Source organism: Rhamphochromis sp. 'chilingali' (assembly GCF_963969265.1).
Source record: "Rhamphochromis sp. 'chilingali' genome assembly, chromosome: 3".
Classification (NCBI taxonomy): domain Eukaryota; kingdom Metazoa; phylum Chordata; class Actinopteri; order Cichliformes; family Cichlidae; genus Rhamphochromis; species Rhamphochromis sp. 'chilingali'.
The window spans coordinates 43,466,986-43,539,074 of record NC_137931.1 but is presented as its reverse complement, the minus strand read 5'-3'; the positions used below and the strand labels follow the sequence as shown (position 1 = coordinate 43,539,074).

Below are 72,089 nucleotides of genomic sequence, written 5' to 3'. Positions count from 1 at the left end.
GAAGTGAGGAGAAGAAAATGGACAACCTGTTATGCTGTTAACTGTTTGGATGGGATTTTAAATACCTTCATATAATATACTCAGGTGCCTTTAAACCCCTCTGGTTTTATCTCAGCCTGGTTCTAATTTATTTTTAGATTATGTATAGTGCTTGCAGGGGCAGATCTCATGTCTGCGTTAGGGCACCCTCTAACCTCTGTATGACCTCTGTTCCATGTGTGCACCACGTAAGATTGGTCCTTTAGTGTTTTACTATTTCATATTTTCAAATGGCAGCAGGTACCTTTCTCTGCAGAAACATGGGAAAATGTGGTTGTAATACAAATATTTCTTTTTGACAGTGTCAAGGTTTAGTATAATCTCTGTCACCACTGTCCCATAAACAAATACACACAGATAGGGATGGACTGGTTCACGGTTCCAAGATTCCCTAAACCACAATTTTCCTTGATTTGACCCACACTGGTGAAATTTGAACAGGAGCAGCCTCAATATACACAAATTTGGTGCACTTGTACAGTGGTGTAAAATTTAAAAAATATTTTCATTTTTGTGTTTTTGTGGTCACTTTTGGAAAAGTCAGTGACTTTTATAGTAAATAAATCACATTTAGGGAATTTTTGCTGCTTTCAAACGTCAAAATGGGGAATATTTGACTCGCACAGTATGTGAGGTTTCAGATATACCAAATGCTTTGAGTGCTGCTGCACTGAAATTCTTATTTAGTTTTACCTTGGGAGACATACTGAATAAATGTATTTCTTTTCATCATGAAAAAAAAATCCTGTTGCTGATGAATCAGGAAGGGTTAATCAAGCCTCGCTCTGCTGTCTCAGTGCGTCTCGGCTGGAGAATGGAACAAGCCACAAAAATAAACACATATATTTATAACGAAATAAACACTGGACCCACGGGGTACATTTGTGGGAGTTTTGTTGGCAGCGGTACTGAAAACCACTACCATTCCTCATTTAAAACAATATTACTCACTTGCATGTTGTGAAAGTTACGCAGACACAGGGTGATTTTTTTTACTGCGATGTCAAAACAAGTAGAAATGGAAAACACTAAGGTCTTCTATTTACGTGACTATTTAGCCATTTAGCTGCTTCTTCTTCAGGGTGATTTACAATATGTGAGTTCACCGCTGTGTCATTAATTTCTCCAGAGAAATGCATACTATACCCCTACTGAATATATTACCCTGCAGGTCTGGTGAAAAATATAACCCTTTGTGTCACGAGATGTTGGTAACCAGGGCATTTATGAGTTTACTAAACAATTAACTAAAGGTTAATGAAAGATTAAAGAAATATTTCAGGTAGAGTGCAGACAGAGATTCCACTGGTTTTAGATTTTTTTAAAAAGAAGAAGAAGAGGAAGAAATATTCAGTAATGATGGTAGTGATGCATCAAAATCCTAATTTGATTGTGCCTTAACATCCTGTACTTAACTAAAAGTAGTAGTGGTAGTTCCAACCATAGACTCTGTGTATGGTTATGTATACTTAGACCCATGACTCACGCGCTGTTTGGTGAACTCCTGTTTGGATCATTTTATTTTAGCCCTTTGGCCCCTGCTAGTGTTTAGGAAACAGTGGTGTGTAAAGTTATCAGCTAACTAGGAAGCTTGCTTAACAAGCCGTTTCCATAGATCCTGTGTACAGACAGGAGAGTGTGGTGTGCAAAAGTCTATATTATTACCAAAATAAATCATAGAGCTATTCATCACCTGCTCAAGTGTAGCAGAAGTAAGAACAATGTTTTTTGTCAGCTGAATGGGAATAAATAGAAACACTCTAATCTGTACTTAAGCTACTTTCTGCAGTTCCAGTATTTCACTCCTTTCAAGGGCATGTTCAAAAAGCACAAAAACAAAAAACAACAAATGGATCGGATCTACTCTACGGAAACAAGCTGAAAAATATTCCTTAGAAGCCATCACAAACCATGAATGGTCCCGTCCTCCGAGATGGAATTATGTGAATGACTGAGAGTCTGGTGCAAAGTGGCTCTTGAGATGACTGGTTTTGGAAAAACCTCAGCACTGAAAGCAGTAACGCATGACAGAAAAAGACTTAGTTGCCAGTATTTTGATGCTGCGGTAGACAACGCTGGATGTTATATACTCACTTTGGTCAACGTCCCCGTGGAAGATGGCCATATATTTAAAACAGGAAGGGGTGCTGCTTGAAATCCTATTTTCACACAATGAAAATCATCTTATTTAGAACTCTTTTCTTCTTAATTCGTCCCTTTTTTCTCTTCCTCTTGCTGTATCTTTGTAACTATGAGTGAATTTCTGATGGAAAAATTATAGTTTTTAATATAATGAGGGGAAGTGATAATCAATCACAATAATCTGTATTGTCTATCTATCAGTTTATGGACAGAGAGTAAGGGAGTATGCAAGTAGAAAAGGGAAGGTCGGAATCAGACATGAGCTGTTTTATATAAGCAGAAGTGGCTCCAGTGTTTAATTTAATTGTTCTGTGGCTTCTATTGAGCTGGAACTGATTATATCATATTTTCAGCACTTAAAGGGGGGCAGGCATCTAAATCAATTAGTGTTTAGAGTCTCATAACCACAGATATGCATGGGGCACCACTATTGGAACTACTGGTGCTACTGACTGAGAATATCTTTTTACTCTGTAAACTTTAGCAGGTTTTTTTTCCTTCTTTTTTGCTTTTTGATGCGGAAAACTAGTTTCATCTAGCGCTATTAGTACATTGCTGTATGATGTTAATTTTGAAAATTACCATTTTTTCCCCTCCAGTATTGATTTGGAGGTGTTACAGGGAGCAGCTTTTGTTACTTTCTCATGCTGGAAGCCAGTGGAGACATTTTTAGCTTGGCTCTGTATTCTAGCAATTAAAATGCCTCCAGAAATGAGCAGCTAGTCTCTGTTGTTTTTCTCTTCCTATTATAGACAGCAGCTAGTCCTTTCATCATCGCTAAACGCTATGCTTCTGCAAAGAGACACATTAATTGAGCCCACTCTGTTCCTCATACAAAAGGACATTCTCAAACATACCGACATTATTTATGCAGGATCATCAACCATTAGGTTAAAGTATAATTGGCTCTCAAGTTTTAGTCTGAAGAATAGTTTGGAGTGACCCTTTTGTAGTTTTTATGGTTAGAGTTTTAGTAGTTAATCTTTTTTTTTTTCTTTTTCTTTTTTTAGGTCCTATGTGTTACACTCAATCTCAAGAGTCTTGTTTTTCTGTATAAATATATTTTAACAATTACCTTTGACCCAATACTCCATTATCCAAGGGAAACTTTATATCTCTTTGTCAGGTTCATCACACTTCTGTCTGGTTGTTTGTGCTATTGTCTTCCTGCACAATGACAAAAAGACCAAACATATGTTTAAATAATTTAAACATCTACGGTTCTTAAAACATTTGCCCAGCTATTTTTAAAGAGATATCATTATCTTTCAAAGTAAAATGTATTTCTTTTACATTTAGCTCAGCCAGAATATTTGTTCTTAACATGCTGTGCTTAATATCCTATTTTCCTTTTTATGTGCATTTAAATGGTTTATTTCCAGCCTACAAACCCGTTGCTTGTCTTTGGTACATCCATATATTCACCCAAACTGAATGCATTTTTAAATTTTATTCAGAAGACGGGATGGTTGATTGTTCTTACATGTTTTTCTATTTGAAATACCAGAATAATTCTGTTACTGACTGGCAGTTGTTGGTAAATTATAATTACACTGGTAGACGATGGGAGTGATTAAAATGTTGGTGAGGGCAACAACACTACAAACAGATACCAACTTCTGACCTTGATATGCTTGACTGAATTACTGTGCAGCAAAAGTTGTGATGCGTAACTGTAGCCAGAGCCCGACAACACTACAACCCCAACTACACCTGTAATATAAAGTTTACAAGTAGGCTCTCCCTGTATTTAATTCACTGATGGTCAGTTATGGACATTTTCTACGGAGGGAAGCCACAGCTTCTTGAACATCAACAGTGCCTGGTGCATGTGAACTATATCAAGACTATTTTATGAGAAGCTACCACTATGATAATAACTCTTTTTCTAAAATTGTATTTATTTTATTTGCAGATGTTTTTCTCGAGAAGTAAAGGTCATAATCGGTAGTTACCAGGCGTCTTAAGCTCTATGACACTGTATTAACAGACAACACAGACGTGGCTGCCAACAAAGTGGACGAGATAAGCTGATCTCAAAATCTCCACTTTGACCGCACGGTTTACTGCAGCACATTAGCAAAAGAAGAAACTAGAGCCAAAGCACACATACACATACAGTGGGGCAAAAAAGTATTTAGTCAGCCACCGATTGTGCAAGTTCCCCCACCTAAAATGATGACAGAGGTCAGTAATTTGCACCAGAGGTACACTTCAACTGTGAGAGACAGAATGTGAAAAAAAAATCCATGAATCCACATGGTAGGATTTGTAAAGAATTTATTCGTAAATCAGGGTGGAAAATAAGTATTTGGTCACCTCAAACAAGGAAAATCTCTGGCTCTCACAGACCTGTAACGTCTTCTGTAAGAAGCTTTTCTGTCCCCCACTCGTTACCTGTATGAATGGCACCTGTTTGAACTCATCATCTGTATAAAAGACACCTGTCCACAGCCGCAAACAGTCAGACTCCAAACTCCGCCATGGCCAAGACCAAAGAGCTTTCGAAGGACACCAGGAAAAGTATTGTAGACCTGCACCAGACTGGGAAGAGTGAATCTACAATAGGCAAGCAACTTGGTGTGAAAAAATCAACTGTGGGAGCAATCATCAGAAAATGGAAGACATACAAGACCACTGATAATCTCCCTCGATCTGGGGCTCCACGCAAGATCTCATCCTGTGGGGTCAAAATGATCATGAGAACGGTGAGCAAAGATCCCAGAACCACACGGGGGGACCTGGTGAATGACCTGCAGAGAGCTGGGACCAAAGTAACAAAGGTCACCATCAGTAACACACTACAACGGCAGGGAATCAAATCCCGCAGTGCCAGACGTGTTCCGCTGCTGAAGCCAGTGCATGTCCAGGCCCGTCTGAAGTTTGCCAGAGAGCACATGGATGATACAGCAGAGGATTGGGAGAATGTCATGTGGTCAGATGAAACCAAAGTAGAACTTTTTGGTATAAACTCAACTCGTCGTGTTTGGAGGAAGAAGAATACTGAGTTGCATCCCAAGAACACCATACCTACTGTGAAGCATGGGGGTGGAAACATCATGCTATGGGGCTGTTTTTCTGCCAAGGGGACAGGACGACTGATCCGTGTTAAGGACAGAATGAATGGGGCCATGTATCGTGAGATTTTGAGCCAAAACCTCCTTCCATCAGTGAGAACTTTGAAGATGAAACGAGGCTGGGTCTTCCAACATGACAATGATCCAAAACACACCGCCCGGGCAACAAAGGAGTGGCTCCGTAAGAAGCATTTGAAAGTCCTGGAGTGGCCTAGCCAGTCTCCAGACCTCAACCCCATAGAAAATCTGTGGCGGGAGTTGAAAGTCCGTGTTGCTCGGCGACAGCCCCAAAACATCACTGCTCTCGAGAAGATCTGCATGGAGGAATGGGCCAAAATACCAGCTACTGTGTGTGCAAACCTGGTAAAGACCTATAGTAAACGTTTGACCTCTGTTATTGCCAACAAAGGTTATGTTACAAAGTATTGAGTTGTATTTTTGTTATTGACCAAATACTTATTTTCCACCCTGATTTACGAATAAATTCTTTACAAATCCTACCATGTGGATTCATGGATTTTTTTTTTCACATTCTGTCTCTCACAGTTGAAGTGTACCTCTGGTGCAAATTACTGACCTCTGTCATCATTTTAGGTGGGGGAACTTGCACAATCGGTGGCTGACTAAATACTTTTTTGCCCCACTGTATAGTGGTATCATGTTTCTTATTTGATGCACTGCTCTGTAACGAACAGTTGCCCATTACTTGTCCAAGGATAGGACTCTAAAGCCATTGTTGTACTAATGATTAAATGAACTTTTTGACCTCTTGTCAAATATTTGCATGTGAAGCACATATGGCTGCGATCTGACTTTGACCAGTATCGTATCCTGGCTCCAAGCACTGCTTGGAAAGCCCACTGAGTCTCTCAGTTAAAGACCATAGAATGGATCAAGGAATGAGCATCCATATAGAGTCGTGAAGTTGTTGCTGAACAGCATGCTTTTAGTCATCACCTTTTTTTGCCCCATCAAAGCTCTTGAAACAAAGTGTCCAAGAGAAATAAGTGAGTAAAGGAATTACTGAGGCCTGTCTTACTGCTTAACGGTCAGATGAACATATAGTAAGCAGGAACATTTAATGTATTATTTGTGACTCTTGCAATCTTAGCTGCAGTCTGGACAGCTGAGTGAGACTTTTGGTTTGAGAAAAGCCTTCTAAAGTCTCCAGACTAATTTAAATTTTCTGGAGATCAGCCTCACACTGGCTGAGGAAAGCCTGCATAGCTTCACTGAAACCGCTTCATTCTAACTAGCAGTGGCCTGCTGGGAAGAAAAAAGTAGTAAAGAGAGGGTAGTGAGGCAGGAGGAACTTTTGGCTGTAGCAGAGGTGGTCGTAAACAGTCTGAGGAGGTATCTAAAGCTCTCTCCCATGCAGCTTCCAGTCTCCAGTGTCTTGGCATTTGCATGTTGCTTTGGACACTAGTTCTGTGCTCAGGGGCCCGGCTGCAGGGGCCTCGCTGGATAATGGCACATTTCTTTCAGGCAGCTCAGAGAGAGTCAGAAGGAGAGAGAGCAGAAGCAGCTTATCTGGCTGCTGGCCATCCTCGCCACTACCACCAGTGACCCTGATGAGGGATTTATATATTTAAACACACACACTGCTTTACTTGCTTTGACCATGGGCTTCATGTCCCTCCACCTCAACTCTGCAAGTCATGCAAGACTTTGTAGATTTATGGTTGAGGGGAAAACGTGTCCCACTGTGGAATAGTAGTGACACAGAGAGGTAAACAAACCTTGCCATGTGTGACACGGCCTGCGTTGGGAAACAGCCCAAGGTTCTGTTTCAGACTCAAATGATGTCATTGCAAATGGAAGTGCACGATGTAGTCGAGGCCACATATATTCATCTCTTAGTATTAATGCACAAGAAGGTTAATCTGGAAAGGTGTAGTTCTGTTTCTGTCACATGTTTACACAGGAAAAATATGCGAATATACAGTAACAGACTGTAAAAGACTCTACAGAGACCACCCATCTCATCAGCCAAGAGCCATGAGTCTGTTTTATAGTTTTGTTATGCCGTGCTGGAGTTTCCAGATTTAGATTCCAGAGAGATGTGTACTATCTTTTGGAAACTTAGAGCAGATACAGGCGTCAGTGCACTGTATTTGTGGATTGAACCCCACAGTAAGGCCAAGACATACAGTTCAAACTCTCTAACTCAGCATTTGCACAGTGTCGAGATGGTAATTCACAATTCTCGTATTTCTTAAATAACACTTTAACAGCATTTTTTGGGAATGAAAACTAAACGTTCTGACCAGTTGTTAAATCAGTACACAGACAGTCACCTCAATGGGGTTAGGAGGTGTTGTATATCATGCAGAGCTTGTCATTTAATACTGCGACTCTAACTTGGGTCTGTCATAAAGAGCCAAATATGAAATCAACAGCTTCGCAAGATTTTTTCCCCTCTTTCTATTGGACTGTGTTCAAGATTACATGATCTCTTCAAACAGCAGGACCAGAAGGAGAAAGCAGAATGAGGATGTTCTAAATATACACGAGTATTTGACTTCTGACTCTTGAAAAAGATTTCACTCTCGCTATGAATAACATTAAGTCAGTTTTTCCTCTCTGTAGACTGTCAGAAAAATGATCTTTAATCTTTCCAACTGTCTTTTCTCTTCCTCTGTAGCCGCAGTGCACGTAGCTGTAGAAAAGAAAAAAGGACCACAAGGGGAAACTGGAGGCTCGGGTCTGCTTAACTATACAAGTTGCCTTCCTGTGCCAGAAATCTGCAGATCAAGAACAAACAGTGAATAAAAGAAGGGAAAATGTTAGTGTAGTTAATGCCAGCCAAGACGGAGAAGGAAAGACTGGTTCATATTCTTAAATTCAACAATCTTCTAGAGAAAGGAAAGTGCTGGCAGATATTACTAGGAGGTGTAAAGAAAGAAAGTTCCTTTTGCCTCAGAAGGTAAAACTGATAAAGAAAAACCTACAGTCTGGCCTGAGACATTAAGGATTATGTTCTTTTAAAGATAGGGTAGGTAACGTATGTAATACTGGAAGCTTTTTCTTTAAAGTGAGTTTGAAGTGCTGTTTTTCTTTTGTATGAATTAAAAAAAATCCTCAAACAGCCCTTATGCTAAAGCATTTAATGACTGTTAAATGACTTTTTCTTTTCATGGGTAGGTTTACTGTTGTTTGCATATTTCCATACTATTTACAAAATTTCCAATTTGTGCAGACTTTACACAAAAATTCCAAGAAAAAGACGATGCTTTTTTATTCTTAGTTACTATAATCTGAATTTACTTATTCTGATATGTAAAATGTACAAATAGCTTGTGGGATACAGTATATAGAAGCCAAAATCCTTTAATGGTTACAGCTTTCTTATTATTTTTTCTTTATTACGGCTTTTAATTTCAGACCCATTTAGTTTCCACTACCTCTCTAATGCTTAAAAACTCCATCAGCACCAACCTTGTGAGATTTGACATTTAACACACACTTAATCACAGAAGGTGCCAACAAAGGGTAACTGTTTCAACAACACTAAAATTAAAGTCTTTTTCCTTTTTAGCAGTCTGTATGTTTTGTGGCTCATGTTGACACGGGAACTTTTCCAGGAGGTCACTATTATGCTTTTGAAACATCAAAGTAAAAAAAAAGACTTTAGTTTGTTTCAAAGTCAAAATTAATTGCAGTATGTAGCAGCATAAGCAGTTGCAAAAGCAGCCTACGTGGCTACAAGTGGTAATTACACAATTTTGGTGCAGTAAATTTTGCCGGGGACCAAGTTTAGGCAGTGAAGGTCACTCAAACACATCCTGTCAGTTCCTCTTTCAGCAACCACAAAATCATCATCTTTAGTATATAGTAGTAATTTTAACTTCCACAGCAACAGGCAATTTAATAATATATGAACCTCAAGCAAAAATGTTTCGTTTTATATTACTTTACTTTGTAAAAAGTCCTTGAAAGAAACTGCCTCCTTCGGGCTGTGTGCAGTGACCGAGATCCTTGGTAGGAGACGACGACTGACCTTCTTGGCCCCAGGTTACTCCACACTTGTCACAACTGTGAAAGGGAAGCAGGAGAATTGGTTATTATCATGGATCCCGATAACAGCTGTGGGAAAAACAATGCCAGCAATTCCCTGCAAAGCTGAAAAAGCCCAGGCTGGGGTGGAACCATTACTGGTCAGTGATCTGTCAGTGCTGTGGTTAGACCTGATCCCAACCAACTAAATGTGGGACAAAGAGCTTGTTTGTGTGGAACAGTATGGGAAATGTTGCTAATTCAGTAAGGTGGCCTGAAATTTTGACCAAAAATCTAAACAAACTATGGTTATGGTTCAGCATGTGAAGCACAAATATACAGCATTTTATGTGCAAGTAACTTTTATAAAAAGAAGCTGAAGGTTGTTCAGTAATCTTCTCACACTCATGAATGTCCTTCTTTTTTGGTTTCTTCTTTGTTTGGAATGACTGTTAAAAAAAATTAAAGGTTATTTGTGCTGTTCAGTCTAATTGTCACTTTCGCATTTCACTGTGGATGCATCTCCACACACACTTCTGTTTTTGAGGGTTTCTTATGAGAAGCACATCATTTGATGTTATTCTTCTTTTAGGTGCAAAACTGAAATGTTAATAGTAATTAAGCCAAAGTACACTAAGAACTAATTTCAGCCTTTTCAGTATTTATTGTAGCATTTTCTTTATTTGCGGTAGTTTCCATCATATTCTGTAAAAATCTGCACAGCTTGTAACTTTGTGGTGACTTGCAGTATTTCCTGTTGAGTGTAGAACACGCAGCAAAATAAAGGAAGACATGTTAACCTGCACTTGACCCATAATGACAGTCTTCCCAGCCTCCTCCACACTGTTTTCTAAAGCCAGACTTTAGAAAAGTGTCTCTTCTGCAGTGCTGACTTTTCAGTTCTGCAGCCAATCAAAATGCGAGACATCATCTCAGTAGTAAGACAGAAACACAGAGGATCAACATGTCAGTCCTTTATTATCTGGTTCAACTGTTGCAACCTAATTACAAATTAGTTTGAAATTCAGCTTCAGTTTCAAATATGAACGGGCAGCTGCTCAAGAATCCCAAGCTTGTTCTGTAAGACCAGGAGTGGGGAGAGGTATCCACCAATCAGTGCAGATGGGAGGAGTTTAGTAATCAGGAGATTAAATAATGCTGGGTTTAGAATTAGTTAACCTAACCCCACTAACTACATATCTTTGGACTGTTGGAGGAAGCCGGAGTACCCAGAGAAAACCTATGCAAACTTCACAAAGAAAAGCCCGGCCTGATGATCGAGTTGACCACCATGCCACTGCTGCCCCACCCCAAAGTCAGACCATGCACACACAAAAACAAAAGTTAAGAGCCCTATCTCAGACACTACAGGTCTTAGATAGCATGTTGAATGTTAAACTTCACAACAGTATAATTAGATATGGATTAAACAAGTATTGCATGTTTGGAAGGGTTAACAGGAAAAAGCGTCTTCATTCTGAAAAATGGCTGCACGGTTTAAGTTTGCAAAGCTGCATCTAAACAAACCACAAGACTTCTGGAACTATGTCCTGTTGGACTGTAATGCACAGCACCACATTTGGAAAAAATCAACCAAAACAGCACAAACACACCTCATACCATCCACCAAGCAGATCATGGAGCTGTTTGCATCCATTTGATAGCTAAAGCTATACCAAATTGAAGGGTGGCATGGGGTAGCACATGCCCCCTTCAAATAATTTTTTCAAACAACTTGGCTGCCGATCACATCTTTCTTCATGGTTGGTTATAAAGCTCTAAAGCTGTGAACTGGGATGTTGTGTTTTTCTCTGTGTTGCACAGTATACAGCCAAATACTGCTGTAATGCTTAGAATAGCTTTTATGAGGGCAAATACTGATTTTAAAACATGTGGCTGTTATCTTACTTCATGTGACTGGCTTACTTCTGTTTGGATTTGTAGCTGCATAACTGTTAATAGCTTAAATTTATCTGTATTTTTAAATAAAGCTTGTGGTTTGTAAGGGAACAAAGCATGTAAGAGAATTTTAAAATCTATACAGCACAAGCTGAGAACATTGATTTGTTTGAGAGCAAATACACTTAAATGATTGTTACAAATACTTTAAAACTGATAATCTCGACTGTAAGCTTTTAATAGCTAAAAATGTTGATCATTGGTTGTATTAATGTAAAAAACGTAATCAATATAACATTGGCTTATAAGACAAGTTACAAAAGTGTTCTGATACCTTTTTGTGATTGCCAGTGAAGCCCCCCAATTTAGAAATTCCTAGAATCGCCCCTGAACCATCCGGCTGAAACGCTGTAGTGGGATCTTTGTAGAAAGCCCGCAAACCTCAACAACTGAAAAATGGGCCAAAATTCTTCCACAAAAAGGTCAATCACTTACATTTACAAAAATAAGTGTGAAGCACCTGGCAGGCAAACATATACCTACATCAGTACACCGCAGTGTGAACTTCTGTTTGGCTCATTCCTGAGCGGAACAACAGAGCTACACGCAGCACGGGATTCACTGTGTAATGGTGACACCGTGTGGTGAAAGTTCTTCACTGCAGTTTGGGACAGGATAGTGGCGTCTTGGCACGCGACAGTATTTAGCGTCAGTTTCCACTCACTGATGAAGGTTTTCAACGTCTGAGACGGACAAGCGCAGTGAAACTGGCGATTAGAAACGCCCAGCAGAGCTTCTGATGGGTATGCAGTCTGTCAGCGTGTCTGTGTCCGCCTGGTGAGCTCCTGGATTTAGTGGAAAATGCTGCCCAGCGGGTAACCTTGACCTTACCCCTGGGGGAAAAGCAGGTTGTACGAGGTCAAAGGATTCATAGTCCGCAGTGCTGCTATTACAAACCCTCAGTGAACATATGAAGCTATATGAGGTATGACAGACAGCGTAGACAATGATTTATTCATTTATACCGTCCTGGAATGACACATAAATAAGATACAGTATACAATGTAGCCTACGGTACTGCATATGCCGCTGATTGCATTACTTATAGATTACAGCAGGTGGCAGCATAATGCAATGTGGTAGCTTGTTCGTTGCACGTCTAAGTACAAATTCACAAAATACATATTAGGAGTTTGATATATTTGTGTTGTTGTTTTTAAAAAGAAAAGCTCTATGTTTAATCTTTTATTTAAACGAACCCTGATATCTACAGGACCACAGTTAAGCTGTAACTGTGTGCTTTTTCTTTTAAAATGTTTTTCATGCATAAATGTGAGGTACTCAAATTATTTATTAGTTTTTTGTTGATAAGGAGAGTCGTGTTGTTATAGACACATTTTGGAGGCAAATTCTATCGACCCAACGGGATTTTGTTTTCTAGTTTATGTGAGTTTTCTTCCTGTGGAAAAAAAAAAGTATAAATATACAAATTATGACCCGATCTGCACTCTCCACTTTCACAGCACTCAGTTACAGCGGAAACCTGTGGCAGTGGCTGCATACTTCTCACAGGAGAGCATCCCACCGCTGTGTGAGATGAGTGACAGCGCACGCAGAGTGCTGTCAGTAGCATTTGCAAGTCAATGCTCAGATTTAACCTCTCCACTCTCCCTCCCTTCCTGCATTCAAAATCAAACTCTGAAAAGATGCTCTTTTCTCACTCGCTCCTTAAAAAAATGAAAAGAAAGAAAAAGAAAATGTGGGAATATGAACCATCGCATTGACCTTGTCTCGAAATTTCTCTGGCACGTATGAAGTTATCTTTTTGCAATGGGGGTCTATGAGGAAACCCCTCTAAGACGCTTCCTTGCCTCATCGTTACCTCTGAGTACACAATGCCATTTCAGATTTCATGGCCAAATTGTGCAAGCAGCTACACCGCCAGACATTTGGAAAGTCAAAAGGAGATCTTATTCGGCTTCACCGTCATACAAATCACTCCATTGTTCTGTTTTATAAAGAAAAAAAATGCCAGTGAAAAGGAGAGGAGTGCATTCCATCTTCCTGAGGCTACAACAGGTCATGATGAAAATGCCGTCCTATTTACAAATGGAACAATTTAGCAAATATCAAAGGAAAAGATTGCTCTGTATTGATCTCGTCAGCATTAGGTATGTGGGCAAAAGACTGCGGGAGACTTTTGAGCAGGGACACAATGTTATGCCGAAACACTGGAATTCCTCAGTTCTAAGATACACATGCCTGTGGGCATAAATGTGTCAGCGCCTGTTTTATGTGCGCATATGTGTGTATGTGTGGGTGTCACACAGGGTATTTATTTGTATCCGCCTGCAACGAGGAGAGAAGGTGTGTGTGTGTGTGTGTGTGTGTGTGTGTGTGTGTGTGTGTGTGTGTGTGTGTGTGTGTGTGTGTGTGTGTGTGTGAGTGAAGCTGCTGCTGATGTGGGTCATTACCCCCTTCTTTTCCCCGGGGGGCTATACAGCAGGAGAGGACAGAAGGGGAGGAGTTGGATTGAGGGTTTGGGGGCAGGGGTGGGGGTGGGGATGGGAAACATGGAGGGTGTTGTGGAGGGGATGAGAAGGAGGTAGAGGATGAGATTGTGTGTTGGGGAGGAGGGGTCCCAAAGGAGTAGAGACCAATAAATCACAGGGCCGTCTCTGCGCTGACACCCAGCTTGTCTGATGAGGGACAGAAAGAAGGGTAGGGGGGTGGGGGTCAAAGTAAGGCAGCGGGGAGGGGTGAGGGAGAGTGGGGCGGGGGGGTGGGCATTGTGACAACACTGTGGCCTTGTCTTCCTGTCACTCAAGCCAATGCAAGGCAGGAGCCGTTCTCTATACCAAACTAAAGGAACTGATGAAATTAGGGAGAGGGGGTGAGGCTGGGAAACCTAAAGTTTGACCCACGCAGGGCACCTTAATCTAAGATCATCCATCCCCTTTGCTGCTGTGTTGGAGAAAGTTGAGATGAACAAACTCTTCTTATTTGCCTACATTCTTACAGGACAATGGTGTTTATTCGAGGGCTTAAAAGCTGCTTTCGGCTACTCCCTGATTCATAAGAGGTCAGAGAGCGGGTAGCTCCACATGTTTGATTTGGCAGATTTTATTGATGCCCTTCCTGACACGACCCCAAAGGGATTTGTGTCTCCACCCAGGATCAAACTGGGGATCTTTTTCTGCTTAGGTGAATGTGTAAACCGCTACATTATGGAGACGTGTTTAATGTTTGAATCAAGCAATTTCAGATCTCAGAACATTTAGAAGAAAGTGGAATTTAACTTGTTACACAGCGTCCGTGTTATGGATGGGCCTCCGTAAGTTACACTAATTCATTTTGGTCATGAAAACCATAAACAACCATACTGGCGATAAGTTATTGCATTGCAACCTCAGTTTAATTATTCGGTTCACAGCAGTTTAGTGTTTCTGCCACAACTGTTGTGCCCAGCATGACCAAAGAGGACATTAAGCAGATCAGCCTATGCAGGTCAGACTTTGGGAAGTACCCCTCATGTGTCTTTTCAAACTTAAAAAGAGATCACACCTCAGCTTGTGCATTTGGTTTCAAAGCCTGACCTTACTCGAAAACTGCAAAACACATGGGGGATATTGTGCGTTCACAGTCAACTTGCCCTAGTATGTGTGGTAAGTTCACTGATCCACATCTGCAGATAGATAGATAGATAGATAGATAGATAGATAGATAGATAGATAGATAGATAGATAGATAGATAGATAGATAGATAGATAGATAGATAGATAGATAGATAGATAGATAGATAGATAGATAGATAGATAGATAGATAGATAGATAGAGTAACAGGATAAACAATAAAAATAATAATGTCTAATAAAAAAAACAGTTAAAGTGTCACAAAAGCATCTTGAGAGCTTTATAGTGTATAGCAAACATTTTAACCCCAAATGTGGGGAAAATACAGAAAATACAAAATAAAAATGTATCTCGTATCTTCACACCATAGGCATTTGCCTTCAGATGACCCCAAAGATAAAAGTCTAAGGGGGTCAGATCGGGAGACCTTGGGGGCCATTCAACTGGCCCACGATGACCAATCCACTTTCCAGGAAACTGTTCTTCTAGGAATGCTCGGACCTGGCACCCATAATGTGGTGGTGCACCATCCTGCTGGAAAAACTCAGGGAACGTGCCAGCTTCAGTGCATAAAGAGGGAAACACATCATCACGTAGCAATTTCAAATATCCAGTGGCCTTGACGTTTGCATTGATGAAGGATGGACCCACTATCGTTGTACCCCATATACCACACCAAACCATCACTTTTGTTGTTCCAACAGTCTTGGAGGGATCCATCCAATGTGGGTTAGTGTCAGACCAATAGCAGTGGTTTTGTTTGTTAACTTCACCATTCACATAAAAGTTTGCCTCATCACTGAACGAAATCTTCTGCGTGAACTGAGGGTCCTGTTCCAATTTTTGTTTTGCCCATTCTGCAAATTCTGTGCGCCGATTTGGGTCATCCTCGTTGAGATGCTGCAGAAGCTGGAGTTTGTAAGGGTGCCATTTGTGAGTAGCTAATATCCGCCGAAGGGACGTTCGACTAGTGCCACTCTCCAGTGACATGCGGCGAGTGCTACGCTGTGGGCTCTTGCTGAATGAAGCTAGGACAGCCACTGATGTTTCTTCATTAGTGACAGTTTTCTTGCGTCCACATTTTGGCAAATCCAACACTGAACCAGTTTCACGAAACTTAGCAAGCAGTTTGCTGACTGTAGCATGGGAGATGGGTGGTCTCGTAGGGTGTCTTGCATTGAAATCTGCTGCAATGACCCGGTTACTGCGTTCACCAGATATCAACACAATTTCGATCTGCTCCTCACGTTAACCTCTTCAACATGTCAATGGCTGTGAACAAAGAGAAACTTGTAAATAACTCATAAAAGAATAAAGTTATGTTGAAACCAAGCACACCATTGTTTTTCTTGTGACATTACCAATAAGTTTGATGTGTCACATGGCCCTCTTCCTATTGAAAAAAACAAAAGTTGTATCCAAGATGGCCGACTTCTAAATGGCCACCATGGTCACCACCCGTCTTGAGGAGTTTGCCCCCTCACATAGACTAATGTGCCACAAACAGGACTTTAATATCACCAACCATTCCCATGTTATTACGGTGTATCCATATAAATGGTCCACCCTGTATTTTGAAGGCCTATCTCTGAAACCGTCAATGCTTTACATAGTTGGCTATATTTTCTGTATTAGCTTGAGTGCTCTGAAGTGATGTCAGGTCATCTAGACTTTTTCCTTTCATCACTGCTATCCTTTCTTGACTTTCTGAGAACATGTAGCAGCTTGCATTTTTATTTCTGGATGCAGTATCACTGTATAATAACACAAATTCTCATGTCTAGGGAGAAAACATCCAGACAGGTGAAGGTTATTGATCCAAGCAAAGCAGCAATAACCACTCTCATCACGCTGCCCGCCGGAAACAAAACATACAACGGTCCATCGTCTCAACAGGATGTCTGTTCGGTAGGCTTTGTCCGTTGTTATTGGGGCATCATTTAGTATGAATATCAGTCACAGTTTGACACTGATATTGCTGCTGGCAACCACAAGGAATGAAGCTGTCTCTAAAGAATAGTGAGAAGCGAACTTGTTTTCATCGCCACTCCCTCCTGATGTTTTGCTGCTCGGTGATACTTTATGCATAACCAGCGTCTTGGCCTTCGCTCCTGTTTTCTTTTCTTAGCAAAGCAGCCCTACTCCCTTGGGAACTTTCCACCGTCCCCCCCGAGACAGGTGTGTGCGGTCATTATGTGTTTGCTTAAACTCGGCACACATGAGTCTGATAGACCTCTCTTAACAACCTCACATAATTGAGGTAAAACTGAAAGGTCCCGTGACGTTGCGACCACGGCTTCCTCTCCTTTTTGTAGAGCTTTTTTTTTTTTATGTCCCTTTGCTCCGAGCGGTTGAGTATAAGGGCACTGTGGACGGAGTGTGTTTAATCACTGGAGCTCAGCCAACACACACACACACACACACACACACACCTAGAGCACTCCTTCACCTGACCTGCCAATAGCAATAATATGTGTCCTTCACTTATCATTTTCTATCATCTATATTATTATGCCCCGCCAGCACAACATAGCCTCATACATCCCATGAACCCTCCCACCTGCCTTCTTCCCTATGCCCCCAACACACACGCACACGCACGTGCACACACAACAAGAAACATCTCCCTGTGCAGCAGCAGACTGCAAAGCACTGCATTCCTCATGACTTTTTTTTTCTAATAAATGTGATCCCAGAATCCGGGAGGGAGACCAGTGCTGTGCATTAAAATTCATGGGAAAAAATGGCAATAAAATCTTTCTTTCTCTCTCTCTCTTCCCTTCTTTCTTTCCTTCCCTCTCTACTCTCCCTACTTGCTCCCCTTCGCCCTTCTCTCTTTTTTCATTCCCTTACTTGTCTGCTCAACACATGCACGCACACGCAAAACCCACATGCACAAGCGACACACACACACACACTCATTTTTTTCATCACCCGTGCTCTCTCTCTCTCTCTCTCTTGTTCAATCTCCTAACCCTCCTACTGGCTCGTCTTTCTCAGCATCCCCCCTGCTGTCCTTCATCCTTTATTCTCTTCCTCCTCCCTCCCTCCCTACCCCCCTCTGCCTTTTTCTCTCTGTCTCTTTCTCACACACACATATATATTCTCACACAAACAGACACACGCACACACTCTCACACACCCATCTATATTTTCCAGCTCCACCTCTGGCAGGTTGTGATTTCCACTGTCAGAAATTGCTTTTTCAATATCTATCTCTCTAATTATGAGCCCAGCTAAAGGGGTCATGCCACCAGAATACCAATTTTTCCACCATTTCTCCCTTCTCCTCCAGAATAATTCTCCTTTTCCAGGTAACAACAAAGTGCACGTCAAAAGAATAGCCTTGTGAGTGTTGCACCATCATCACTGTTGCATTTATGTGGTTTTCAGATGCCTTACTTTTAATGTGTTTTGCCAGTTCTCTGTGGTCAAGCTTATTTTTTTCTCATCTACAAATGACTAAAATGATGCAAACATTAGTGCAAAGTCTATTTATTTCCACACTGACGAGGATGAAAGGCGGGGTGAGGGGTGTGTAAGTTTTTTTTCTCGAATGCATTGCCGAGTTTGTGGGGAGAAAAAGGAAAACCACTGAGTCTTGATACAGCAACCACACAACTCCTCGCCTTCTCAGTCACTAGACGAAGCCAGGAAAGGGTTAACCTGACGGAGCGGTTGTAGCCCCGCTTGATTGACGCGTGGAGCATTGTGCTAGCTATCCCCTCCAATCGGCAAACGGTCGCCACACCCCACGTGGGTGTTCTCCATACTCATTGGCTCGTTTTACCAATGTTTACCGTGCCGAGGCCGAGCCCCACGTGGAGATTTCATTCAATCACTGAACAATTCCTCAGAATCCCTTCTTTCTAAATACATTTTGGACTTTTTTATAAAATTAAAAAATTCCCAGTTGTGCGGATACGTCTTTATTTCCGACGCTGGATGCGAGTAAAGCTGGTTACAGTGCATCCCTAACAAGACACATGCTAAGGTTTCTTGGCAAATATCATCAGGCTGTTTGAAGAACAGCATTGTGTAAATGCTCTGATTTGCCCTCTATTTATATCCTGCATAGACTATATGTGCAATATTTCATTCTGTTAAAAGAACAATAGAAAATCTTAAGGCTGATAATTGTGAAGCAAACCGTGTCTTAAGGTTCTCCCCCAGCCCCCCCTTCCTCAAAGAAAGCTACTCATATGTAATGTCCCATTGAGGATCAGAGCAAGGGGGAGTGAGAGAAGTGAGGGACTGGGAGTGTTGTGTGAAAAGAGTGCAGGCCAACGAGCGAGACAAAAGAGGCTGCGGCTGCATTCAGTGTGCTGGTGGTGTGTCCGTCTCCGAAGCCACAAGCGAACCACATTTCCCCCCTTCCTTCTCTGGCGTTTTACGCTACAGACGGCGAATATATATATTTATATATATATTTATCGAAGAGGAGGGAAACAATTTGCCTCAGTGTAATTGCTGGAAGCGTGAAGTTGAGGACTTGGAGGAGAGCTTCCTTGGACCGGGTGTTTCTCCCTCTCCTCCTCTCCCCGTCCTTACTACTCGTCGAGCGCGGTGCGGTGTGGGGTTGGAGATATAACCCAGAACAAAGGAGTCTTGAAGCGAGGAATGAGCGAGTCGAGGCTAGCTTCGCTATTATCTTTGAAATCCGGCCAAATGCCTCTGTGAGACCAACAATAGTACATCGACTGCTCGTATTTTTCGACGAAGCTTTGGGCACCGAAAAGGGGGGAAAAGGACAAAAAAATAAATAAACGCAAAGACTCACAAGTCGGCGGCTACAATGTTTCCCCAGAACCGACCACCGGTAAGTAAGCTAGCTACTATGTAACCACGCGCTTATTGAGATTATTGTATCAGACTGAGTAGCAGTTAAATTCAGTGTGATTGAAACATTTTTTGAACCTCAACGAGAAAGTGCGAGTCAAAATTGCTTGTCTTTTGTCCTCAGTGTGTATTTCCGGGGACTCTCTTGTATGGAAAGTGTGATTCTCCGCAGGCTCTTCTCTAGAACATATATTATTTGCCTTCGTTGCTAACGCTGGGTGTAGGCTTTGTCTTATGAAGGTCAGGAAGATTGTTGTCAGTAAGGCAAAGCCCCACTCACACAACGTCCAACTTTACCCACTGCCTTTGTGTGTAAATCTCGTGTCCTTGGTGGCCACCACCAGAAACGCAGAGCCTCCCATCTCCACACTATTGTGGACTTGACCCAGATGATGAAGTGTGTGTGTTTGTTTCTGCTTTCCTCGTGAACCATGAGGGGGGGAAGTGAGTCAGCTTGGCATGTCACCTTCCCTTAATGGCCTGCCCTTCTCAAGTGCCACTCATTGTTTTTACAAATTCGGCTTTTGCTTTTTTTCCCTCCCATCATATCAAGTGATTCATCGCCCTGATTTACCGATGTGATGCTGGAAACTATAAACCCTTTTCAAGAAGATAACTGCTAGTGCCAAACGATCTCAGTAACAGCACGTGGGCTCAAAGAAAAATAAAATAAAATAAACGAAAAGAGAAAATGACAAGGTGTTTGTGTTTTGAGATAGATTTCTGCAAGGTTAGGACAGGAAATCTGTGCTGCATGGGTTTAATTTGCTTTAGTGGAGTTTATGTGGAGAGCTTTTGAGCAGGCTGAAATACATAAACACTGGTCCTCCAGCTGTGTGAAGTATCAATTAAGACCTGCTCATTTGCCTAACCCTCCTCTACATCCCTCAGTCATGCCACCCTGCACCCCACCCCTGACAGTGTTTTGACATTCACGTCCCTCGTATTGAAAAGTTCATGGGAATGTGTGTGTACGCCATTGTAATTAACGTTTCACAAATCCAGTCAAGCAGGTGGAGACTAGAAAGACATCGTTTGGATTTTTGTGGGTTTGCCATTGTGTCTATTTCAGCATTTCAACCTATACTTCCTTGTAGGAAAGACTGCATTATTGGAGCCCCCATCCCAAACATACAGCACATGCAGAAAGATTACACACTAGCAGCAGCTGTGCTTGTAGTATAGCTGAGTGCAGGAAGGCAGGGCAGGAGGCAGACTGTGGGTCTGTGGTTTGCACTGTAAACCCAATCCCTCTCATCCAGCCTCTCCTCACTGTGTTCCTGTGAGAGCTAAGAAACCACATCTTAATGTATGGGCAGGCGTCCCAGGGTGAGAGTAGCAGACTGTGGCGGGTCTGGGTGGGATGTTTAGGACAGCGGTCCCTTTTGATTTGAACTCTCCACAGAGCTTAACGGTACCATGTGAGGCAGCCGTCATAAGGAAGTCTACGGCCATCAGCGGCTCTTGTTTGCACCTCGGAGTGAAGGGCCACTCAACCCAGCAAACTGTTTAATCTCGGAAATGCTAGGCTGGCAGTAACCTGTCATCACTGGATATTGGTGTGCTCTGAAGGAAGTGACCCATATAATATACAAACACGCAGTCACGTATTCTGACATGTATAGTTGCCAAATGGTAACTGTAAAATGCTGCATGTATTTTCACATTCTAAGAAAGAGACTTTGCGGTTGTATCTGGCAGTCAGCAGGTAAAATAACCTGAATCGTGAGAGCTTCTTACAACAGATCTTCTTTCCCGATTTCCTTCTTTCAAATACAGGAGGTGCTTGGTAATCACGAGCTTCAAATATTCTACTAGAAATGACTCTTACCTTCAAAAAAAATATACGCACATACTGTTGTAAAGTGCAAGAGGCAAATCAGAAATTAACTTTTCAATCACACATCTTGCACATCTTGGAAAATGAACGCTCTGCATGCCAGGGCTGAACTTTTCACCAGCTAATCAAAGTAAAATTATGTGCACAAATTAGATCCCTATGCCAAAATAGCATTAACACCGCATGGAAGAATTCAGTGTCTGTTTTCAGATTATTTTAGGGTCCAAGCGATGCCAAAAACAGAATAGGAAAGAAGTGCATAGATCATGGCAGGCATGTCTGGCTGTCTTAGGCCATTAGTGTTCATTCAGATCAGCCACAGTGGCACAAACACGCACAAACACAAAGAAGAAAAACATCAGAAACATAATATTAAAATATATTTAAATAGGAAACCTCCTACACTGACCCTAACCATTTAATATACATTAATGACATGTAAGATAAATGTGATGATTATTGGATGGCTAGTTAGATGTCAGGTATTCCTTGACCATCTGTTTTACTGATTCTTTTATTGTCAGAGTTTAGGGGCAATAACATAATTACCTACCTGCCATTTTATCCTAAGCAATGTCCTGGTCTAAGGGGAAGGGGTTGGTTTCTATTAGTTTAAGTCATTATGTCTGATTAAAACTGTCTATTATCCATTTAGTAGTGGCTAATGTTAGATGCACTGATAGAAAACTCACCTGAGGTCTCTCCAGAAATTACAGACATCAGTTAGCAAATCTAACACAACATCCTAGATGGAAATATCGTAGACTTCTGTGAAGGTGACATTATTGCTGATTAATATAAAGCATTTCTTTTTCAGCCTAACTCATTACCTCACTGATGCCAATTCACCCCAGCACCTTTAAGAGCAGGGACAACAGGAATTAGAGTTCTGGATCTCCTTTGGTCTCTCTTTTCACAGTTTGTTAAGTAAAGCTTGAGCTGCTAAGGACATTTGTTTTTGTTTTTTTTTTAGGTCTGGTAGTTAGTCTAGAGTAGCATAACAGACAAACATAATGAAAAAGGCTAAGATGTGCCTGATGGAAGCCTAGGGTTCAAATCCAGTGTGAGGCCAGAAATCAGCAGAAATATTTTAGGGCTTATGCCCCAGCTTGTCTGGTAGGAGGGGCTTAGATTATAGATGGGAGAGCTGCAGGAGGTGCGCCATGTGTTTTTAAATTCTGGCTTTTTCATCTCTAGATTTTCAGCGTTGCTGCTGTTGTTGCTTCAATCATAAGGTCTACATCATTTTCGAATTACTGTTTTGCTTTTGAGACCAAAAGGAGGCATGCATTTTCACCTTGTATATCTCCTTATTATCCACTAACACCAAGCAAGGAGTATTTCTTACTGAATTAATTTTATCTAGAGTGAGAGTAAAATGCAAAAAAGAAAAAGAAAAGAAAAGGTCAGAGAGACGAGTCATCGGCTCTCCTCCCTCAGAGCTAGCATAAAGCAAGACCCACTTCCGTAGTCCTAGCATGCTTTTAGCTCTTTATCACCAGTGTTGTCCTATGGTGAGAGCGTGGCTATCGATCTGCAGCTCGCCTGCTTTGCTCAGCCAGTGATTAGAGAGAGAAAGAAAAGGTAGAGGAAAATGAAGGAAAAGAGGCTGAAGGGATTTCAGGTTTATACAAGCTGTTGTGGCGATGTGTCTCGGCGGAAGGAACAAACGAGCTGAGGGGGTTACCTAATAAAAGAAGGCACCTCCAGCAATTAAGCCAGCTGACAGGCAAACTGTGGCGCTTTGCTAATGTGGGCTGACAGCAGGGAAATTTGAATAACGAGGCTTGCGGGAGGAAGGAGACGGGAATGAGGAGGTGGTTGTGGGGGGGTGCTGGTGGTGGTGGGAGAGAAGAAAACTGAGAAAGAAAGATGTGTGGCACTAATGAAACAGGTGCCTGGCAACCCCTCCCCTGTAAGAAGAGAAGTCATTGAGAGATTACCAGCAGGTTTCTCCAGCACCGAGACCTACTCGATGGAAGGTGGCGGGGGGCCAGAGGTGTGGGGGCAACTTCTCTTCCACACTGCACACTGTTTTAACAATGCAAATGACTGTCAAATGTTGACAGTCATGCCTGAATAATTTCATATGAGAGGCTTTAATTTCAAAAGCTTTTTTGAGAGGACAGGATATCGACACGTTTCGTGGCCCTCAGAGATGAGTAGGTGTGGGGGTGGCGACACACAGATACGCATTTGGACATGCTGTTCGGGGTTAGACCTATTGTCATTGCGTCCTTGGTGGTATTCAGATGAGACACAACAAGCGAGAGCTCGGTGGGTGTTTACTCTGATCGACTCTGTGGGTAAGCGGTGTAATTAGTAGCCTGACTAATGAGCTATATGAGGGGAGGCAGCAGTAAATTATTTTCCCAGTTGTAGGAGACAGACGGAGGAATTGACATTCGATGAAACAATTAAACATATATTTGGCAAGGGGTTTTTTTTTTTCAGTCATGCAAGTAGAGTGACTCGAGGGATGAGTCGGTTGGTCCGCCACTTGGTGTCGGTCCAGCCTGAAATGTCTCATTAAGTCCTGGCTGGATGAAAATGAAATTTTGTTGACATTTATGCCTCCCCAGCAGTGAATCCTGCTGACTTTCACTGGTGTTATTATGTTCCTGTATATATATTTTATTTGTGGAAACAAATTTATTGACTACATTGTTACATTGCTGTTCCCCTCACGAAGGATTTCAATCATTTTCCTGACCTCCTGACTCTTTTTTCTAGTGGCATTAAGTCAGAATATTGCCATATGCTCTCTTTCTTACTTATGATGTTTCAGTACGTCTCAGCTATAGTTCGTTTCCAACCCACTATCCAGAAGAGCCTGGATACTATGTAACGAAATACAGATTGAATGTTCAAAATGGGATTTTCTATGAAATATAGCGTCTTTCTGAGTTTAAGATTATGGCTTTATTAGGAAGGTGATTCTGTTAAGCTGCTCAGCATAAAGTTTCAAAGAATTTGGATTTAAATCTGGAACCGTATCTGGAATAATCTCTGTATGCAAGGCTGAAGACTGAAAACTAAGACTGAATTTCTGTGATTTTTATTGGCCTTCAGACGGCACTGCATTAAAGCATGATTCTGTAATGGAAGCCCGCACATGGTCTCAGGGACACTCCTGAAAACATAATTTGGAGCTGCACCCACAGGTTTGGGTAAAAGACAACAAAAAACCCCAAGAAGGAACAGTCTTTTCTATTTCGCCAAGATGATGCCAGATCACGTTTTGCTTCTATTACAACACCGTGGCTCGTATGAGTCAGAGTGCTAAATTGGTTTACCTGCAGCCCAGATCTGCCACCCACAGAAATTTGGCACATTATGAAACGAAAAATATGACAAAAGCTTTTTAAAAAAACTAGGCCACGCACCACCTTGCACAAACTTGCCACGTTTTAAACTTTTTTGATGCGTGTTGCTGGCATTAAATTTTCAAATCAGCACATAATATTCAATTATGATAAAATGGTGACATTTTAAAGAAAATGCTGTGTTATTGATTTACAAATCCATTCTTTCTGTTTTGTTTACATCTACAGCATCATTTCTTTTGCAATCAGAGTTGAACTTTTGATTGGAAAATGTAATCACGCTAACACACAATGAATGTGGACATAGTAAATATAGCCACTAACTGCTGACGCTGTCGTGCGTAGAATGTCTCACCTAACTGCTAGTGTTATTTGAGACTCTTAATCTTGTTTTACTGTGAGCAGGCTTATTTTTAAGTTGAACATGTTTTGCTGCAGTGTAAATATTGGCGTTGGTTGCATTCTTTTGCAAAGGCACTATTCAGGATTTGCAGTGTGGAAGTCAAATCTTTTATTTTTTCTTTCTTGGATTGTGCATATGGAAAAACACATTTTTTAGTGGTGAAGACTACAGTTTAAAAAAAAGTTATTGTTTTTGTCCACTGGAAATCTCTTCCTTCCCTAATTACCTGCATCCTTATAAAGAAGACACTGAAAAGCATTCTTCAGAGTGGACACAACTACCTCATGACAGCGACGGCCCCATTTCCGCTCCATTTGCGAATTTTGTATCACTGTAGGTCAGCGTGAGTAGCGAGGACGAAGACACATCTTGCAGGTTTCCGCTGATACTGACGTTGGAGCTGCAGTCATGTGTGAATGCAATGAAGTGCATATGTGCTTGTAAATACTTGTGGAAAATTTAATGTTTATAATGGTCATGTGTGGGTGTGTTGTCTCATCTGTGAGTCTGATTGCACATGTTTGTTTGAGAGCGTGGGGGTTCGAGCAAGGATGTGAGGTCATGGCGGTTTGCTGCTCGTGGTGTAATTTGAGGTAACTCAAATAAAAACAGGAATGATATAATTCAGAAAACACCACACTGGCAATGGTCCCTTTACATCAGATTTTTAATGGGTGCTTAGTTTCTCCTTTATTCATACATTTATAATTTTGCTTGTCTTTGCACTGTCGGGTGCATTGTTGGATTGTCACGGCCACGCTGCTGTGTTTGATTTTTGGATGCAGTGTTTGATGTTAAATAATATCTGTCTTTATGGATGGCTGTGCTCTCTTCCAGGAAAGATCTTGTTTAAATCTGTGAAACTGAACTAGGCTTTTCAGTACTGACAAAGATTAGTGGCGAATATGTCTGTGTGTGTTCGCATATACATTTAATCTGATGGGGTCGCAAGTTAGGGTCCTGGACCTCTAACTTTAACTTTTCTCTCTACACAAGAATGAGCAGTTTCATAATGATTTAACTGAACAGTTGAGTAATCAGATGATCTCTCATCATAACAGATAAGCTTTCCTTCTGTGTTCCTTGCCACCCAACTTCCCGCAATCCCTGCCCAGTATTACAGAACCTGACTTCATAATTGTATCACACACAAAAAGGTCGAGCCTGTAATTGTGTAACAGTGATTTTCAGCCTATGTAAGCTTTGTTCAAGGGCAGACGGCATGTCTCTTGTTTGCCTTCGAGCCTGGGACACGGCAGAGGAGGGAGGGAATAACTGACCGTGGGATTATCAGGTGAGGCTCCCCGCCTAGATCTATTCCCAGAGGTTACCAGGTCAGCTTAATGGTCTGACCTCTCACTTTTAAGCCTGCTCAGCTGTTTGCCAGATCAGGGGTTTGGACAGACTAAGAGCGCTGGTTCGTGGGAGAGGAGTTAAGACGCTATGCTGTGATAGGATGGATGCTTTAGTGTTTCACAGGCAACATCTGTATGTGCATCAGTGTAAAAAAACAACAAAAAACCCAACAGACTGACATTTTACATAAGAGGGGAATGGTAGATTCCTTATTTTCGGAGGGGATAAAATCCTCTCTTTTTGAAGAAGGCACAGTCTCTCCTCTCACCTGTCCTTTGAAGACATGAATATGAGATAAAATGGGGGATATTTTTTTCTAACGTCCAGAATATGTTGAAGAGAAGTAGAGGAGGAAGGAGAGCGATAAAAAGTCCCCTCTTTCTTACACCTTCCACTGTCCTATAAAATGGCCATGGCCTTGGTGTTCTTTTTTCCTCTTGTGAAGAGTAATTGCTCTCCGTGTGTGCGCGCGTGTGTCTGTGTGCGTGCGTGAGAATGAGCGGAGTGTGTGCGTTTAATCAGAAGTGTGTGGGGAGTGTGTGACTGACAAAATGTGTGTGTTTTGTGGGGGTGAGTGTTTGTAATACTGGGTTTGAGTGTGTAAGGGAAAAACGGAGTGTGCGCGCACACGTGTTTGTGTGGCTTTCTGTGCTCTAGGAGGGGGATCTGGCCGACAGATTGAGAGCAGCTTGTTAGAAAGAAAGAGGAACAATGAGGCCACAGCCCTTCTTCTATCAGCCATTTTTCTTTTCCTTCCATTTCTTCTCTTTTCTCCTTTTTCTTGTTCCATTTCTCCCCCCTTTCTCTTCTCCATTTAAATCTCCTTTTAGAAAATTCTTCCTCATTCACCTCTTCTCTGTGTATCTCCAAAAATAGTCTCATCCATCTTATCTGTCCATTTTTACTTTTCATCAGTCTTACCTTTTCCCCCCTTTAAATTCTCCTCCCAATTTCATCTCTATCCTCTGTCCTTGCACTCCCCGTCTTTCCTCAGTATTTAATTTCCTTTCCTCAGATAATGTTTCACCTGCTGGCAAACCTCTCCTGGTGTATCTTTCTTTCATGCGTCTGCACACATGTGGACACGCACGTTTTTATTTAACATCTTTTACACACTGTTTTGCTGCATTGTAGCTGAGCGATGTTGTAATTAAGCCTTTAATTATACATCATTAATGCCTCACAGACACTGCTGATTTGTACAACATCAGGATTTGTGGGGTTATTTTTTGAAACCAAATTAAAAATTGTCACAATCCACGCTTAGAGAAATAACCTTTTAGGTTATTTGATGACAAGGTGGGCAGCTTATTATTTTTGGACACGCTGTGATGGAGAAATTCCAGCCAGATGGCTTGGAAGACAGGATAGCATATATAATGTAGTCTCCGGAAGAACTGGATGGGAAATGTATATCGTTAAAAATGGAATCAAGCAAAAAATGTTTAACCCTGCATGTGTTTAACTTAAACACACAGTCTGCTATATGCTTGGGTTTGACAGAATGCAGGTGTGAGCACAGCTTTCTCCCTTTGCATTCAGCATAAATATTCCACATTGCACAGGGAACTTGAGTACTTCCTAGCAAATCTCCAGGCAGCGAGACAAAACGTAGCAAAGCTACATGACTACCAGTTAAGAATGCATATAAGAGAAAAATGAGTTGCACTCTTCTACTACCCTCAAAGGAGAAAATAATGCCGCAGGGTAAACACAATGTGTGTGGCACTAGTAGACAAGTCGTATCTGCCCTGGCTGGAATTGTAACACTGCCCAAACTTTTGGTTTATTCTTTTCAAGAGAGAAGAAATCTGCATTTATATCATGAAAACGCTCAAGAAATTCAACGTTCCAAGTCTGTTTGTACAATTCCTGATTTTAAAAACGGCAAAACATCGTCAGCTGTTTCAGATTTTAAATGTATTGATTAAGCAGCGCTGTGTAGAGTAAAATCTGTGGCCTACCAAATATAAGTTTTAGTACTTATGCTTTAGTTCGATATAATTTTTTAAGTGCTAGAAGCTAAAAATGAACATCTTAGATGACAATCATGAAGCTTGTGAACCGGCTGTCTTTTCTTCCCTCTGTTATTTTGAGAGAGAGCCAAACAGACAGACAAATGGACTGACAGCCCCGACCACCCTCCTAGGCCTGCTCTTAGCCCCCTTTTGTCTGCCTGTCCTGCAGCATTACCCCTATGGTTGTAGTCTCCTAATTGCTCTGGATCCCGCAGAGAGGAGAGGCTATACACAGGGGTTGGAAGGGGTCTTTGGCCACGATGGGGTCCTTTTCCTCCCCCGTTCTGCACCCCCGCTGCTCTATTTTGCCCTTTATTTCTTTTTTCTTCTACCCAGACTTGCAATTAAACAAAGTGTGCTCATTTGGCTGAGAAGCTCTTGTGTCTCTCCGCCCTATTCTGCTGACCCGCTCACATCTGGCAATAACAGTATTTCTATATTCAGCAGCTCCTCACAGACGTGAGAATAGATACGGTGCTCACGATTATTGCTTCTTTGATAACATTCACTGTAGCAAATTCCTCAAGGACACCGGGAATGACGCGATTTTGACATTTAATTCCAACAATCTTTTTAATAAATATTTCTTGTATTTTCAGGCACCTCTACAGGCACCCCCAGGATCCTCTGCGTCAGTGGTGGCAGCTGCAGCGGCAGCGGCGGCTGCAGCTTCGGGGACGCCCCAGTCACTGAAACTGACCTACCCAGAAACTTTGGACCGCATCAAGGAGGAGTTTCAGTTCCTTCAGACCCAGTACCACAGGTGGGTGTGGAGCAGTTTTCAGTACTGTTTGCAGTCTGTTTGCTTCCAGTGCCCTGGGCATTCAGGGTGAAAATTAAATGATCATGTGAAAGCTTCATGTCTGAGTCGCACCATGATCACTTCTCTGTAAACTTCACATTGGAATGGACAACAGCTACATGAGATTTTAACACTGATCATAGCTGCATAAAGTCTGAAAACAACACTTTAAATATAGCCTGCATAAGAACACTTAAATATACCCCCCCCCCCCCCCCACCCCCCAATATTTGCTAAAAAAGTATTGGTGACACGAAGGTGTTGTCCTGGTGTTAAATCAATGAGTTTAAAGCTTATCAGTCACTAAATGACTGCGGTGATTTATTTTACTAGAGGAGCTACAACTCTGGATCACAGCAGCATCCATGCTGTTATCTGTGGGAAAAGCAGAGGGCTAAATAGTAGAATTAGCATCTTCAGCGCTGCCACATGACTGTGCAGTAAAGTGTCGTGGCAGAAGTTGAGGCAGGCTCAGCTTTATTCCCAGGCGACACACTGGAATTGTTTCTCTCGCCCATGCCATACACATGCAAACACACTTGATCTGGCTGAAATAATGCAAGATAATGCTATGTGACGTTTTGACATCTACTCTTTTTGCCTGACTGTATGGTGTGCTTGATGCGCAGGAATGTGCCCAGAATGCCTTTGAATGTGGGATTTGGGCTGGCTGTGCAGTCCCAGCCTTCTCCCTCTTTTCTCTCTCCCTCTCTCTGCTCTCTTGGCACACCTTCACAGGGTCATTCCCGCCTCCCAACTCTTCTCCTCTCATCCTGCTTTGATATAGCTGGCCAGAATCTCCTCTCCCTCCCTTTCTGTCCCACTTCAAACTTCTTTTGTACACCCATCCCTCCCCGTGCACAGCCCCTCTAACCCCTGCGGCTACTGTTACCCCTGTTCACACCACTGCCTGCATGTGTTGCTGTTCTTATTTCACTGTCCGTTTTGTTCACCACAAGCTCGAAAGTATAAATCTAGAGAAAGAAAACACACAAATTTCATACTTTCCAGTGGATTGCTTCCACATATACTGCTAATTTTTTCTATTGACTATGAACCGGAGCATAAAGTTTGTATGGAGATGCATAACAGTCACATTGACGAAGATAAATGTAAAATCTGTAATTAGCATGGCCGGTTAGAGGCTTAGCAATGCCTGTTTGGTTTCTCTAACTTCTGGTTTGTGCAGCATTTTTTTTTAGTCATGAGACTTTTTTTACGAATACCGACTGGAGTAAACGATGTATAAATGGTAAAGAAAGCAGTGAGAAGAAGGCAGCATGTGCTGTTTGTTTTAACCTCAAACCAGTAAAAACATATATCTTTACTCCAGTTTTCCAGTCTTGTCACATATGCACACTTATTCAGTGCAATGCTAGAGGTATGATGCCGGCCACGTCTAAGCCGTATGATATGTTTTTGATGTGTTTGTTTGCATGGATGAAGCAGTTTATCTCCTTGTCATCGCTGTCAGCAACAAGCCCCCCTCCCTCGTTATTTGCATTGTCCCTGCGACAGATCCAGTCATTCGAACACGAGTTACCTCTGAATCTCATGGTGATGAACTCCTCTGGCGGGAGCTTAGCATAACACCTCATGTTACAAAACACCTGGAGCATCGCCCTCTTGCAAGTGCTGGTACTGAGAACTACTGAGCAGGATCAACAATAAATTAATGATGTGATTAAGAACACGACCGAGAGCGGGATTGGGATTCTATCTGCGTCGTCCAGTTTCGATAAGTCGGCGTGTTGTTTTAACGGGTTCAGGTTTCCAGGAAAGATTGTTTAACCACCCTGCAAGGTTTCTCCCAACAGCCCTGCGGGATGTTTAGAGCACGAAGAATCAGAGCAGATTAATTCACTGCATATGACTACAACTGAAAACTAATACTGTAACCATGGCTTGGAACAATAGCAACAGTTTCTGCAAGTGGAACAGCTTGTGTTATCAGACATCTTCTCACGTATCTGTCGGGTGCATGTTTAATCTGGCAGGTGGGGATGAATCTGTTAATTGGATTGACTGGTTTGGCTCGCTCATAATTGGCGTACAAACAGCAATAAACTTGAGCTGCTGCTCGTGTTGTGTTTAAGGAACAAAAACAACTATACTGCTTATCTTTTAGGAGTAAAAAAATTTATTTTAAATGAATTATTCAATGAAGAGTCAATCAAGCCAGGATCACAATTATCTAATTGGTGTTTAACTTGTTTAACCAAATTTTACATTGTAACATATGTAAAGCAAAACAATGTACTGCTTTGTGAATTTATTACACTAAAGGTTAACTCGGGCTAATCTCAGTAGGCAGTTATTAGGTGCACCAAGCTAAATCTAATGCAGTCATATACAACAGACCTTTAAAATAATCCTGCCACCTTGAATGTGTAGTTATGTTGGAAGTAGGGTTAGTGTGCACGAAAATCACCAAGTAACCAAAATATGCAGGCCAGCCTCGCTTGAGCCATATGCCACTGTGAGGTCATAAAACCACTGTCGTGCAGTAAAATTAGAAGTAATACTTTACCATTGCAAGTGGCGCAATAAAGCCACTTGCCCCTCTCACAATTGAGTAACTCCTGGAAGCTGTTTGGTTCGGTTACCCCCTCCCCCCAACAGTTTGGCAGCAGTTTTTGAAAGGAGCACACATGCATACAGTGGCAATCAGTATGATTAGCAGTGGCCTTGTTTAGTCCAGCAGCAGACAGGTTGCACCACAGAACCACTTCTGATTGCAGGCTACACCTTCATGTAATCAGATCCACTTGTACACTATTCACCCTGCAGGGAAAACATGACCTGAACGCCCACAGAGACAGACACAAACACACTGACCCGTTCAGACAGACTCCCAATCCGATGCATATGCTTAACACGCTTAGACACATGTACGGGCCTCCCCAATTATCTTCACACACAAATAGATGTTGTCTGGAAATAGCTAGGCTTAGTTGTGTATTTTGGCCACAGGGAAAGTGGCCAGATTCTGATAGATGCCGGATTAGATGGCAGGAAAGAGATGGTGGGAAGGGATTTGGGCTGATGAGCTGAAACTGTGCATTGTGTGTGCAGGCGGGCGGATAGATGGATGGGTGGGTGGTAAGTAGAGCTGGGCGATAGAACGATAACGATATGTATCGCGATATAACTTTTACTCGATAGAGAAATTAAGCTATCGCGATAGACCTCGCCGCTCTTGTCCTCAAAGAAAAAGAAAAAAAAAGGTCAGCCAATCCAAATTAAGTAGCGCAGAGCCGAACCAATCACAGCCGCAGCGTCACGTCGCGTGGCTTGTTACGTACAGCACAAGTGCCAAGCCGCACGTGTGTTTGTTTGGGAAGCAGCCAGCGCGTAATGGAGGAAATGAGTGTGCCGACTAGAAAAATCAACCGAGCGTGACCGAAGAGAAAAAAGATGATGGTTCCAACGCCGGAGAGATTGTCAAACGGAAGAGCCATAGAAGTTCCGTAGTGTGAAGGTATTTCGGCTATTTCAAGTCTGACAAAAAACAGAGTAGCGTGCACTGTAAACTGTGCCGAAAGCAAGTCTGGAAATACAATGAACTGGTGCATGCGTCACACTGTGCGCCACGTTATTGTTTCGGTGAAATGAATTTCTACAATACTGTTACTGTTAATTCTACTCTCTGCAGTGTTTAAATGCTTACATATACACACAGTTACTGTCCCTCCACACATACAACTCGGTTCTGCTTCTATGCCCCAGCTTTGTTTACTTTTTCCCACCGAGGCTTCTAGACTTCTGATTGGCCAACATTTCTGCACGGTTAGGAATCTAGCGCCACCTGCTGCTTTGGCATGTTCATAGCAGCGTTTTCCTTCATTTCTGCCTTTATGTGTGGACGGGATTATTTTTTAAAACGAAAACGGAAAATCTCCGTTTTCAAAAATACCCGTGTACGTGTGGACGTAGCCTCAGTCTCTGACTGGAAGCGCTAATTCGTCATTCGGCTTTTGTCAGACTAAAGTAACTGTTAAAACTGTTTGAAAAGCTCAGCTATACAACAAGGAGAGATTGAGAATTTCCTTTTAGTTCTCAGTTTATTTGATATTGACAAAAGTTAGTCAGTTTTGTCTGTTCTTCTGTAAAACAAGCTAAGATTTATTTTTAGAATTAATATTTTGTTTCTAAGTGGAATTGACAATTTACTGTTTCGTTTGTTCTATTTTGAAACTTAAACGCTTTAGCGGCTGCCTTTTGTGTAGTTTGCAATATTTGCCTTTATTTATCTGAAAAAGTCTCATGTTCCATAAGTACATCTACCCTGTTGAACTTATTATGGGAAATAAATATTTAAATAAAAACAAGCTGCTGATTATTTCACATTTTACTTGTGAGCAACGGCACATTTAAATCTTACAAATATAGTTATTTGGCTGATATCGTGATAGATATCGTTATCGCCTGAAATGAAAAAAACATATCGTGATATGAAAAAATCTCATATCGCCCAGCTCTAGTGGTAAGGGCGCGTTTCTAAATTTATGTGTCCCTTTTTTTTTTTTAGGTGCTGCACGTGGTTGGTAAGATCGAGTGAGAAAGATTTCTAAGCAACCTAAAGAAAGGGAAGAGTTAATTAATTAGAGGGTCATTGCTGGGTCTGTGTGTGTGTGTGTGTGTGTGTGTGTGTGTGTGTGTGTGTGTGTGTGTGTGTGTGTGTGTGTGTGTGTGTGTGTGTGTGTGTGTACATGTGCACGCGCGTGTGTGTGCTAACTATCTAAACAGGCTGTAATCAGCAGGCTGAAGGGAGACGGGAGGAGCTGCTGACACAGAGCTCTCATTACAGTAATTTTCTTTCTGTACAAACGCACACACACGTTGTTCTCGGTGACTGCAGACGTGCTTGCATTGTAACTCTGTGTGTGTGTGGTCTGCAGAGTAAGATAGACTCTCCACTCACCACTAATATGCTGCCACTCATCACTAAAGAGCCCCTCCACTCATCTCTGCCCAAATACGACATAGCGGCACTGACGCACATACAGTCAGTGCTGCGCGCGTGTAATAATTTCACAATCAACCGATCGTCTGATTATTGAACCTTATACAAAAAATACAGTTTTCTAGTTTTGCGTCCGTACACGACCACACAGGGTTTTAAAGCCGACCGATCACGAGACACGTGCGGACTTTCAGCTTTAATTTTGAGGGTTTTACATCATTTTGCGTAAACTGTTGGAGAATTGTGGTCATTTTTATACACAGGCTCAAAAGCAATTGGACAATTGGCTGACAAGCAGTTTCATAGCCATGTGAGGTTTGTTTACTTGTTATTTCATAATTAGAGCGATGGGAACACTAACAAATATGGAGAAGAAGACAAACATCTCATGATCGGACACATCACACATGGCACAGGCAGCGTTATGGCATGGAAACGGGTCACTAGTGTTTATTGATGATGTGACTGCTGGTAGAAGTAGCAGGATGAAGTGCACAGGAATATACTCTCTGCTCAGATTCAGCCAAATGCTGCAAAAACCGATCAGACAACGCTTCACAGTGCAAACGGATAATGACCCAAAGCATCCCGAAAAAGCAACCCACGGCTTTCTCAAGGAAAAGAAACGGAATATTCTTCAATATCAAATAGCAAAGTCAGTCGCCTGATCTCAACCTCACAGAGCAGCTTTTCACTTATTAAATAAAAAAACTGAATGCAGAGAAACCCACAAACAAGCAGCAACAGAGCATCTTAAAGGATTCTTCTTAACCCCTTGAACTAAAGCTGAAAATCTGCACTTCAATCACATATTGATTGTTTGATTTAAAATCCACTGAGGTGGAGCAGAGAGGTAAAAATTCAAAAACCGTCTCTATCCAACAAATTATCTCTGGGTTATGGACAATAATGGTTTGGACAATAATTCATAACACAGAGATAAGACATATGGAGACAGTGCTCAGACTGAAATCTTTTCACGGTTTCATTTATGTTAATAGGCACAAATGATAAGTTTAAAAAAATTAGTAGCGCTAATTAAGTAACTCTGTCATTTGCATACCTCTGTTAGGCAATATATTACACAGTGCTGCATGAACACCGAATAAAGCGTATTTAATTTCTTTAGAAGCTTTTGCTGTACCTCTTTGTGCTTAAACACAAGTATGTAACTACGCCTGTTGGCTCTTTACTAGAAGGTCGAGATGCACAAATACGGTGACGCGTGATGCGTTCGCTGTCATCAGTCAATCTGCAAATACGATGGCATTTAGCAATGGCAGTGGCCAGTGTTTACTTTTGTGCCGCATTGGTTTTTGGCTTGGTAGATTTTCAAAGATGAGCCATAATTTTAAAATTTTTATTTATTTATTTGTTGGTTTTTGTTTGGTTCACTGGCACAAAAGGCAGAACAAATAACAAAACAAAAAACGCCGTAGATGTTGGTATCGGCCAATAATGTCAGAATCGCTGCATCTGTACTAAGTCGACTTACATACGCTGTCACCACCACGTGTGGGCCTGAATTGAATACGTCTTTACAGCGCATGTAAATAGATAGGTTGTGTTTGTGCGTGTTTACAGTTATAATTGGATAAAACGGGTATCCTGTGTTTAACTGTCATTCACCAAATGATAAAATTATATTTGCTTTAGAGCAGGCTGAGGGTTTGTGGTTTCTTAATGTGATTCTTTTTTTTGTGGGTTGGTTTGTGTGATGCAACCTCTCCCTTTTTAATTCAGTGTGTGGTTGTTTGTGTGCATTTGTTGGAGACAGTTATAAAAGACCAGCCTTTACAGTAAGCCTAGCGGCATAGAGGGTAACAGTGTGACAAGTTCCTGGCTTGTGTGTGTGTGTGTGTGTGTGTGTGTGTGTGTGTGTGTGTGTGTGTGTGTGTGTGTGTGTGTGTGTTTGTTTGCTCGCTCTTGTACTTGCCCTTGAGAGATGATGAAAGAGTACACTGGCAAGTTGGGTGGGTCCCTGGTATGTATGTTTGTGCGTTTCAGAGACAGTGTGTGTATTTGAAGACAGAGACTGGGACGCAGGCCGGAGGTTTTTGTGGCAGAGCAGAGAGGGGAGGTTGATCAATAGTTAATGAGATGTAAAGTGAACAGTCACATACCTGCAGGCTGGCAGGCTAAATGGTCCTGACACTGTAAAGGCACTACACTGGCGCAGTCGCTCCCATCGGTGTGTGTGTGTGTGTGTGTGTGTGTGTGTGCGCGCGCGCATGTGTGCATAATGCGTGTATGTTTAAAGCTGGGATTACTAGTTAGTATTCTGTATTTCTGCAGCACTTTGTCTGAATTGATGGTTCTTTCTTTGTTTCCTATCACTCTGAACTCGGTGTTTATCCTGTGATTTACAAGAGGAAATAATTGAGACAAAAATTTAAAGACAAAAGTTCTCTGCCAGCTTTTGGCACTTGACACCATTTGACAAACCGTTTTTGTTACGATCAGTCCACACATCATTTCTTCTCAGCTGGTCTTTATTCACTTTATTCAAAAGTGCTCAAAACCCAAGTTTTTTTTGTTTGTTTTGGGGGGGGGGGGGGGGGGGGGGGGGTCATCTATTTTTCCAAATCCCTAAAATATTTGCTTATATTAACTACAAAATTAATTAAACATCTGTGAATCTGGCACCAGCTAATGTTTGCAGTTTTTCAAGAAATATAACAATTAAATAACTCCTCTGTTTACGCTTTTCTGAATGTAAATAGATTTAAATGTTATATATAATGTGGTAAAAGCTTTATAATGTAAATCTAGTCCTGCCTCATTTCACACGCTCCTCTCTTCACCTCTGGGGAGAAGATTTTTCGACCACACCTATAACTGGCTTGTGGAAGGAAGAAATTAATATTTTGTCAATATTTTGATGGTCTTTAGCGACACTTGCCCAACGTGTGCAGAAAAAAATATCTGTTATCACAGGAAAAGAACAAATAATTTGGCAATTACTGTTTCATCATTTACCATCATTCATCAACTAGCTTACAGAGATCCCATTTCTGCAAATCTGATCACTCATAAGAAAAATAAAATGCTCCTCTTGTCCCCTTAGCTGAAAAAAAATCCTCAAGTAAGCAGGAGCAATGGACAAGCGTGTTATTGAGGGAAAATATGAAAATACCTTTGTTCCTTTAGCATAAAAAAATCAATGAAGGAAAAGGAAAAGTATTGTTTAGAAAAACAAATGCTAGGGAGGAAAGCGTTGACATTTTTACAATACCCACAAGCCCAATTTTAAAACACGGCGACTTAAAAAGCAGTCGGCACATTTCTTCTCCAAGTGCAGAATTAGATGCTTTACTGTCTGTAGGCTCTCATTAGAGTGTGTGTGTGTTCCTCGCTGTGTTTATTTAGCAGCTACGTGTGCACGTGTGTGGGTGTATGTACAGTCTGTGCTCACGTGTACGTTATGTTTCCGTGCGCCTGACACATGCAGTGTATTCGGTTAATATGCTGGTTTAGTGTGTTCTCACACACATCACCATTTTCTCCCATGCTTTATGTGGTTAGTTTGCGCGTTTCCTTGTGTGCGTGCGTAAAGAGCATTTGTGTGTGAGTCTGTGTGTGTGTGTGTGTGTGTGTGTGCTCAGTAGCAGGGCAGCACTGACAGAGCTGTCTGAAGGCTGGCAGGCTGCAGATTTGTAGCGCATTCGGCTGATCATCTTATCTCCTGTCACCGCCAGTGAAAAATTGGAGGAACCGAGCCCACCATGCCACACAGGCACACACGTGTGCGCACAGACACACACACGCCATTTCTTTTTTCTTCTTGCTTTTTTCTCTTGTTCGCTCGCTCAATCTTGCTTTCTCTCCATCCTCGGAAACCATCTCTCCCTCCCTCGCAGTAAATGGTGCTGAGCCAAAGACTAATTATTACAGGCAATCATTTCGACATGAAATACCTACTTCCTGCTCACCGCTCTCCTCCCCTCTCTCCCTCATTTTCTTCTCCCGCTCCAACTCTTTTATGCTCCCACAGTCCCATCATGACAACACACACTCGCGCAGTAATTCCAATCCTTGAAGTCCATTTTCTGGGGAATGGTTATTGCTTTCTGAGTACGACCTTGGGGTCTTTCTTGTAAGCACAAGAGCTGTCCATCTGCACGCTGTTTGGGTGTAGGCGTGTATATGTGCATACGTTTGTTTTTGGCACAGCGCTCCATAAATTGCTCAGCAGCATTGCAAGACTTTGTGGCTACATGGATGTTTGTTTTTCTTTTATTATTTTGTAGATCGGGGGTATGGAGGTGTTTGCACTTTAGTGGTTCATAGGATGACTAACTGTTGCTCATTTGCTGATTTAGTGAATGTGGTGATTTAGTGATTGTCTTTTAGTTGTCGGTTGTGAATTCTCTAAAATAAGTAAGGAGGCACGCGTTCTGATGGACGTTATCAGCTTTATTAAACGAAGCAAAAGAAAGTGGGAAACAATACATAACAATGTGTTGATGATAATTGGTTAAAAAGTGAGTCATTTTTTTATTATCATTATCATTATTTTATCATCATTTATTTTTTCGTTTTGCACTTTTCAGGAGAAACACTCAGGAGAAATGGCTAACTGCGCAGGGGAAATGCAAATCAGACCACTCATGAATGATTTCACATGGCATTCCCTATTTTTTGTCCTTTCAGTTTATTGTGATTGTGTTTTTTTTTTTTTTTTTTTGGAAAATGGTGAAAGTGTTGCATTATGGCCGTTGTTTCATGATTGTGTTGTATTTATTTATATAGAGAATCGCTTGATTAGCTCTGAGCCGGTGGACAGTTTCTGTGTGTTTGTGTTCACAGCTATTCTGTAAGCATATTCCCAGTTTTTCATGATTAACACACTGGAAGCCATGCAAACACACACACACACACACACACACATACGGAGTTGCATTAGTTCCCAGCCCAGCTGTGAGTGACTTCTGCCGAGAGGCAATTCCAGTGTAATAAAATCTATAGGGTGGCGGTGGCGGGGTGGGGGTGGTGAGGTTAATCCTCACTACCCTCCCTCCTCCTCAGTCACCACCACCTTCCTCTCTCACTCTGCGTCCTGCTTCTCTCCATCTCCTCCCTCGTCCCTCTTCTCCTCAACTGACTGGCAATGATAAATGAGTCAATTATGTGTGTGTGTGCACGCTGCACTGGAGAAAGGGAGCGGATGGGGCTGTTATTACCTGTTGCGGCTGGGGGTAATGTTGCGGTATTAATCATATTCTAATTTTCCTCCGCCAAACGACCCCCACATCACCACCGACACCACCTCCGCACACTCTTTCCCGCAGCACCCACCTTTAATGTCCCACCTCACCGCAACCCCCCCCAATCAATCTATCTGCTGCCCGCAAACAAGTTGGCGTAAACTGCCTCAGGCCCAAAATGTACTAGGTCTGTTTGGAGGGAGGGTGTGGGTGTTGGGGGTGGGGGGTTGAGGTCAGTGTATTTCTGTGTGCGGGAGATGAAGAGAGCGCTGCAGAGGTAACAAGGAAGGTGTTTGTTTGCTCGGACCTGAGCGCATTTAGAAATGGTGTGTGTGTGTGTGTGTGTGTGTGTGTGTGTGTGTGTGTGTGTGTGTGTGTGTGTGTGTGTGTGTGTGTGTGTGTGTGTGTGTGTGTGTGTGTGTGTGTGTGTGTGTGTGTGTGCGCAAGTCTTTTGGACACATGGGAGCTGTGTTTGGCTGCTATCACCTCAGATACATTTTTGTGTTTGATTGCATTAGACTCCACGCCAGGCCTCGGAGTAAGCAGCATCCCGAGACGCTCACAGACAGACACAGGTCACGTCCCGAACACACGCACAGACAAGTGAAACAGAACTGCCACACTTGACCCACTTGAAACAGAAACTTCAACTTCAGTCAAACTTGGCAAAGTTTGCAGTTCAAATTGAAGCAGGGGACGGTCAGATCCAAAGACAAACAGGCTGGCTGGCAAATGGGAAAGCAACAAAATGAGGATGAATGGATGACACATGGATAGACTGAAAAAGAGAACAAGGGAGAGACACCTCGGATGTGCCTTCCTGCCTGCAGTCTTGGCTGAATTTCAGGCCCCGAGCGTGACTTTGTCTATTTCTGCTCTGCTCTGAGGTGATAATGGGCTGTCAGCACCCCGGTCACCCTGCTCCCTCCTCCCCAGTGAATGATGGAAACAGGAGGGGTAGGGGGAAGAGAATGAGTAGGGAATAATTTGTTGTCATGTTGCTAATTACACTGTGTATTTTTTATTTTGGCGTGTGATACAAATCAAAATGGCCAGCCTATATTGTTTCCATTCTTCTCTGTGTTGCAGTTTGAAACTGGAGTGTGAGAAACTGGCTACAGAGAAGACTGAAATCCAGAGACACTATGTTATGGTGAGACACACACACACACACACACACACACACACACACACACACACACACACACACACACACACACCTTTCCACATTTACTCACAACAAGTGCAGAGCCAAGTCCCCTGAATCCCTTTCATCTGCTAACAGCTGCCAAACAACACCCAGCAAAAACCACACACAAGACCACACATGCACACACAAACACATATTAGCGAACTACAAAATAAACCCAAATTTTAACAGTTTTTTTTTTTCGATGGGAAAGTACTGGTACGTTTGTGTTTAGAGAAAAATAAAAATGTGGTTTATTTTCTCCAATAAGAAAACTCTTTATTAGAAATACTTTATATTCCTCGAAGGAGGAAACAGATTGGCAGAAGTGATGAATGTCTTAAAATTGTCTTGAATGTGAATTTAAGGTGGTTTATTTCGACTCTGTTGGGATCTTTTTCGTTCATTGATTGGAGCTGAAAATGATCGCCAAAACTGGCGTTACTCAGAGCGTTAGACGTCTCACCAGCACAGCTCTGATTGATCACTTCTGGTCTGTCTGTTCTGGTGCTGCTGCGTAATGTGCCCAGTCATTGCAGATATTCCACCAAGTCTGAAACATTTGCATCTCATCACAAAAATGAGAGAAAGTTATAGAAGCTGATGCAAGGCTGTGATTTGAATAGCAGAAAATATCTGTAAATCTGGGCATGACAACAAGAGTAACAAAGCGTAAAAGTGGTCCCTCTACCTCCGTGCTACTTAGAGGTACGACTGATTGTGAAGGATACATGATCAGCAGATCTTTTTCCAGATAAAGGGAAGGCCAAAACTCTTTGTCTTCTTCTCCTTTTTTGCTGTTTTTTTAGTCTGCAAACCTCCAGCCTTGATTTACCTGTGATCAGAGCCATAAACAACCACAGCTTACAGAGTGTAGGCTGCCCAGAACCCGCTGTGCCAAAAAAGAGCTATGTGGCAATCTTGGCACAGAGCGGGGGGCTTGAAGCAGGGAGGGGGATTGAAGTTTTAGCAATGGGGAGGAGGGGGTAGCTGGCATCAAGCACAGGCCAGGTCTCTTTGCTGGCTGATGATTTGGGGGAGTTTGGATGTTGCTTAGCAACAGACGAAACTTGGCAAAGCAATTGCCAAGCAGAGCTGCCAGCTGCCAGGAAAGGCGTCTTTTATGGAGGCTTACAGGCAAACACACACACACACACACACACACACACACACACACACACACACACACACACACACACACACAGGGGAACGTGCACACGCGCCTTGAAAACACACACTCACAGCAAAGCATGCACACAAATCACATAGATACACACGCCTACACACTTTGAGACTTGTGCTAAAAAACACATACACCTGCACAGACACACACACAAACACACACATGTGCGCTAACTGCCAGGAAAGATGTCTGGAGAGAGAGGACCCCTGCCATCTCCTCTCCCATCCTGCCAGCCTGTTCTGGCTGTCCAACTGCCAATCTCATCTCTCCACAACCAGCCACGCTGAAAAGCAAATGTCAGCCTGCCACTTTTCAAGGCATCTGACTTTAAAATGTTCTCCCTTTCGGTCCATCTCTGAAAGAGAAGAGGGGAGACTGAGTGAAAGAGAGAGATCCTTACCTGTCTCTCTCTCTCTCTCTCTGGCATTCAACACCTCGTGCATTCCTTGCAGCTCCTTGTACTTTCGGGTAAAAGCCAGGGTCAAATAGCTCATATTAGACATGATTATTGCAATCGTCTGCCACCTTCCTCTGCCCGGTGACAATTTCCCTCCCCCGCTTTGGGTTTCTGGCTTCCGAAACACGCCTCAGGGTCATTTTATTGCCATTGACTTTCAGCAGATTCAAGGTGAAATTAGCAGCGATGAGCTTTTAGGGACATGCGGGCACTTCAGAGTGCTCATGCTTGGCCTAACGTCAGGAAACTGGGAGCAAAGGAAAAGGTTGCGAGTGGTCCGGGAGAGTTGATTTGTCTCAATTCTTTTGTGTAAGAAAATAAAAATAGGTATTCTTCTTGGGTATACACTCCTTGTCTAGAGAATATTTGTGTTTTTCAGGTGAGACAGAAATATACTTTTTATATGTTATTGAATTAGGCTTAAAGTCTATTGATCCTGTGAAAATGCCAAGACTTTCAATACTTTTGACTTAGCAGCCTAGTTTGCAGCAGTGTATTTGTTGGGCTGTTTTATCACAGCCTTATTGGTTTAATGAGAGTTGCCGAAAAATATAAACTGGGTTTATTTTATGTTAATGTCCGTGTTTTATCTTTCAGCGGATGACTTGTTTCCTACAGTGTATCCATGGGAGATGATTTCATTGTACATCCTGTGTTACCGCTGTGTTTCACAGTCTCTTATTCTCTATGTACGTTCATGTCTGTTAACCGATATTCTCCTTTGTTTCAGTATTACGAAATGTCCTACGGCCTTAACATTGAAATGCACAAACAGGTGAGTCAGGATTCTCTCTCTTTCTGCACCCCCACCCCCATCTCGAAGCTTTGCATCTTTCTCTTGTATTATCACTTCTGCCTTCCTTTGCCCTCAATCAGCTCGAAAACTGTGAGAATTATTTTTTAAGGAAAATCTCCCGTCTCTGCTGCTGTTATGTCAATTGTGACGGACTTGTAGAGTGGTGTTATGCTGTGGAGGTGTTAATAGGATCCACAAACAGAATTCATTTCTCCACCACAGACAGATGAGAATACTCTGCCCTTCCCTCTTGCCCATCATAAATCCCCGTCTGTTATTCCCTCCCTCTGTCCTTTCAATTCTCTCACTGTCGCCCTACTTCTCCATCCCATCTTCCTTTTTTTTTTATCTTTTCCCTTCAATTTATGTCTTACTGTATCTTTTTAATGCTAATCTCCATTTCTTCACCATCTCTGTCGCTCTTCCTTTTGATTGATTTCTCTTTCTCTTTATCTCCCTATTTTCCGTGCACCCTGTCTCCACCTCTGTCTCCTTCTAGACATACAGTCCATGCTGAATTTCACTTTAAATCAGGTCACTGCCTTCCTGCTGTCTGCTCTCTTTCCTTCTCTTCGTTCATTTCGCCATCTCAATCGCTTTGCTTTTGACATGCTGCTGTCCCCCACCCCACTCCCACCTCACATACACACACACATGCACACGACACCACCACCACTTCCCAATCTCGATTTTCCTCCTCCGCCTTCCTTCTGTTCTTCTTTCTATTTCTCTTCTCCCTCCTACATCCTTCGTTCATTGGCTGTCATTTCCTCAACCCAATCTGCCCTTTTCCCTCCTCCTCCTCCTCCTCCTCTCCTTCCTCTGCCTCCTCTTTTCATTTCCCCTCTCTCATTTTGTCCTCCCCTCTTTATCCTCTTTCTCTCGATTGCTCGTGTTCTCTCCTTCTCTCTCTCTCTCCCTCCTGAAGATGTCATTTAGTAGTTGGAGCTCTCTAACAAGAAATCATTGTGTCTCCCTTGGGGTGGGGGGTGATGGATTCAGAGGATGGAGGGGAGAAGGGCAGGAGTAGAGGGGGGCACTCTGGCTGGCTGACAAATGGAGAGTAGAGGGAGGGAGAGAGGTGGGCAAGCAAGAGGAATGAGAGAAAGAGCATGAGAGAGGAAGAGCAAGAAAAAGGAAGGGTGGAAGTTCAGTCCAGCATCAATAAATCACTTAAGAGAGAGAATGGGGTGGGGTGAGTGTGGCTATGCACACAAACACACTCACATGGATTCTCACACATGCGAGCACACATCCACACAGAACAGGGTCTAGCTGTCAACAAGATAAACAGCCTGTGGCCATAATGATGTTGTCATGATCTCTGCATGCATATCATTACTGGCCCTAACGGCCTTGTTGGGCCTGCCGCTAAACATGATTTTGCGTGCGTGCGTGCGTGCGTGCACACGCGTGTGTGCGTTAGACGTTACATGGCGGAGCTTGTAACACTGATTACTGTGCTAATATTAGGGAGGGAGGAATGAAACGAGGAATAGATGGATGGAAAGAGCGATAAATGGAGTGGGATGGAAGGAAAAAGGGAAAGAGAAATGGCGGTGAGTGGGGGTGGGGGTGGGGGGGCGTGGAGGAAGAGTTTGCTGTTGGCTGTGTAGTAGAGCAGATCGAGACAGACACACACCCACAGCAAGAATCACTGACCCCCAGCAGGAAACACACACACACACACACACACACACTCAAGCATGCAAAATGCAAACACACACACAGACAAACAGACATGCAAGGACACACCAGGAACACATGCACACACACAAGATGGTGAGTTGGGCGTGTATGCACAGAGACACACACGATGTGTGGGCTGGCTGTGGCCACAGCAGATGCTGTCCATGAATATTTTAGCCAAACTCTCTGGCAGAGTTTCCATTTGCATGGACCAGATGTAAGCAGCTGAAATATTTACCACACTGGCCCTGGGAGAAACAGGCCACAGCCACACTGTGTGCGTGCGCCTGTGTGTGTAACCTTCACGAGGGTGTGCGTGTTCTTTGTGTTCATGCTGAATCTTGGCTGTGCGAGTGTTTGTGTGTGTGTTTATTCATCAAAGTGACAGTACCTTTTTTTCTCTTTTAGACGGAGATTGCCAAGCGGTTGAACGTGATCTGTGCTCAGCTCATCCCCTTCCTGTCACAGGAGGTGGGACACACACACACACACACACACGATGTGTCACATTCAGTCCTCTTTCTTTTCTCTCCTGCGTGAGATCGACGCACACAGGAGGTGTGCACATACATACACATTCATCACTGTCACACACAGAGCTGCAGATGGACAGAGCACATTCATTTTCTTCAGCCACTAAAATCAAACAACAAATGCTATAAATTATACTTGTTATGAGTTCACTGTTGGGGGAAAAACAGACTAAATGTCCATCTACCTGCCCTTACTGACACCTTGATTTGTTCCACAGCACCAACAACAGGTGGTCCAGGCCATGGAACGCGCCAAACAGGTGACCATGGGGGAGCTAAATGCTTCGATAGGGGTACGTGGGCTCCCCCCTCTGCCTCATAGCGTGTGTACCTTATACTCCAGAATTTTTATTTTTCTTTCTGTTCTTTTCCTTTTAGTAAGAATATTCATTGGCCAGCTCTAAAATATGTTGATTTTTTATTTTTGTTTTGTAAAAAAAGACTATTTTTGACTATTTATGGTGTCTGACAACCACCTAAAAAAGGCCCAAAAGTCATAAATTTAAATGATGTCCCAGGTAGTTTGTTTGGAATTCAGATGCAAATTAAATTCATGGAAAATTTGGCCTTGCTTTAAAATTACTTCCCATCCCTTTCAATTCGACTGCAAAGCTTCCCATATTAAAGAGCCACTCCCTCGACCTTAACATGCCTCCTCTCGTGCACATCGCAGCAATTAGTTCCCTTCTTTTCCTTCCTCTTCTCTTCCTCTCGATCAATTCCTGTGAAGTAAGCTTGCGCTTGTAAGTCACCCAGATATTTCTGTCTCCTCTTTTTCTGTTTCTTTGTATTTCTCGTTATAGCAGCAGCTTCAAGCTCAGCACCTTTCCCAGCACGCCCAGGGTTTGCCAGTGGGCCCACACCCATCAGGACTGCCCCACCCCAGCCTGGCCCTCAGCAGCGGGTCCGGCCTCCTGGCCTTGTCTGGCGCTTTGGGTGCCCAGCTCGCTGCCAAGGATGAGAGAGCTCACCTCGAGGCAGCCGCCGCCGCCGCCGCCGCCGCTGCCGAGCATCACCGAGGTACAGCGGCAGCGCACTTCTTGTTTCAATTTGTTCAAAGGAAAACACGTGAAAGTCCAGATGAGTTCGTGCCCGAGAGACGAGCTGGATTACACCTCGCTGGGTTAGCAGCAGAGCAAACATCAGAATGCGCTCTATGAGCTCCAATGATCGCCTTTTGCTTTGGAATTTTGGCAGGGCACCGGAGCGCTGCTGATCGCAACACCCCTCAGGGATATTTTCCCACTGAGTCATCAGCTGCAGCGTGATGTATAGTGATGGCATGTAGTCTGACGTTTGTGTATCTTTATGTGTGTGTCTGTCCGTCCTGCTGTCCTCTGACTGGATGTGCTTCTGCATGGAATGAACAGATCGTGAAGCAGGACCAGTGAGTACAATTTACTACGCAGTCGCTTATATATTATTTGTTGATGTTATAATGGATGTTTTTTTCTTTATTTACAATTTCTTTTACTGTTGCGCATTATTTGCCTGCAGACACATTTTCCAGTATGTCGGCATAAGTAAACATTTCCTTCTTGCATGTGAGCACAAAGGCGACATGTTTTTACAGCTCTTCTCGTTCTCATTTAACAACAGTAACGTAGCTTTTAGCGCAGAGTTACTGTCGGCTATAGAGGAACCACTATGATAACAATTTTTATGCCAGCGCTATAAAATATTTATCTGGCTGGGTTTAAAAAAAAAAAAATGGTATCAGTGCCAAATCATGCTTTGACCACTCGGCACTCTTTTCTGCTGCCTTCAAGAAAACTTGAAAGATTCTTTCTTCTCCTCACTGAGCCGGCCAATCGATGCAGCCTGATATTCTTTCACATTCATCTCTGCAGCTTATGAGCCTGACATGATTTATGCAGTCCCTCTCACCTCATTATCACCCTCTTCCTTCGCGCCCTCACGAATATTTCTCCACTGCTCTGTCCTTCTTACCTTCATCTCCTCCTCTTCTTTGCACCTCCCCGCACACACCTCCCCCTCGCTCCCTGCCTCTCTGTCTCAATTCCATCCTCTCTGCCCTCTCTCCCTCCTCTCCGCAGAGCTCTCTGTCCAATGGGGATAAGGGTCGCCCAGCAGACTACCTCAGCAACGGCAAGAAGAGGAAAGCTGATGAGAAGGAGTTCATGACAGACTATGTGAGGACGTTTTCATAGCGCTCTTAAATGTTTGAGCAACTGTAAGAAAGTTCCATCCAACTCTGCCTCGTCAGATAAGACTGGTGGTGTCTGCGTAGCGAGAGGCCAGCAGACTTTTAAAAGCTGCTCTTTCTTCCAAAGTAATTGAAATAGTTTCACTTTCTGCTGTGCTTACTTTGCTGCTGGAGTAATTGTGAGAGATCAGATATATCAGAGTTAAGAATCTCTAATTAATTACATTTCTATCGTTTATTGTCCACGTTTACTGAACTTCACCTTCACCGGGTATTAATCAAAAATTTTCCAAATGCAATAAACTACACACAGAGAAACTTGTTTGCGTGTGACTTTGTGTGTTGTATATTTCTACATGTAATCTGCATACATCAGACCGCAGAGCGGGAGTGTCTCATCTCACCTTCTTTCTCTTTCAGGGCAGCGATGCGGATAAGAGTGATGATAATTTGGTAGTAGATGAGGTTAGTAGGCGGCCGCTGGCCTCTGTTTGCCTCACTTGACCGCTTTCATCTGCATACATCATGTAAACATACCCAGCAGGAACACGTGAATAGTAATTATACTAATCCCTCTCCACCCTCCTTCACCTCCACCTGTCCTCATTTAGCAGCACAGAGCTATAAAATACATAGGTACACAAACGCCACTGTGGCTCAAGCTGTCCTCATTTTAAAAAGCCTCTTGATTAGAGGTGGGGTTTTTTCTTCAAGTTATGAAAAAGTGGAATAAAATAATTTATTTACAGCAAAGATTAACAAAAAAAAACAGTCAGCACATTTATTCTTTATCTTAAAATTATGCAAATAAAAGAATAAGCATCAAAGCAAGGCGATGAGCTTATATCGGCTTTTAAAAATGTTGTGTTAGTTTAAAATGAATTAAACAAACAATAGCAGCAGAAGTAGATCTTCCAAGTTTATGTAAGCAATTAGTTTCCACTAAAAATAACACAGATAAAATCTGTGCATCTATCATGTTGGGTCATATATCTTACACATCTTACAGACAAGACTTCTGCTGCCACAGTTGTTTTATGAGTCGCTTCAAATATCTAGCAGTGAGGCTTAATTGGGTTACGAGGCCATTACAATGGCAGGCTCCGACCGTTCGGTGTAGGACCTCCATTGAAGCGATGACCAAAGATTTCACAGCGATTGTTCAACCCGCGGGTCGTCTTTTATCTTCAAAAGCCCAAAATAAATTCTTTGTTTCGCAAGGTGTGAATGCAAAAGACGCGTCTTTACCGATTTGACTTTACCTACTCAATGGGGCAAAGGATGAGGACGTCATTTACACTGGAAAGCATGTCAGCCAAACATTTTTCACCTTATGAACTGGCAGAAGAATTACAGCGAGAGAAATTGGTTTCGTTATTTTGTTTCCTGGCTTTTTTGGAAAACATAGAAATGTGTCTGTTTGAAGTCGGGAAAGATATGACTTCTAACTTCTGTGTTTTCAAACTCAGGATCCATCGTCGCCCCGCAGTGTGCAGTCCTACTCATCCCGGGAAAATGGTTTGGACAAAATGCCCCCGTCCCGTAAAGAGGGTCCCCCGCAGGCCAGTCCCACCTCCCTGGCCTCATCCAGCAGTGCCACCTCCCCGTCCCGTGGCAAAGAGCCCCCACAGGTAGACAGACACAATGTTTTATCTCAAATGGAGACAAGGTGAAGCAAGAAACCCCATTAATATATTAATTTACTGTAGGGTGCATTTTATTCAGCTTTTCTCTTCATGGTTGATAGTTTGTCTCTACGTTATTTTGTTGGATGCTCCCATCCCACAATGGTCCCGTCCACTCTTGGTCTTTCTTAATGTCATCTTGTGTTTTATTTCCCATCCTTCTTCCTCACTGTCTCTTTCCTTCTGTCCTTTATTACTAAGTCCTCCCAGATTGAAAACATTCTTTTTCCTGTTCCACTCTCCCCCAAAAGAGAGAGAAATCCAGCACTCCAGGTATGAAGCCAGGGACCCCGATGTCTCAGGAGTCCAATACCCCAGGACCAAGCGGACCCCCACAGTTCAGACCTGTCCCCGGCAAGCCTGGCGTCGACCCCCTCGGTGAGAACGTCCTTAGCTTTCTTTAATTCCCCTAAAGGGCGCATAGCCTGTGCTTTATTGCTAAAACCCTTCACTGGACTTCAGGGAGACTGTAGATAAAGTGTGAGGCGGACAGCCGAGGACACCGCGGACGAGCAGTTCTTGTTGTACTATTTCCTAATCCTCTTGGAGTGTGCGTACATGCTGCTCAGAGGATCCATTAAACATATGAATCTGTATCTGCAGAGCCGAGCATTTAGCTCTGTTACATTGGCTTTGTTACACGAAATGTTTCTAGCAACATCGGGCTGCAGTAGTTGGTATGGGTGTCAGCCAGCTCCCCACCACCCACCACCATCTGGACTTAATAAGCAGCTGTGGGCAAAAATATTCTGTGTGCCTCACTTTTTAAATGGAAAGATTAGGGGAGGTGATGGACTGTGACTGTGAGCTGCTTCATAATGAGCCTCCATCTATTCCAGTGTATCATCTCTTTTCTCTTTTCTCACGTCACCTGTTAGCCTCTGCTCCGTTTTCTGTCCGCACACACATCTACACTATTATGTATGCATGCATGCGCCGTCGTAGGTGCACCTACACGTGCAGATGGAGGGATGTAGAGGATGCTAATTTGAGCGCACAGAGACGTACATTGCGTTCCCCCTGCAGGATGGTAAGCTGGCCAGCAGGGGTCAGTAGTGGTCTAGTGCTGATATCATCCAGCCTTTTGTTGCAGCTTATTCACAGCCTGTCAGTCACAGCTGTCGCTTGCTTTAAAAGACTCTGCAGAGGGAGTCACCTTAATAACATGTGTATGTTATTCCAAGCTATGTGAAAAAAATCAAAAATCAAAATTAAATATGAAGCTCAGGTCTCATTCAGTAATTTTGCCACCTGACTAATCCAAAACAAATCATCTTTTCTGCCCCTTCTTTTCCCTTCAGCTCTCGGTCTGAGAAACCCCCTGGCGGTGCAGGGAGCGTACCCACCGGGGGCTTTTGGCCTACCCCCTCCAGGGGTGAATGGGGACCTGCCCGGGGCTGCGGGCTATGGCGCTGGTCTCCACTTGGTCTCCCCCCAAATGAATGGAGCTGCAGCGGCGGCGGCAGCAGCTGCCGCAGGCTATGGACGGTCCCCTGTGGTGAGCTCGACGCTCTGCACATAATTTGTCTTTGCAGTGTCACTGTCTGTCATACCTCAGCATATAAACCAGTCAGAGGGCAGAAAGAGGGATATTTATGGAAAAGAAGAGAGCAGCTGCTTTGTCATTTTTAAAATCTACAGGCTCTGCTCTTCAGAAATCATATATGTCATCTCGTTTTATTTTGATCTTTCAGATTTACGCTGCCTCTGTTTGACCAATTTTAACAAATTAACTGTGATCTCTTCTGTCCTCTACCATGAACCATCTATTTTACTTCATAGTCTTCAGTGTTATTTTCTTCCCTATGTTGACTTATCTCTGACTGTTCCAGGTGGGCTATGAGTCTCCACACCCACACATGAGGGTCCCTGGGCTGCCTGCCAGCTTGCAGTCTGCTGCCTCCGGGAAACCGTGAGTTTCCTCTTCCTTGGTTGCTATCATGCAGATCTTCTCCTGTTCACTATTAACGGCACTAGGAAGCTCAGTTTGTCCTCAGAGTTCAGTTACAGAGCTTTAAGAAAACAAAAGATGAACAATTAGAGATTTTGAAGCCTTTTGAGATTTTAAACCTTCGTTAGGCCAAAATGTACCAAGGCATTTTATTTTAAATTAGAAAGGTGGCGTTCATGCATTAAGAGCTTGTAAGTGAGTTCATCCTTAAAGCATTTGAGAAATGTCTTTAAAAGTGTTAGCAGTGTGCCTCGTTTCAATTTCTTGTAATATTTCTTACTTTAGCAGATGAATAGCCAGAGTGTTCTGTGATGTTTTAATTTAAACACAGAGATATGACCAAAGTACAAGAGCTTCATGTGTGCTTTTTTAAACTGCATACATAGAACGGTGCCCGTCACAGTAACTTGTCCTGACGTATGGTTACTGCAGCACTGAATCTGTTATCCATCTCTTTCTCTTCCCTCAGCGCCTACTCCTTCCATGTGAGCGCTGACGGCCAGATGCAGCCCGTGCCCTTTCCCCCCGACGCCCTGCTCGGACCGGGCATTCCTCGTCATGCCCGTCAGATCCACACCCTGAGCCACGGGGAGGTGGTGTGCGCCGTCACCATCAGCACCTCGACGCGTCACGTGTACACCGGAGGGAAGGGCTGCGTCAAGGTGTGGGACATCAGCCAACCAGGAAGCAAGAGCCCCATGGCCCAGCTGGACTGTCTGGTGAGAAATAAAGGAGGACAGATAGATGGATGCTGTGCAGATCGGTTTTAAAGCTTGCTGCCCATCTCGTGTCTAGTAATGTTATTTTACTGCTGAAATTGATGTGCTTGCTTTTCACACTTTGAATGATGAATCACCTTTTCAAGATCAATCCTGCAGCATCTTTATACTTTTCTGTAACCACATGCTTTAATTTATATCACATTGTTGAACTACCCAGAATATATCTGTCGGTATGATTTTATAGTGATGCATTTATCATTTTATGATGCTCAATCAGAACAGGGATAACTACATCCGATCCTGCAAGCTGCTCTCTGACGGTCGAACCTTGATTGTCGGAGGAGAGGCCAGCACGCTATCAATCTGGGATCTGGCCACTCCTACTCCTCGCATCAAGGCGGAGCTGACGTCGTCCGCTCCCGCTTGCTACGCCTTGGCCATCTCGCCCGACAACAAGGTCTGCTTTTCCTGCTGCAGCGACGGCAACATCGTCGTCTGGGACCTTCACAACCAGACGCTGGTTAGGTAAGAGGAGGAGGAAGTGGCTGATTCATCGTCTTCACCGGTTTCCTGCAGTCAGATGAGGAGAGCAGATGGGAGTGGGAAATAGCCAGATTATTTTCAGGTTGGGAGACGAGAGACTGATGGAAAAGGTATCGAGTGGGATGTTGAGAAGAGAGGGAGAGTAGTATAAGGAATTGGTGTAATTTTACAATCTGCGCTGTCAGTCATGAAATAGACATAGCGCCAGGAAAAACTGCACTTGGGGCACCAAAGCAACGACTTTTTTGTAAGTTTGGAGCTCAGGCTGTGCATTTATCTTCTAGCCAGAGTGACGACTTACAGTCTTCCTTCCTATCTGTCTTTAAATGGGTTTTACTGGTGGTTTTCCACATTCACGTGTGCAGCATTCTGCTTTTGACAGTTTTTATTTAAATACAATCTTCAGATTTACCTGTGTAGACACTTGTCTGCACTTATGGAAGTTTCAGATGTTTAAAAGTAACACAAACACTATAAATTTGTGCTTTTGATGCTAAATGCAACTTAATTTTGCTAAGTAAACATTAATAAAATCTCTGTAGCCTTGAATTCTCTCGTCTATTTGTGGTATGAAATGCTGAGTAATGCAGAAAAAAAATTGCTCACTTCAACAAATTGTAAAGATTAAATATTAAATGTACTTAAATGAAATGCAGTCAGGGCTGTGTACCTTAAGGAACGTCTCTCTGGTTGTAGTTTAGCCTAGCTGTGTTGACTACCTTGTGTCTATCCTGCAGGCAGTTCCAGGGCCACACGGACGGAGCGAGCTGCATCGATATCTCCAACGACGGCACCAAGCTGTGGACGGGAGGGCTGGACAACACAGTCCGCTGCTGGGACCTCCGAGAGGGACGCCAGCTGCAGCAGCATGACTTCACATCACAGGTGCACACACAAGTCTAATACACATAAACCTCATTACCAATAACACTTTACATCTGTCATCATCGCATTTCCTCCCTCTTTGTCTCCAGATCTTCTCTCTGGGCTACTGTCCGACAGGCGAGTGGCTGGCTGTGGGAATGGAGAGCAGTAACGTGGAAGTTCTGCATGTCTCAAAACCTGACAAGTACCAGCTGCACCTTCACGAAAGCTGCGTTCTCTCCCTCAAGTTCGCCTACTGTGGTACGCACGCACGCACGCACGCACGCACGCGCACACAGACGACACGTACACACCGATTAGATTGATGGTTTGGTTACATCACACTACCTGAGGGTATCTAATCAGAGGGAAGCAGAACAAATCTTTTGCTTCTCTCATTAGAACACAGAAGCTGTCCTTTCCCTTTCGCCTCTTCTCTCTGCTTTTGCTTCGCAGCCTCTCAGGCTTCTCCATATCTCTCCTCCCCTGAGGCTTTATCTGCTGATGGCCGTGTGTGTTTTTTCCTGTAGGTAAATGGTTCGTGAGCACAGGCAAAGATAACCTCCTGAATGCATGGAGGACACCTTATGGATCCAGCATATTTCAGGTAAAACCCCAGAGAGTTAATGCAAGACACGCAGCCTGATCTGATGAGAAATTTTGATCTCTGGTCTGGAAACAATTGAGCTGCCAAAGCTTTAAAAATAATACAAGCTTTTTCATTTCCCTGCTCATCTTCTTCAAATATCAGAGGGTAATTTGGGGACACAAAAGTACCTTTAAATAACAGCTGTGAATTTCTGCATTTTGATTCACTGATGATGTCGTCTCTGTCTTTTTGCTTAGTCTAAGGAGTCTTCGTCGGTTCTCAGCTGCGACATTTCACCCGACGACCAGTTCATCGTCACTGGCTCCGGGGACAAGAAAGCCACAGTCTACGAAGTTATGTACTGAACTCCGATTGGCTCCAAAAAAGCAAACTAATAATCAGGGGGGGGGGGCCAAGGCTCCCTCCTGCAGCATTGACTGTACAGAGCGTTGGTGGCATGGAAAGCAAGAGACACTCAACTTGTACTTTTGTCGTTTTGGTTATGTTTGTGAAAGAAAAGAAAGCGAAGCAAAAAGAGGCAAAGTCACATCTCTGGAAAAAAGAAAAAAACTGATTTTAATGCTCTAAGAATGCTGGTTAGTCTATAGCTGCGCAACTGTGGGATTCCTCCAAAGAACTTTTTTGTTTTTGTTTCCTTTTTTTGTCCCTTTTTTTAAAAAAAACAAAATGAAACCTCTGTAGTGAACAAGAAATTAGGAAAAAAATATTTTTTTAGCCTTTGAATTTTACGCAAGCAGTCGGATGGCATTGAGTGGAGGAACAAAAGACAAAGGTGTGGGACTGAGAACACGTGGGGGAGGGTTCAGAAAACCCTTGATGGAAAAATCCGGTCCATATTCTGTGCTGTGTACAAAGTCCAAGTCTGAGTCAGCTTGGCCTCGTTCGGCCCGGTCCGGTCCAGCTCTGTCCACAGCACCAAGCCACTCCTCGGGGCGGCAGATGCATGGCAGATGGCGAGACGATGTGGCGTGAGGTTCCAGCTATTTTCTTTTGCTCCTGGTTAAGTTTAAGCAGCAACACGATTGTATCATCTCTAGTGCATACATGACAAGAACAAGGCTCGGTCCTCTAAGGTGTCCTGAGACTCACATTGTCTTTGTTGTTTTACTGGTTTTTTCCTCCTGTTTCTTTCAAAAGAACAAAGACAAACGTGTTCTGAAGATGTTTGATAGAAACCAAAATCAGACGGAAGACTAAACTCAAACAAGTACTCTCCAGTATCGGGACATCATTGACACTCACTCTGCATTAAGTGTGTTTTTTTTAAATTTTTTTTATTTTAAATGTATTTGTTAGGGCACATAAAGACAGACAGGTAGTTTCACAGCTGCATCATGAACTTGAACCTTGCTATATATGGACATGTAAATAAAGTTCTCTAAAGGCAACCAAAGACGTAATCTGTGACTGTGAATTTTCTTGGAGTGTGTGTGTGTGTGTGTGTGTATATTTGTTGGCTTTTTGGGAGGGGGTTTAACTGCAAACCCAAGTCAGGCTCTCGGCAAGTCTGGCTCGGACATTTAAAATGAACCATTTGTTGAATATTTGTTTAAACCCTAACAGCCAGAAAAGCGCGCTCTCAGCGTGGTGCCAGAAAGCATCTTAGAAATATAAAAAATGAGGGATCTGAATGAGGGTGCACACACTGTTCTAAGGGAATACGGTGTTTCTCCAGTCTGCATCTTCAGACATGTGAGAAAGCGTCTTGGGATTCAAACCCACAGCATGAGCGAGCTCTGATTCACAGCTCCTTTGTGACTGGCGCTCTCAGTAAATAATGCCGTCTTACAGTTGTGGGGGTTTTTTTCTTTCTTTTTTGTGCAGAGTGAGCTTGTAGTGTGATGAGACAAAGGTGATCTGCAGCACAATAAACTGTGGGATGGGTTATTATTGCAATAATGCCCAAGAGGGAGTTCTTCAGTGATTATGGGTGTCGTGGTGACTGTTCTGCCAAGACAAAGCTTTAACTGCGTGAGAAGAGAACCTGAGGAAAGAAAAACCAAACAAGTGAAGCATTTATCTCCTGTCTGGAGTGTAGGGTTGTTGGCATACTTGTGGATAATAATGCATTTAGCTTCATTTAATTTCAGTTTGAGCAGGATTGAAATGCAGGTTTTAACCCTTCAGTGCCTGCGATCGCAGCACTGATTTGCCACAAAGTTATGGCTTTTGTACGGTGCGGCAGCAAGCTAGAGCAGAACGGAAAGTGTTCAGGGAAAATGGATTTCTCACCTGCTCTGGGCATTAGTTGTATCACTGAGCTGACACTGCCAGACTGAATAGAGATAAATGAGAATGCGGACTGCCAATTAAACACAGCTTTGGAAGGCATTTGTTTGGTTTTGTACTTCAAATTTAGGCCCAAAGTACTGGGATCTTTTTAAACGTTGACACATATGGAAATGTGTGCAAATGAGCCTGGGTATCTGCTTTATTTGATGCGTGCAACTTATTTAGAATCCTGAAGAACCTCCAACACATCAAATAGGGTCAGCGGGTGCCTGGTTTTTTAATAATTTTTTCCTGTGTATTGTCCGTGTTATGCAAAACATTGTGGCATCAATTTGTCTTTGTACTGTCACGGGTCAAACGTCATGTTTAGTGTGCAAAACGTTTTTCAGAAGAAAATGAATGAAGGGATGAAGAGAGAGGTTTGTCGTCAAATCAGGTAAAACTGAGGCGGAGGGAATGAATTTTCTCTCGTTAATCAGATTTTTCTTTCAGCATCCAAACATCAAGACTAAATGTCTGCTTCCATAGTGATTTTACATTTGAATCATTTTACATTAAAGGGAGGGATTGTTGTAGAAGAGAGTGGACATATTCTTCCACAGTGTGTCCTTTGTCCCGTCTCCCTCCCCTCACCAACAACTGGTCACAGCGATTGCCCATCCTTGAGGTTCCTTCCTGTTATAAGAGTGTTTTTCCTTCCCACTGTCACCAAGTACTTGCTCACAGAGGCCATCTGATTGTTGGGGTATTCTCTGTATTATTTGTTGGGTCTTTACCTTACAACATAAAGAGATTTTAGGTGACTGCTGGTGTCATTTGGTGCTAGCATTCATGAACCTAAAGATAATTAAAAGCTGAATTTGAAGCCCCTGCTGGTTTTATAGTGTTTTCTTATAGAGTTGATTGATGCCTTTCATTTGGGTCTGATGCAGAGTTTTAGGGAACAAAACATAAATTTGCATGTTTCCTGCATCTATGGCAGCCGCTCCATTTAGGCGGAGGAGATTCCTCAAAGTTTAAAATATATATAAAATCTCCATTATAGAATTCTGTATGCATGGGGCAGAGAGGAGGACAGCACTATTTTGTCTATGACCACCTCTATGAATTCAATGCAATTTAATGATGTTCTGAGTCAACAACCAGAAGAACAACCAGATAGCATTACTGGCAAGATTTGGTCCAATCATCCTTCACTTTTTACTTGTAATGTATAATGTGTGTGAAGACCAGAGTGATGTAAAAACTTCTGCTTAGACCTGTTTGAAAGTAGAACATTTTGTATTTTCTGATTTCATTTCATGTCGATTTTTCTTTTTGTAATGGACCAATAGCTAGACACCACACTTAGCCAACGCTAACAACAAGCCAGCAGCAAGCTTGTTGTAGCAGTTCCGAGAGACTATTAAACTAACAGAGAGAATACATTTGGACTGGAGGTGCATGGATGGAGAGCCGTGCTCTGCTGGCACATCCTCGGGCATCGCTGCCTCTGCTGTCTGGTATGGACCTGGCTCTGTGCACCTGGCACTGTATCCCATAGTGGGCAAGAAACTGCTGCACAGGCTGCAACATGGAGGGTGATGTGTGTGTGTGTATGTGTGTGTGTGTTATGGTGTTTTATCTTACAGCCACCCTTCAGTTCTGTCCTTAAATACACACGACTCATCACACCTAAGAAGATAATCTCATAATAATTTCAAGTCACAGTGGGTGGAGGCATTTTCATTTTAAAAAGTGTGTTTAACTGCTGTTGTTATCGCGTCCCCATTTCTCACTAAGGACATGGCTGTAAAAAAAAAAACGGTGTTAAAAAAAAAAACGGTGTAAAAAGCAACGGCTACCTTGTTAAAAAAAAAAACAACTTAATTAACCAATCAGGTGAGGCTGTAATTATACAACTGCCAAAGTAAGCCTGAGCCCTTGAATACTAATAGTACTTGAACAGTATTACTATTCAGGAGCCATTCATCCTTTTGACTTTTGCACGTTGAATTACAGCATGTTATCCACAAGCGGAGCAACTGTGTGAAGGGCCTTGGGGCAGATATTTGGGGGGGGGGGGGGGGGGGGCTTACAGCCATATTATACTGTAGCAACTGTAGCCCTTTCTCTCTCACACACACACACACACACACACGGTGACAATGTTTCAACCTTTACAAGCACATAAACCACTCACCCTTCAGAATTTTGACTTTTGAGCTTTGTGTTCAGCAAAGTCATTAACAGCACTGCTCAAATGCTCAGTAATGGTGGTCGTCCTGCTCATGTCTTTCTCTTTTGAGCACCATGCTTTCTTTCTTTTGTTTCTTTTTCCTCCCCCTTTTTTGCTTATTCAATGCAATTTTATTTATAAGTTCCTAATCACAAAAACATATTATATTGTAAGGTAAAGACACTACAATAATACAGAGAACAATCACATGACTGGCGAGAGGAGGAAGGAAAAAGTCCCTTTTAACAGGAAGAAACCTCAGAGGGGCAGCCATCTGCAGAAAGCACACACTGCAAGAGAGTTTCCAACAGCACATTAGCTAGCTGGTAACTTCAGTTGCTTTTTCTCTGGCCTTGAATCATTGTGGCAAAGATTCATTCTCACAATGCTGCTGTGAGATTTGTAAAAGAAGTTATCTAAAGAACACTTGTGCACAAAAATACCAGCTGACTCTGTGGAAAATAAATGTAAAGTCTGGAATATGAGTTTTAAAAAACTTGGCCACCATGAAAGAGAAAGAGAGATACAGACGGCACTTCTACAAAAACTGGTGAGCAAGACACCAGAGCACCAGAGCTGTACATAGTGCAAATTTGTGCATGGGAGAGTAGTGTTTTATGGTTTATGAAATTAATTATCATCAGTGTTGGTCAAGTTACTTGAAAAAAGTAATCAGTAACTAATTACTGATTAGTTCCCCCAAAAAGTAATCCCGTTACTTTACTGATTACTTATTTTCAAAAGTAATTAATTACTTAGTTACTTTTTAAAAACACGGTTTACAACCTGAGTAGGTGATAAAGTGATGGATCTTTCAGCCCAATTCTACTTTTTCTGCACAATCCATCATACAAAATGTAATCAAATGGAAAAGTCCCTTTTTAAAACTTGTTTTATTAGTTTTAATCTTTTAACTTTATGCATCAAGCAAAAATTTAATTATATGCAACATTCACTGACTGGAAGAAATTTGTTTAACATTTAAACCTATTTTCTGCACATTCCAGCACATAAAATTTTTTTTTTTTTTTAGATTAGATAGAACTTTATTAATCCCTCGGGTGGGTTCCTCTGGGAAATTCGATTTGTGTGTGTTAACACTCACTCTTTCAAATAGATGCAAGTAAAACACAGCAGAAAATAAATAAAGTCAAAGACTCAGTGGTCCTGTTGCTCTATTTTCACCTGTAAAGCAGGAGCAGGGCAGGCGGAGGTTTACCCTGGTGCAGGTGTGCCGCGGTCAGTGGAAGAATCCGCGAGTTTCTCTGTGAGTTTCCCATTACGTCATTGCGCACTCGGTGCTTGCTCGGAAGTTTAGGGGTTTTTGTCGCTGTAAAAAGAAGTTTTCTTCCCACGCACAACAGACTAATGTTTTTGTCACTTTTTATGGAATCAAACTCAAAGTAAGGTCAGTGCTTCCACGCTTTAAACGCTGCACGCTCATACTCTCTCTGCACTCATATATGATCCATTGTTGATCTGCACACAGCTGTTGTCACCAACGTCGCACTCGCTTACGTCACTGTCATGAGACATTCTCGCAAAAAATCACGGTTTTAGTAACGCAGTAACGCAGCGTTCCTACGGGAAAGTAACGTAATCTATTTACCGTTTTTGCAATAGTAACGCGTTACTGCCCATCTCTGATTATCATTAATTTGCATATTCTGAACACATTTTAATGACCACTAAATCACTGTGATTTTTACGACAAAGCCCACCTTTCAGCTTTTGGAGAAAAGACCAGGAATTTAAATACGCCCCAAAGGACTTTGGGTTAAAAACGTCATAGTGCATGTTTGAGGTATATTTTTTATTTCCAAAAACAATTGTTTATTTAAAACCAGAGGTGGGACCAAGTCATTGTTTTGCAAGTCTCAAGTAAGTCTCAAGTCTTTATCCTCAAGTCTCAAGTCAAGTCTCAAGTAATGTCAGGCAAGTCAGAGTCGAGTCTCAAGTCACTGGTGTAAAAGTCCGAGTCAAGTCACAAGTCTGAAACTTTGAATTTCAAGTCCTTTCGAGTCTTTAAAAAAAAAAAATGAAAAAATAATGTTGCAGTTATATGCTAAATGTAAATATTAGACCATGTAATTTTTAAATCTGTGTTTTTCTCAACACATGACAAAATAGTGAACTTAGAAAATATACACAAATTGTGAAATTGCACCTCTTTAAAATGCAGCTCAATTAAACCTAGCTCCAAGAATAATTTTCACCGACAGTTCTGAGATAAGCTGCATGTTATTCTTGGATGCGGTTGTAGGACCAGCTTTAAAATCGCATGACAAAAATATCATACACATTAAAAAAACTGTATCACCAACGTAGCCTGGACAACATTTGCTAGTTAGATGAAGTCAGCTATCTCATCTTAGCATATTTATATGCATATTTATAATTATACGCTTCTTGGAGTGAGTGCACACACTCATGAAGTTTAGTAACTTCAGGTCACTGCAACAAGCCCAGGTACAGTTTACCGCCGGATGGGTGCAGGACCTTGAAATGCACCGTGTAGAACGAAAGACCATCGTACGTATCATAAGTTTACCAGTCTCACAAATCGTCGTCATAAATACACATTCGTTAACCGTTTATTAATAGGACCTTTGAGCTCAACGGTAATTAATTAGTAGTGGAAATAATTTCTGGTAGCATCACAGAAATGTAGCAGTGACAATAATACTGTATGCTGTAATCGTACTGGGCAATTAGTGATACAAAACAACTGTTTTATCCTGTGAATAAAAGTATATGTTTTTGTCAGTGTACCATAATAACAGAAGCGAAACGCAATATTGTGTCAGGACAATTTACTATTTATGCACAATAAATAAAGGAGCATAGCGCGACCATTTCTGTTCAGCGCCAGACTTGCTTGTAACCTATATCACCAGTTATGTTATGAAAATGACGCATTAACTACAACAGCAGACTGACCTTCGTGTAAATGCTTGGAGCAGACTAACCTGTGAGCTGGAGGGTTCCGGGACGTTATATTTGATCTTTGAATGGCTGCAATCCAGTCCATCCGTCGCCTCTTTGTTACTTCAGAAACATGGCTCGAACAATTTCTCTTCAACGACGTAATCCGATAACAACCGATCTCTTTACCCGTCGGCTTCCCGTGGCTGTCATGCGACCGGCTATTGCAGTTAATAATACAACAGCTTCTTGACATTTTTGTGTTTCTTTTTATCGCTGTGTGACTGATTTTAATTGAAAGCCTGCGTGCGCTAGTACCGCTTGACCGCTTGCCACGAGTTCCCAGAATCCTTTGCGGTTCTACCCGTGAATGACGTCACATTTTCAATCTCTATATAATATGCATGTTAAATTTTATATTTGGGGTAAAATATCAAGTCTTTTCAAGTAAACCGGTTCAAGTCCAATTCAAGTCCCAAGTCATTGGTGTAAAAGTCCAAGTCAAGTCACAAGTCTTAGAACATTTTTTCAAGTCAAGTCTAAAGTCATAAAATTAATGACTCGAGTCTGACTCGAGTCCAAGTCATGTGACTCGAGTCCACACCTCTGTTTAAAACAGTATAATGTGCTACATACTGAACTTAGATGACAGAAACCAACCATCATCAATCATAATGCACTACTATCGATCCAGCATTGGTATTGATACGGTTGATATTTAAATCGCTCCACCCACCTCAAATATGAACCTCTTTCTACTTCTGTGCCTTGCTGTTGACTGAAGTGACAGTGTACCAGTGTGTGATATTTTGATGTGGTTAAATTGTGCATTGAACCTTGCTTGGCTGGATTTAGCACCATGTGTTTGCAGCATTTGTTTGTTACCTGTATGGTGACAGATTATAACCTCCGCAGGCTTGTTTTTGGTCTGTTATGTTGTCAGGCAATGAACATTTGTGCTAAACTGAAATGTTAAGCAAGGACAGACAGTTTTATGCGTGTGAAGAAAATAGTCTTTGTAACCAGTGGCTAATACAGGCAGCCTACTGGTAGTTTAATGATAGGAACATGAAAATTTAAATGTGCTGAATACGTTTTAAATGAAAGTGTCTGAGAAAGCGGGACACAGTGTCAGTTTGATAAAGCATGTGATGGCCCTGTGTCTGATACTGTTTTTGCACAATATGATAGAGTTCAGTCCAATAATTCAGGGTTATTGTCTCACTTGAGTTCCTAGAAAGAAATTACCCCACACCACCGGCAGCAATGATTAGGGTTACAACCTGCCTTTAGAGTCAGAACTCTTTTTTCCCTTTGTGGCACAGATTCAACACATTCCTGGAAACATTCCTCTGAGATTTTGGTCTATATTGACATGACAGCATCACACAGCTGTTGCAGATTTGTCAGCTGCACATCCACAGTGCAAATCTCTCATTCCACTAAATCCAAAAACTGCTCTATTAGATTGAGTTCTGGTGGCTGTCGAAGCCATTTGACTACAATGGCTTCCACACAAACCCGTGTAAAAGGATTTGCTACATGATGTACTATTGTACTAGCACTGTGGTCATGAAGGGATGGATAGCAGCAATTCTCGGGTAAGCTGTGGTGTTTAGACAATGCTCACTTGGAACTAAAGGACTCAAAGTGTGCCAAAAAAATCTCTCTCACACACTGTTCCACCAGCATCCCCAACCTGAACCGCCGGTACAAGGTTACACTTTTCATGTTGTTTATGCCAAGTGCTGACCTTACCATCTTAATGTTCCAGCAGAAATCAAGACTTGTGTTTTTCCAGCCTTCTGTTGTCCAATATTGGTGAGCTTGTGCGAATCATAGCCTCGGTTACCTGTTCTTAGCTGAAAGAAGTGGAACCTGGTGTGGTCTTCTGCTGCTGTAGCCCATTTGCTTCCAGGTTAGACATGTTAAGCATTCATAGATGCTCTCCTACATGTCATTGTTATAGCAAGTAGTTATTTTAGTTATTGTTACCTTCCTATCAGCTTGAAGCAGTCCTGCCATTATCTACTGGCAAATTTTCACCCAGAGAACTGCTGCTCACTATATACTTTCTCGTTTTTGGACCATTCTCTGTAAACCCCAGAGATGGATGGTTGTAAAAATCCCAGTAGATCAGCAGTTTCTGAAACACTCAGCCCATCTCATCTGGCACCAACAACCTTGGCTCATTCAGAGAGACTTAAATCACCTTTTCCTCCATTCTGATGGTCGGTTTGGACTTCAGACCGTCTTGCCCATGATTACATGCCTAGATGCATTTAGTTTGTGCCACGTGATTGGTTGATCAGGCAGCTGCATTAATGAGTCGTTGAATAGATATGCCTAATATAGTTGCCATGATTCGCCTCCACAGCCCACAGTGATTGTCTTTAAGACACACTGTTGTTTTACAGCGATCATAAGAAAGTGGAGATAAGTAGATGGTGTAAAGTTACATGACGAGACCATTTCACTGCACTCCTCTCTGCTCACCTGTGATGTGTACGCATGCCGTACAGGTTCTGCAAACAGTAATGAGATTATGGTAAACAATGGAATCAGTTTCTTTGGTGGTTAAACTTGCACCTCACAGCAAGGTCCTACTGGCTGACTGGGGCTTTTGTGTTTGTTCTACCTGTGCCTGCGTGGCTTCCTCCCACAGTCCAAAGACATGCATGTTTGGTTAATGGCTGATTCAAAATTGCCTATAGGTGTGAATGTCAGTGTGAATGGTTGGCTGACTCTGCGTTGGCCCTGTGATGGACTAGTAATCTGTCCAGGGTGTTCACCGCCTCTCAACCTACGACAGCTGGGATAATCTCGAGCCCGAAAACTGCTAAAATGAAAGTTAATATTTGGCTCACATTAGGATTTGGCTTTCTTCTCCACAGTGCAGTCGGTCCCCTGTGTATCTAGGTAGTGCTATCCATCTTCAACAAAGCATGCTCTCACCACTGTTACTTGAGGCTGTTACAGAGACAATAGAGAGAGGAGATGCATGTTAGGGAACTTTTCACATTGGCCTCATTTCTAGAGATGTTAAAATTTACACCAAAAGCAGAGCACCCACTGCCATCCCCATAGTAGAATAATTGACACAGAAGACACTGGAAAGGATGAACACAAGTTTGGTTTATTTTTCACACATAGTATTTCTTTTACAGCACGTGGGAAAACACTTCAGGAGGGAAGACCCAGTTAAAAAAAAGGAAAAAAAGGAGGAAGTTCCTTGGCTTTTTAAAAGAGAAACTTTACATGAACTTGTAAAATGGGGGGAAAAATAAGTTTTGAACACTGTTGGAACAGAGAAGCACAAGCAGGGGAGACGTGTTACCTACTGTTAAAGAAAAGTATCAAATACAATGTCCCAAATATTTATGCTATACCACCAAATGCATAGCCATTATACAGCATCATTTTGAGTAGATTACAAGCTTGTGTATGAGAATATTGTTTAGATTTGCCTGTGGCTGTCAGGCAGAAAGGGAAACAGGCAGGCAAAGGCATTAAACTGTACAGATTATCTCTGACTCCTGGCTGGTACACAAGCCATCTCAGAAGTCTCTCGTAAATCTCCTATTCTGCATTAGTGCTGCAGCAAGAAGCATGGAAGAGTCCTGCTGACATTTTATACAGATGAGCTAGATTGCATACTGTCACGCTAAGATTTTCTTGTGTAAAACTGCGGCTGTGAGACCGTTCGCTGTATTTACCGAACGAAACCAGATTGATTTTGTTCTACCAGCAGTGGAGCTTTAATGCAACAAACATGCAATAAAAAGTGGAACCTCGATCGATCAATCAATGGCTAAATCTATATTTTCATGTCGCAGCCAACGCCTGTTGTACACGGTCCACAGACTCAACAGAAACGGCTTATTACTACACAGTAAGGACTGAAAACAGACTAAAATACACGCACTACCACTTTGGAAAAAAAGGGGGATAATAAAAACAAGGAGTGGACAGAGGAGCTCTTTTTTTTCTTTACACTGGATTGCTGATGTTGTACACCCTCTGCCCATCACCATTACCAAGGATAAAAGGTACCCTGATTTAAAAAAGAAGACAAAAAAGTAGTCCCACCTGTGTTCCTCTTGATATTCTGTCTCCATGTGTGAGTGCATTCCTCCCCATAATCATAGGCAACCCCAATACATAAACACATCATTACATAAGACAAGCAATCACTATTAAAAAAAAAAATTCAGAAATTAACGAGTAATCAAAGAAAATCTTGAAATGTGCCTTTTTAGTCTAAACATTGGTGATGCATGTTCTACAGAAGCAGAGAGCTCCGATATACAGTTTGCCTGCCAGTTTGGAATATGATACAAGTAGGAATCAAAAGTAAGGATTATATTTAAAGAAGTAGCTTGATATTTTTCTTATTTGCTGTCATAACAAGAATTAGAAAGACTGATAGTACTCTCATGTCTGTACAATAATTACAAGGCCTGATAGCTTAGTACACAGAAACGAGAACGGGTAGCCTGACTCTGTCTGAAATGTAAAGAAAAACCCCTAAAAACTCCTTACCAGCATCTCCAATGCTCATGCGTTTATCCACAAAAAGCCAAGTAAAAGCCGTACAACGTGCTAGAATACTTCAGAATAGATTAATACTCAGTGTAGCCACAGAAGAAAAACAGGGAGAATCATCGTTTTACTAGCCTGCTATTAGTCGGGGCCACTAATACGCAAGTAAGCTTAGCCCACAAACAGAAAAGTGGAGAAAGTATTAACCTCGACTTCAGCAGCGTTTGAGCGATCTGATGTGATATATGCAGACGACGCCCTCTGTGACATTTGTGGTGCTAAATGTGAAGGTGGCCACGGTAACGCATCCAATCTGAGGAAGCACCTGGCCAAACTTTATTGATGGCATGCAAACCAAATTCACCAAAAGCACCTGTCTCCAGCTTGTAAGGACATATTTATGCTCACTGACTTTACGCCTGTGCTGGTTTTTAACCACTGGTTTAAGCACATATTGGTAACAGAAGCTTGGAGAGTCACACACTACAGAGAGGGAGATGTTGCAACAGTTTGAAAACATCAGGCTTTCTGGAAAAAAAACAACTCTGATTTATGCATTTATTTTATTTTCTGAATGTTGCCATAGTAACGATACCAATGCTGCTATTGGTACTGGATCAATACTACCCTGACAGGATTGATATGTAGTTTCTGTCCTGTAAGTTTAGCGATTTGTGTTAAATTAACAAACAGGCACTTTGAAAAATGTCTGAACCCTTTTGTGTTGACTGTCACGTCTGTTTTATTTATAGCCTGAACACACAACAGAAGCTGACCCAAAATCCCAGGTCTCCAAAAACCCCAATTTTAAAATATAAGAAAGGCTGAAAGTTGTGTTTCTAACTAATTAGTGGAAAGTAAAAATCACAGTGATTTAGCTGTCATTAAAATGTGTTTGCATAGTGATGATGATTCAGCTCATAAATCACGACACGCTGCTCTCCCCTACACGGTGGTATGGAGCTGTTTGCATTCAAAGCTACCGGTCTGGCATAAACGGGCCAAAAGAAGCTGAACTCATGGACGATACTGATTGCATTGTTTGTGACATATTGACACAAGTAATTTCAACTATTTTTATTCTGGCTGCACTGAAACTTCAGCATGCAGTTGACAGCGGTAAGGTGTTTAAGCCAGCTAGTGTAGTGCATCAAATGTTGTCAATAAAAACCGATTTGTACGCCCTTAAAAGAGTAAAATGCTCTTTTGGGCACCTGTTTTCTGTCTGTTGGCCAAGCTACATTGGAAGGCTGCTTGCGGCGAATTTACAGACATGAGAGTGGCATAAATCTTCTAATCGTAATCTCAGTGAGCAAGTGAAAATGTAAAAAATTCTTTAAGGTGTTTAGCATCTCAGTTAATAGAAATCAATAGCTTATGAAACAAGAATTAGCCCGAGCACTTGAACACTAGCACGTAAGCAGGCAGGCAGAGATGGAGATAATGACTCTGATAAACATGTAATCTCGTCTGTAAATGAAAACAGCAACTAGTTGCATAAAATTTGAAAGGAATCGGATTAGTCGCTGCTTAGTTGGCTGCTGATGATAGCGTAAACGTGTGGTGTTAATTTGCCCCCTCGTCCGCCTTACAGTGAAGCTGGCGTGCTGCTACTTCATCTAGCTGACAGTGCCTTTAATGAGAGTGAGTGCAGCGCCCGGTGTCAGGAGAACAATCCAGAGGAATTAGAATGAACAGCTCGGCTGATGTTCTCTGTTTGTGTCTCTGGGCCCTGGGAGAATCCCATTGACTCCGCTGCTCATTAGACGCTGCCTTTGTCAGACCAAAATAAAATAGATATTAGCAGTGAGACGGGGAGCGCTGCGGTGAATGTTTAATTGGGTGCTCTATGTGTTGTGTGTGTTTCTCTCTTCATACGAGTACCTCAAGGGGGTGGAAGCGAGTGTGTGTGTATTCTAGCCTGATGCCGCGCGCGTGTGTGTGTATTAGCAGGTCTATGTTTCACGTCAGTGTATGTGGATATCTGAAGCAGCCCCCTTCCGTCTCGGAGCGTCATCATTCCCCAGCTCCTGACACCTCTCGCTGGGGAGATCGAGCTGCGGCGTCAGCCTCATTAAGGCTTCCACTGTCTGGCTAATGAATCGATTGTGTGGTATCAGTGCTCCTGGCTGGCGCTCCCACAGTGCCGCTCCGCACCTCCTCTGGGGGCCTCCCTTCCACTGAGCTCTTAATCAGGAAACAGCCCTAATTACCCTGCCTCCCTCCTCCTCCTTCTCATCGTCCTCTTCCTCCCTTTCATTTCTTCCTTCCGCACTCACTCTTTCTCTTCTCCTCATCTTTCCCTCTTTCTCCTCCAAACTTTATCTTTATGCTCCACCGCCCTTTTCCTTTGTCCTTCTTATCTTGCTGCTCCCCATTCTGCCTCTCTCTCTCTCTGCTATCATGCCTCATCCTTGGGCTAAAAGTGGAAGGGGGAGGAGGGGAGATGGCATTTGGGAGCTTCCACAGTAGCTTATATCACAGCAAAAAAAAAAAGAGAGGGGGGGGAGTGATGTTTTGGGGGTAAGAGTCAGGAGGACTCAAGACGACTGAGACGGAGGTGCTGCTGTTGCTGATGTAATGAGGATCAGGAGTGGTTGGCAGAGTGTCCCGCCCCTAAAATCTCCACCTTGTCTCTTCCCATCTTGTCCCGGCCCTCAGTACACCACCTCGTACACCGTGGCCTTCTTGTCCCCAGAGCCAGTTACTATGTACTTGTCGTCTGGGGAGACGTCACAGCTCAGCACTGATGAAGACTCCTTGGACTGGGAGTGTTCGAGAGGTGGGGGGTGGGGTGAGAGAGAAAGCAAGAGGGATGTGATGATAAATGGATGAAGACAGATGGAGAGAAAGGAACACAAAGAGATGTTAGAAAAGATGTGACTCATCATTTAATACTCAATCATACAAGACATATTTGCATTTCAAAACAGTCGGCAATTATTTCCAAACAGACAACTCCACAGCTCCAGGATGCTGACTCATTCGTCTGCTCCAGTGTGAGACACTGCCACATTAACTCCAGGTTTTAAGCAGCATAAGCCTGGTAGCCTCAACTGGAAAAATGCACAATCCTTCCCTTTTATTCGCTCTCTTTTCCCCCTCTGTATCCCAAAGCCAGACCTGGGCACCTGGCTTTAGATGATCTAAAGCTACTTCTAAACCCCACCTCCCCCTTTCACCTCCCTTCCCCCCTACTGTTCCATCATCATTTATCTTCCTCCCTTTCCTCCCAGACTCTCCTCCTCCTCCACCACCGCTCTCTATCCTCTTAGGCTCCCCTTTCACTCAGGCCCCAGCTCTCGTGTCGACTCCTCCTCTCCCTCGCTAAACTTCTCTGCCCTCTCCTCCTTTCCTCGCTACAAGCTCAGCGGGGCTGTCAATCATCAGGGCACTGGTGAGAGGCCATTTCACACAGGAATCCTCAAACTATAACAAGATAGCAGGAGGGGGGGGGGCAGTGACAGGTTAAAGGATGAGTTTAAAGATGAGAAAAGTAAAGAAGACATTGAAAAACCCAGAGAAACTTAAAACTCTGATTTACTTTTTGGATGTCTGTGACTTTTGTCTTTTTCACACTGTCTGCTTTCTGGAAAAAGAGTCACAGGGTTTATTTGATTCATCTTTTAGCCTAAAATGTTCGGTAACACATTAGTTACGAAGTGAACGAGCTAAAAATAAGTATCATTATTTAAGAACTTGTATATAAAAAAACATCTTTGTGATTGAAAATGTGAAGCTGCATGCTACCATGTGACGTGAACACGGTGGCATGTACCTGGCAGCACAGATTTTCAGCTAATGTGCCATTTAACTGTCATATTTAAAATTTATAGCAGGGAGAATGAACATTTATAAAAAGCAACATTTCAGAATGATAACACAGCTTGTTTTGTTGAGCCAATACCGCTGAAAGGATGAGAGCATGTTTGGCATTTCGGTGCGAAAAACAGCTCAAAAGCTGAAAAAAGGAAGAGGGGAAACCTTCATGGTGTGAATACCGGCTGGACAGTGAAACAAGTGGATGCCTGTGTTCTCCCTGTGCACCGCAAATAGTCGCTTCTCTAATCTCACTGATTTAAGAGAACAACTTTTTGCACTGCACAAAAGTCGCCCTCATTAAACTTTCTGAACTCGAGACTCATCGGACTGTTCCATCTGTTTTCTTTCAGTCTGCATATCTTGATTGGATTGTACTCTTTATGACCTTTGTCCTTTTCCAGTTTCCCTTGAGAGAAAGCAAACAAAGAGAGTGATGCCACACACCAGCTAAAGGACGTGAATGAAAGCGAGCATGAGGAGAAAGAGGGCGGAAACAGGAAATAAAATAAAGGAAGGCGATGAAAGCAAAGGACAGTAATAAAAAGGACAAGGTCAAAGAAGAAAGTAGATCCAGGCAGATTTGGAGGAAAAGATAAAAATGAGCAGAGGGAGGGAGGACAACAACAAACAGAGAGGAAAAATAAGACAAGAGCGAAACGGCGCTTTGAAAAGAGGCAAGGAGGACAGCGATGAAGAGGAGCGAGAGAGAGAGAGCAGCTCTGTTTAACACAGTGACAGGAGGGAGCTGTTTGGCAGGAGGAACATTTGGCATTTGGATAACAAAGCAAGATAGCCGGTATTCTCCTTTCAGTCCACGGGGAAAGACGGGAGCCGCCAACCCTGCTGCCCACTGTAGCTTACAGAAATATGACAACCACACACACACACACACACACACACACACACACACACACACACACACACACACACACAGCTCAGCTTAAATGTGCCTTCGTCTCTCGAGTTTCATTCACACCCAGATGTACTCGCTCAGCTAAAAATATTCTCTGCATATTCATGTTTCAACATTTCCTCCAACGAAGCAACTGAACGAAATGGAAAGATGGTGTTTGTCGTGTTTTGATTCACTGTGTGTGTTTGTGTGTGCGCGTCAGTCTGCACCATCTGATAAATCTCCACAAGTCACCTTGGATCAACAAATCTGAAAGTGAAAAAAAAATAGAGGTTTATCACGCTCTCTCCCTTTGAACCCTGTCATCTCTCTCTCTTTTGCCTTAAAGGCTCTGTGTTGCAGAGACTCTCTCCCTATGGCACACTGACAAAAGACATATCACACACACACACACACACACACACACACACACACACACACACACACACACACACACACACGTCATCAGAGCCAGTCATCGGTGCTTATCTCTCACCTGGAAAATACTAGCTCCATAAGGTGTCCTCCATGCATTCAACAGATTGTCTTTTCCTGTACTCACAAACCACTTCCCTGAAACAACAAAGCAACAGTAACACATGTTAATCAACGAGAAAGGAGTAACTAAAGGGGAAAAACAAACTACAAAGCAAGAGCGTGGAGAAGACGGACACATGTCGGTCAGTGGCTGGAATTCAATCGATTTAGGAACGGAATAAAGTGCTTGTGTTTGTACCGCAGTAGGCGAACTTGAGGGAGAGAACGCAGCTCTCGTGCAGGTGCAGCTGATATTTGTCCGGTTTGGAGACATGGAGGACTTCCACGTTACTGCTCTCCATTCCCACAGCCAACCACTCGCCTGTCGGACAGTAGCCCAGAGAGAAGATCTGGAGACAAAGAGGGAGAAAGAAGATGAATAAAGCAAAGCAGAAAGCAAAATGAGGGGCAACACAGAAGGATTAGAAGCGACAACAGCAAGGGCGCAGAAGTTATTTTTAAAAAAGTGAAAAGAAAAACAACATGAGGGGCGGGAAAGAAGATAAGGTTGATTAGAAGAGAACAAAGGAAGGAAGTAGGGAGGACAGATAAAAGAACTTAAAATTAGGGATCGGAGGATATTAAAGAGAAGAGATAAAGATGATGGGACAACAAAAGATCAGAGGTGGAAAGTAGGGAAAAGGAAAAATGAAAGAGTGGAGTGATATAAACGAGCTAAATATAGAGTGAACTAAACAGACCTCAGATGGCAGACAGAGAAAGTCATTATACTGTGGATCAAAACTCATTTGACACCAGTGGTCAGCTGTAGTCCTGTCGTCACAGTGAATAGTGAATGAGAGACAAAATGTGTGTGTGTGTGTAGATTATTGTTGTATTTACTGTGCACGATCCCTTATTGAGGTGAATCTTATTACAGATGCAATATTAGGGATCTATTACCATTTAAGTGCTGTACCTGTATCAACATGTTAAAAAGCGTGAGCAGAATATGATTACTGTGTGTGTGTCTGTGTGTGTCTGTGTGT

The 72,089-nt window shown here is 42.6% G+C and overlaps 2 protein-coding genes across 9 annotated transcripts in view; one reads left to right on the top strand and one right to left on the bottom strand.

Moving 5' to 3' along the window:
- The first annotated feature begins 19,013 nt into the window (after positions 1-19,013).
- On the top strand, positions 19,014-55,325 carry tle2a (TLE family member 2, transcriptional corepressor a). 6 transcript variants are annotated; one of them, XM_080877273.1, is made up of 20 exons: positions 19,014-19,605; positions 29,168-29,331; positions 40,633-40,696; positions 43,103-43,147; positions 45,266-45,328; positions 45,609-45,713; positions 46,197-46,410; positions 46,761-46,777; positions 47,448-47,543; positions 47,978-48,022; positions 49,027-49,188; positions 49,494-49,620; positions 50,544-50,740; positions 51,075-51,154; positions 51,663-51,912; positions 52,193-52,440; positions 53,196-53,343; positions 53,433-53,583; positions 53,853-53,929; positions 54,169-55,325. In XM_080877273.1, exons 1-20 carry the CDS (start codon positions 19,582-19,584, stop codon positions 54,274-54,276), a joined length of 2,385 nt encoding a protein of 794 aa, XP_080733399.1. In that variant the 5' UTR covers positions 19,014-19,581; the 3' UTR covers positions 54,277-55,325. The 6 variants fall into 6 exon arrangements, with proteins under 6 accessions (XP_080733399.1, XP_080733403.1, XP_080733402.1 ...); XM_080877277.1 differs by having other exon boundaries at positions 19,015-19,605; positions 45,609-45,650; XM_080877276.1 differs by having other exon boundaries at positions 19,015-19,605; positions 45,609-45,650; positions 46,194-46,410.
- Positions 55,326-64,430: 9,105 nt separating this feature from the next.
- tle2b (TLE family member 2, transcriptional corepressor b) overlaps positions 64,431-72,089 on the bottom strand; it is an 83,932-nt gene continuing 76,273 nt past the window's right edge. For all 3 annotated transcript variants that reach the window (XM_080877469.1, XM_080877470.1, XM_080877471.1), the window contains 3 exons: positions 71,300-71,450; positions 71,060-71,136; positions 64,431-68,614 (listed from right to left, as the gene is read on the bottom strand). In XM_080877469.1, coding sequence (XP_080733595.1) covers positions 68,507-68,614; positions 71,060-71,136; positions 71,300-71,450 — 336 coding nt within the window. In that variant the 3' untranslated portion in view covers positions 64,431-68,506. The remainder of the gene's footprint in view (positions 68,615-71,059; positions 71,137-71,299; positions 71,451-72,089) is intronic.

Excerpts from the sequence above, each read along its gene's own strand:
- tle2a (XM_080877272.1), top strand. The coding sequence starts at position 19,582 with ATGTTTCCCCAGAACCGACCACCG. Across the intron at positions 51,155-51,662 it reads TCTGCTGCCTCCGGGAAACC|CGCCTACTCCTTCCATGTGA; the intron begins GTGAGTTTCCTC and ends CTCTTCCCTCAG. Across the intron at positions 53,930-54,168 it reads ATGGATCCAGCATATTTCAG|TCTAAGGAGTCTTCGTCGGT; the intron begins GTAAAACCCCAG and ends CTTTTTGCTTAG.